The sequence below is a fragment of the Pseudophryne corroboree genome, chromosome 11 (assembly GCF_028390025.1).
Source record: "Pseudophryne corroboree isolate aPseCor3 chromosome 11, aPseCor3.hap2, whole genome shotgun sequence".
In the NCBI taxonomy this organism is placed as follows: domain Eukaryota; kingdom Metazoa; phylum Chordata; class Amphibia; order Anura; family Myobatrachidae; genus Pseudophryne; species Pseudophryne corroboree.
The window spans coordinates 187,987,422-188,059,510 of record NC_086454.1 but is presented as its reverse complement, the minus strand read 5'-3'; the positions used below and the strand labels follow the sequence as shown (position 1 = coordinate 188,059,510).

Below are 72,089 nucleotides of genomic sequence, written 5' to 3'. Positions count from 1 at the left end.
CCCTCTCTTTTTTACCCTATTGAGCCTGGAAACTGCAGGGGAGAGCCTGGGGAGCGTCCTTCCAGCGGAGCTGTGAGAGGAAATGGCGCCAGTGTGCTGAGGGAGATAGCCCCGCCCCCTTCACGGCGGACTTCTCCCGCTTTTTTTATGGATATATGGCAGGGGATTTTACACATATATAGTCTTAATGACTATATTATGTGTATTTTTTGCCAATGTAAGGTAATCTTATTGCAGCCCAGGGCGCCCCCCCCCCACCAGCGCCCTGCACCCATCAGTGACCGGAGTGTGAGGTGTGCATGGGGAGCAATGGCGCACAGCTGCAGTGCTGTGCGCTACCTTAATGAAGACCGGAGTCTTCAGCCGCCGATTTCCTGGACGTTCTTCTTGCTTCTGGCTCTGCAAGGGGGACGGCGGCGCGGCTCCGGAACCGGACGACCGAGGCTGGGCCTGTGTTCGATCCCTCTGGAGCTAATGGTGTCCAGTAGCCTAGAAGCCCAAGCTAGCTGCAAGCAGGTAGGTTCGCTTCTCTCCCCTAAGTCCCTCGTAGCAGTGAGTCTGTTGCCAGCAGATCTCACTGAAAATAAAAAACCTAAATATACTTTCTTTTCTAGAAGCTCAGGAGAGCCCCTAGTGTGCATCCAGCTCGAGCCGGGCACAGATTCTAACTGAGGTCTGGAGGAGGGGCATAGAGGGAGGAGCCAGTGCACACCAGGTAGTCCTAATTCTTTCTTAGAGTGCCCAGTCTCCTTCGGAGCCCGCTATTCCCCATGGTCCTTACGGAGTTCCCAGCATCCACTAGGACGTCAGAGAAATAGGGATTGCAATCTGAGTGAGATACACGAAATGGAGCTCACACAGCAGCTATATGCACACATATAGTCACATTGTACAATGCAGAAATTATGACATGCAATAAAACTGCACTGGACTAGCAATACAGAGTACTACTAAGTATAGCTATACACTCAATAGATATAACAATGCACAGTAAAGACTGGATGTATATCACAGGGTACTTGTACTACATAACCCTGAATAAGGTGGTAATTCCGAGTTGTTCGCTAGCTGCATTTGTTCGCAGCGCAGCGATCAGGCAAAAAAAAGGCATTTCTGCGCATGCGTCGCAATGCGCATGCGTGTCGTACTATTACAACGAACGATGTAGTTTCACACAAGGTCTAGGGAAGTTTTTCAGTCGCACTACTGGCCGCAGAGTGATTGACAGGAAGAGGGCGTTTCTGGGTGTCAATTGACCGTTTTCAGGGAGTGTTCGAAAAAACGCAGGCGTGCCAGAGAAAATGCAGGCGTGGCTGGGCGAACGCAGGGCATGTTCATGACCGGCCGCGCGGGATTGCGATTTCCAGCGGGTCCCATCTGAGGGACCCGCTTACCTCCTCCCTGAGTGGGGCCACGCGATCCTGTAGAGCAGCGGTGGTGTGTGTGACTAACTTGAGAGAAACCGGAGTCTCCGCTGTAGGTACCCGGCAACCAGGGCGCGGGAGTGTACAGTGCCGCTGGGGGAGGTGATGAAGCTGCAGTAGGAGATGTCTGACTGATATCTAACACTTTCAGTGCCTCTGCTGCAGCCCTTGAAGTCTTCATTTTTCACTTTAAAAGCTCTTCTCAGGGCTGCTGGAGCAGCCCCCCTGTTGTATGCCTGCACTGCATGGCACCAACTACAAAACTGAGTTCCTGTGCACGGAGGCAGGGTTATAGAGGAGGCGGCACTATGCATTCTGGGAAGAAGGTGAAAGCTTTTAGCCTATTGGTGCCTCGGATCAAGATCCTACTCTACACCCCAATGTAATTCCCTGTGGAGCCCAGTGTACCTCGCAGCAGAAATATGATTGTGTATTGCACGTGTTTGTTCTAGCAAACTTAGGGCATTATTTTATATATGATATATGGGAGTACTACGAATGTGACCCATCCTCATCCTACTTAGCTTAGATTGCTAAACACATAGTTAAAGGCATGCTCAGGGGTGTAGCACGAGCTCCAGGTGCTGGAAAAGTTTGAGGGTGCGCTGCTGCCTGTCCCCCCTCCCTACTCTATACTGCGGGCTGCTGTACAGGCACTCATAGCGCAGGAGGAGAAGCAGAGGGGCACATGCCTACTCGGAGACTAGGTAGGGAACAGGGCAGGCCAGAGGCGACAGCAGGAGACACTGACAGCCGGCACATGCCGGAGCTCTGCTGTCCTCTTTATATGTCTCACTACTGTCTGCTTGCAACTGCGCAGCAGGGTTACTTCTGTCCTGCTACACCACTCTTTGCCCCCACTGCTGCAGCACCTCTTTCCGCTTTAGCTGCTGCAGCACCTCTCTCCGCCCCAGCTGTTGCAACACCCCTCTCTGCCGCGGCTACTACAGCACCTTTCTCTACAATAATGCTGTAGCACCTCTCTCTGCATTAGAAGCTGCAGAGTAACATGTATAAGTGGCTCCACTGTGGCATAATGTGTATAAACTGGTCTACTGTGGTGTAACGTGTATAAACGGCTCTACTGTGGCATAACATGTATAAGCGGCTCTACTGTGTTGTGTAATGTATATAAGGGGCTCCACTGTGTGGCGTAACACGTATAAGGGGTACTAATGTCTGGCGTAAAGTGAACGGACACTACTGTGGTGTAATGTGAGTAACGGACAATACGGTGCGGTGTTATCTGAATTGGTACTATTCTGTGGTCATAGTCCTTCCCCATGAAGCCACACCCCTATATTTTTGTTGCACGCCTTAGGCACGCACTGTTCCTATTTTGAACATGGGGGCGCCCAAAGAAAACTTTTGCCCTGAGATCCACAAAGTCTAAAATCAGTCCTGTCACCAATTTAGGATTTTTAAATGTTTTTTCTTTTCAAATATAACATGCATCCAATTCAGTACAGGGGAGGGGGCGCCGAAACATACCCTTGCTCCGGGCACCATGGCACCTAACTACACCTCTGGGTATGCAAGCGTCTCAAGGGAATTGTGGAGAAATTATTAAAGCTAAATTGAAAATCCTTGTAAAAATGAACACTGCTAGCAAAGGAATACTTAAAACACTGTAAATCACTTTATCAAATGTCAGAAGGAAAACTCAGTTGGGGTCAAACCTTACATTGCCATTCTGACGGAGACATTTTAAGGTAGTGTCAAAAAATACTAGAATTCAAAGTACAACTTTGCTTTTCCTTGTCATAATTTAGGAATGTTTCATATAATTTTAGAACCAGCACAATGTACCAGTAGGTTCCAGTAACAGGTAATCTTTGAAAATGAAGCAGCTAAGAACTTAGATATAAAATTTTTGGATTTGTGTGATCTTTCTTCGCTTGCTTACCCCAGTGAAGCTTTTAATGCTTATAACCACTAAAGGTGCATACTTACATATACATATATATGTATATATATATATATATATATATATATATATAATTTTTTTAATATAGAGCAGGTCCGTCGGCCAGAGTGTACGAGCAATGTCTGTGAACGCAGTCGCTCACAGACATATCGCGTCGGCCCTGCAGCACAGCCAACGGCCAATATATCTAACAATATATTGGCGCATCGTGCTGTGTACATGGGTAGTCAGACACTTGCTGCAGACGCCGTAGGTGATTGACAGCACAACTGGGCGAGCGCATGTAAATGCCCGCCCAGTTCGTGATGTCAGTTCCGACGGATTGGGCAGTGTGTATGCACAACACACTGCCTGTAGATATATCTGCAGATCAATTGATCTGCAGATATATCTAAAAGTGTGTACCCAGCATAAGACTGAAGCATGTATATTATTCTTAAAGTTTACCAAGCACAGTGAGGTCAATGGATAATATTAAAGCCTGATTTACACACACACACACATATATGATTTGGTAATGAGTTGGCTATAAAAATGATTAGAATAATACAAAGGTGATATCAATTATACAAATAAGTTATAAATATATTCTTTCTATTATTCTAATCATTCTAATAATCAAAACTCTGGAGTGAACTGGAGTATGACAGGTGAGGCACTGCCCCTCACTGACCAAGCATACTCCCATAGAGCATTCATTCATTCATCCATCCCAAAGTCACATGGAAGTCTAATATGTGATGAAACATTTGTGTGCAGGTAAATAAGCGCAATAAGACTTGAACATTGTTTCAAAGGCTTTCTCTTTACTAACCCCAATTATTACACACAACACACATGCAACAAATTGTAAAGCAATCATCAAAAATCCTGCAAACCTGCCTAATCACGTAGAAATAAGGGATCTATTTAGACCACAGGTTCTCAAACTCGGTCCTCAGGACCCCACACAGTGCATGTTTTGCAGGTCTCCTCACAGAATCACAAGTGAAATAATTAGCTCCACCTGTGGACCTTTTAAAATGTGTCAGTGAGTAATTAATACACCTGTGCGCCTGCTGGGTTACCTGCAAAACATGCACTGTGTGGGGTCCTGAGGACCGAGTTTGAGAACCACTGATTTAGACAAAACCTTAGGAATAATAGGATTTAAATTACCCACCGGTAAATCCTTTTCTCGTAGTCCGTAGACGATGCTGGGGTCCACATTAGTACCATGGGGTATAGATGGGTCCACTAGGAGCCACTGGCACTTTCAGATAGTGAGAGTGTGTGCTGCATACTTACCTACCTGACCCTCTCCATGAGGGAGAAAATGTTCTATTCCTGGACCTTCCTGGTAATGTATGATTGCCATCACTTGTGGTGAAACACCTTTCTTAAGAATTAACTAGCTCACCACAGGTGATGGCAATCATACATTACCAGGAAAGTCCAGGAACAGAGCATTTTCTCCCTCATGGAGATGGTCAGGTAGGCAAGTATGGTGTGCTGGCTCCTCCCTCTATGCCCCTCCTAACAGACTCAGTCTAAAAACTGTGCCTGAGGAGACGGACAACTTCAAGAGAAGGATTTTACACAGATAGTGGCGAGATTCACATCAGCTCACACACAAGGCAAACCAAGCTAACTAGCTTGAAACATCAGTACGTAACCAAGAACTAAGCAGTACTGAACTAAGTAACCACTGCAGGATCACGAAGCGCTGGGAGGGCGTCCAGCATCCTCTACGGACTACGAGAAAGGATTTACTGGTAGGTAATTAAAATCCTATTTTCTCTTACGTCCTAGAGGATGCTGGGGTCCACATTAGTACCATGGGGATGTACCAAAGCTCCCAGAACGGGAGGGAGAGCGTGGAGGCTCCTGCAGAACTGATTGACCAAACTTCAGGTCCTCAGAGGCCAAAGTATCGAACCTGTAAAACTTTGCAAACGTGTTCGACCCAGACCAAGTAGCTGCACGGCAAAGCTGTAAAGCCGAGACACCCCAGGCAGAAACCACCTTATGACTAGAGTGGACCTTAACAGACGTAGGACACGGCAATCCTGCCATAGAATAAGCATGCTGGATAGTGAACCTGATCCAGCGAGAGATCGTCTGCTTAGAAGCAGGACACCCAAGTTTCTTGGGATCATACAGGACGGGATCCGGTCTCTAAGTCGACAGTAACAAGGTCGACAGGGTCTTTAGGTCGACATGTTCTAGGTCGACAGGTCAAAAGGTCGAAATGAGTTTTTCACAATTTTTTTCTTTTTTTTAACCTTTTCATATTTAACGATCCACGTGGACTACGATTGGAACGGTAAACCTTGCCCGAAGCTTGGCGAGCGAAGCGAGCCATGCGAGGGGACACGGTGCACTAATTGGGGTTCCTGGTCACTCTACGAAGAAAACTACACCAAAAAAACATAAAAAACTCATGTCGACCTTTTGACCTGTCGATCTAGAACATGTCCGATTATCTGTAACGAGTAGACCTCTTAACATAGATTTTCAGAGCCCTGACAACATCTAAGGACTTTGATGAAATTGAGGAGTCATTAGCAACTGGCACCACAATAGGCTGGTTGATATGAAATGCCTGTCCAGAGCTCAGCTCTATCTTCATAGAAGATCAAGTAGGGGCTCTTACAAGACAAAGCCCCCAACTCTGAGACATGCCTAGCGGAAGCTAAGGCCAACAAAGTGACAGCCTTCCACGTGAGAAACTTGACCTCAACCTCCGGCAGAGGTTCGAACCAAACCGATTGGAGGAACTGTAACACCACGTTAAGATCCCAAGGCGCCGTAGGCGGCACAAAGGAAGGATGGATGTGCAGAACCCCTTTCAGAAAAGTCTGAACCTCAGTGAGGGAAGCTAACTGTTTCTGGAGGAAAATGGATAGGGCCAGAATCTGGACCTGTACGGGTCCCAATCTCAGGCCCATATCCACACCTGCTTGCAGGAAGAGGAGAAACCGTCCCAGTTGAAACTCCACCCTAGGAAACTTCTTGGACTTACCCCAAGATACATATTTTTTCCATATACGATGGTAATGTTTAGACGTTACTCCTTTCCTAGCATGTATCAGGGTAGGAATAATCTTGTTCGGAATGCCCTTCCGAGCTAATATCTGGCGTTCAACCTCCATGCCATCAAACGTAGCTGCGGTAAGTCTTGATAAGCGAATGGCCGCTGCTGCAGCAGGTCCTCCTGAAGAGGAAGAGGCCTCAGCTCTTCTAGCAGTAGATCCAGAAGATCCGCGTACCAAACCCTTCTTGGCCAGTCCAGATCAATGAGGATCGCCTGAACACTTGTTCTCCTTATGAGTTTTAGAACTCTTGGAATGAGTGGAAGTGGAGGAAATAGGTACACCAACTGGAACACCCACGGAGTCACTAGGGCATCCACCGCCACTGCTTGCGGGTCCCTCGACCTGGAACAATACCGCCGAAGCTATTTGTTGAGACGAGAGGCCATCATGTCTATTTTGGGTACACCCTAAAGATCTGTTACCTCCTTGAACACCTCCCGATGGAGATCCCACTCTTAGATGGAGATCGTGGCTGCTGAGGAAGTCCGCTTCCCAGTTGTCTACTCCCGGAATGAAGATTGCTGACAGCATCAACACGTGTTTTTCTGACCAGAGGATGATTCTTGTTACCTTTGACATTGCAGTTATGCTGTTCGTTCCGCCCTGTCGGTTTATGTAAGCCACCGTCGTTACATTGTCCGACTGCACTTGAATGGCCCAATTTCTCAGAAGATGGGCCGCTTGGAGAAGACCGTTGTAGTCGGCTTAGTTCTATAATGTTTATCGGCAGGCCAGCTTCCAGATTTGACCACCTTCCTTGGAAAGTTTCCCCTTGGGTGACTGTGCTCCAGCCCCGGCGACTAGCATCCATAGTCAGAAGGATCCAGTCCTGAATCCCGAACCTGGGGCCCTCCAGAAGATAGGTAATTGTAGCCACCAGAGAAGTGAAATCCTGGTCTTTGGCGACAGACGTATTCTCTGGTGCATGTGAAGATGAGATCCCGACCACTTGTCCAGGAGATCCAGCTGCAAGGACCAAGCGTGAAACCTCCCGTACTGCAGAGCCTCATAAGAGGCCACCATCTTCCCCAGAAGGCGAATGCACTGATGAACTGACACCCGGGCTGGCTTCAGGACATCCCGGACCATTGTTTGTATCACCAACGCTTTTTCCTCTGGAATAAACACCCTCTGCACTTCCGTGTCGAGGATCATTCCCAGAAAGCACAACCTCCTGGTTGGTTCCAAATGTGATTTTGGAAGATTCAGGATCCAACCGTGTTCTCTGAGTAGATGGGTCGTGAGAACAATGGACTGTAACAGATTCTCTTTGGACGATGCCTTTATCAGCAGATCGTCCAGATATGGAATTATGTTCACCCCGTCTGCGGAGAACCATCATTTCTGCCATCACCTTGGTGAATACCCTCGGTGCTGTGGAGAGGCCGAATGGCAGGGCCTGGAATTGGAAATGACAGTCCAACAGTGCAAATTGGAGATAAGCTTGATGCGGCGGCCAAATCGGAATGTGGAGGTACGCATCCTTGATATCCAGGGATACCAGGAATTCCCCCTCTTCCAGGCCTGATATCACCGCCCTGAGAGACTCCATTTTGAACTTGAACTCCCTCAGGAAGGGGTTTAGCGATTTTAAATTCAGAATGGGTCTGACCGGACCATCCGGTTTCGGTACCATGAAAAGGTTTGAATAGTAACCTTTGTTTTGCATATGGGGTGGGACTGGTACAATAACCTGTGCCGCCACCAACTTCTGGATGGCTCCCTGTAGGATAGCACTGTTTGCCAGCAAAGCTGGCAAGCCTGATTTGAAGAATCGGTGAGAAGGGAGATCTTGAAATTCCAGCCTGTACCCCTGGGACACAATATCTTGCCCCAGGGATCCAGGCCGGATGACACCCAGACGTGACTGAAATGCCTGAGTCTTGCCCCCACCGGCCCCACTTCCAGGCTGCGAGGTCAACCGTCATGCTGAGGACTTTGGCATAACTGAAGCAGGTTTCTGTCCTGGGAACACGCCGCAGCAGGTTTATTGGATTTTGACCGACCTCCCCTAAAGAAGGTGTTGGACGGTTTGGCCTTTCTTGGCTTGGCAGTCCGAAAGGACTGTGATGCAGGTGACGAAAAGGGTTTCTTCGTGGCAGGTGCAGCTGAGGGAAGAAAAGGAGACTTACCCGCTGTAGCCGTGGAAATCCACGCATCCAACGCTTCCCCAAAGAGAGCCTGACTTGTGTAGGGTAGGGTCTCCACACCTCTCCTGGATTCCCCGTCGGCAGACCACTGGTGCAGCCAAAGTCCCCTACGAGCTGAGACAGACGTGGAAGATATCCCTGCAGCCATGGAACCCAGGTCTTTCATGGATTCCACCATAAATCCTGCAGAATCCTGAATGTTACGTAAAAACAATTCAACATCACTTTTATCCATTGTATCCAAATCCTCAAGTAACGTGCCTGACCTCTTTACTATAGCTTTGGAATACCATGCACTGGCAATAGTGGGACGTAGTATCGCCCCCGAAGCCATGTATATGGATTTGAGCGTAGTATCAATTTTGCGATCAGCCGATTTTTTTAAGGCGGTAGATCCTGGAACAGGTAAGACCACCTTTTTTGAGAGTCTGGATACAGACGCGTCCACTATGGGCGGGTTTTCCCATTTTTTTCCTATCCTAAGGGAAGGGGAAAGCCACCAGAACCCTTCTAGGGATCTAGAATTTTTTCTCTGGGTTTTCCCATTCTTTCTTAAATATAGCATTTAATTCCTTTGACGCAGGGAAGGTTAGTGAGGCTTTCTTATTGTCAGTGAAGTAAGCCTCCTCAACCTGCTCAGGTGTTGTATCAGTAATATTCAACACATCTCTAATGGCCTCTATCATCAACTGCACCCGTTTTGCAAGAGATGCCGCCTCCGCAGCACATACCCATCACCGTCTGCAGTGTCAGAATCGGTATCCGTGTCATCTTGCATAATCTGTGCAAGAGCACGTTTGTGGGAACATACAGTGGGGAGCCCTGAGGTAACAGAACCGGACCAGACTGCCATAGAGTTCTGTAAAACCTGAGTTGCAGATTCATTCTGTGCAACCCTAGTAGAAATCTGAGAAATCAAAGATTTAATAGAGGATAACCATTCAGGCTCCCTTGCTAAATCTATCTGTGCTAAAACAGTGCAATCCTGATTACATGGAATGGAATCATCCTGAGAGGACATATCCTCTGCAGCATATGACACAGAGTCCCTGGACATAGCTTAATGGAGACCACAGACACTCCACACACACACAGGGGAGGACAGACAGAGTTTCACCCCCAAGAATGGCAAGAGAGACACAGAGATTGGAGCCAACCCACACACAGCGCTTCCAAGGTATAGGGAGACCCCCATTCAGCGCTGACTGTATACCTTAATAGGTTACACAGTCTGTACACAGCCTCCCCCCCCTTCTACAACCCCCTGGTACCGTAAGAGATAGCTGGAGTTGATGTGGAGTGACAGCTCTCACTGACAGCGCTTCTGCAGGCAGGAAAATGGCGCTGAACACTGCTGGGTCCACTCTGAGAAGCTCCGCCCCCTTACATGGCGCTGTCTTCCCACTCTTCTGGAGATTATACTGGCCTGAGGAATTATGCTGGCAGCAATCCTGGGACCCTGACAGGCTTGGAGGTCAGTGTAGGCACTGGCCCAGGGTGCCCCTCACAACGCCGCACTATGTACCGCTGAGCCCCGGAGCAGTTAGTGCTGCGCTCCATACCCTGATGCCGCCATCTTCCCACCGGCTCCCCGTTCGCAAGGGGGCCGGTGACTAACTCGCCACTGATCTTCTGGCTCTGCAAGGGGGTGGCGGCATGCCCGTTCAATCCCCTCAGTAGCTCAGTGTCCTGTCAGCGGAGATAGTGGCTCAGACCCCGCAGGGCGGACACTACTCCCCCCCTTAGTCCCTCGAAGCAGGGAGACTGCTCCCTGTAAAATAATTACCTCTAAAAAATTACTTTATTAGAGAAGCTCTGGAGAGCTCCCCTAGCTGTGACCGGCTCCTCCGGGCACATTTTCTAGACTGAGTCTGGTAGGAGGGACATAGAGGGAGGAGCCAGCCCACACTCTCAAACTCTTAAAGTGCCAGTAGCTCCTAGTGGACCCGTCTATACCCCATGGTACTAATGTGGACCCCAGCATACTCTAGGACGTAAGAGAAAAATTATTTTGCCTTTCCTTATAGATCCCGACCAGCTTTATATGGGGGCGCCATTCTGTAATCAATATTTGTAAAGTCAGCTCAGTGATCCAGTCATCCGCCTCTCGTCCTGATTCCTGCCCTAAAGCTATAATTTCAGTGGACGCCAAGAAGGCGTTTGACTTGGTCACTTGGGATCATCTTTACCACACCTTGGATAAGTTTGGCTTCCCATCCCGATATGTGTCCACCTTGCAAGCTTTGTAGTCCTCTCCGCTGACCCAAGTTTCTAGTAATGGGCTCCTCTCATCTCCCTTTACAGTACAACGTGATCCGTGACTGGGATGCCCCATGTCTCCCCTTATGTATGCGCTGGCTTTGGAACCTCTGGCTATAGCATTAAGAGCCTTGCTACGCTTTAAGAGGATACATATTGGAACGGTTGAACTCAAACTTTCATTGTTTGCGGATGACATGTTGTTGTTCGTATCCGATCCCTACACCTCCCTCCCTGCAATCTTACAATTACTGGCTGGTTTTGTCTCCTTTGCTGGGTATAAAATTAATGTACACAAATCTGAACTTATGCCCCTAGGGCTTCCTGATTCTTTCCTTTTGCAACATACCGCCTATTCTCAGTTTCGTATTTCCTCTCAGCGGTTTAAATATCTAGGGATCCAAATTCCTTCTCTTTCCCTGCTATATAAATTAAATTTTACTCAGGTCATCTCCCAGATTTCCCATTTATTGTCGACTTGGAAACTTTTGTCGCTCTCTGTTTAGCCACATAGCTTTAATAAAAAGTGTAATATAGTGGAGTTTCGCAGCTGTGCGCACTTCTGGGATAATATAAATCAATAAAATATCCTAGTAGCAAACCATGGAATTCATCTTATTCAGTCCAAAATCTTCCAATGTGGTTCCTCTTCTTTTAGATAATCTTCGGATAGTGTGGGGTGTTCAAAATGCCCACCCAAAATCGCCTGATGGTACAACAGTTCCTCCCCGGGTTCAGGACACTGCAGCAGTTCGGGAGTGGGCGTCTTAATCCTTCACAATGGAAGACTGGTAGGACAATCTGGCCCACTCCCTAACTGTTGCAGTGTCCTGAACCCGGGGAGGAACTGTTGTACCATCAGGCGATTTTGGGTGGGCATTTTGAACACCCCACACTATCCGAAGATTATCTAAGAGGAACCACATTGGAAGATTTTGGACGGAATAAGATGAATTCCATGGTTTGCTACTAGGATATTTTGATTTATATTAACCCAGAAGTGCGCACAGCTGCAAAACTCCACTATATTGCATTTGTCTTTGGGGGTGAGGTGACCACCCCAGCAGCAGTTGCAGCACTATTGTGTTGAAGCGCAGTTTCCTGTTCTTTTGTTTTTATTAAAAAGTGTGGTTTTTCCTAAGCTCTCCTACCCCATCCAAATGCTTCCCATATCCCTTTCTAACCTGACATTACAAGTTGTACCCGTTTATTCACTAAATTTGTGTGGCGTGGTGGATGTTCCCGGATTGCAGTCTCTAAACTGCAACTGTCTACAGGTGAGGGTGGGACTGCCTGATATTGCTGTTTACCAAAGATGTTTTTTTCTGGTATATTAGTGACTGGCTCATGTCGTGTGAGACCTATACCCATGCTTCCTCTGAAAGAGCCATGTGTACTCCGTATTTACCGGCAGCCCTCCTTCAAACCCCCCGGAAGGATATTCCACCCCATATTTTTCATGATGTATACTTAGCTTGGCGCTCGATATGTTCTCAGTTATGGAGACCATCTTCCGTGTCGCATTACGCTCCTTTCTGTGGTAACCCTTCTCGCCCCGGGCTCGACAACAGGCTTTTCAGGCTCTGGAGTGAAAAGGGTATTTCCAGGATTAAAGATGTTTGACCCTGGAGGTGTTATTCTGACTTCCAAGGCTTTGCAGGACAAAGCCCAATTGCCCCATTTCCAGTTCATTATGTATCTGCAAGTCACACACTTTGCATGCATCAGCATGTCCCAGATACCTACTTCTGTTAACCAGGATCCTATACATAAGTTGATGTCTGTTAATTTTACATCCATACAAAACTAAATATGTTTGTTCTGATTTATTGATGCTGTCTAGAGATAAGTTGTGGTCCCGGACTGTCTCCGTGCGACACTCTGATATTCCTTCTATTTCTACCCCGCAACACATACTTTGTTTTTATGACAACACTCTGAAGCATTTATGTTGCTCCTGGCTACAGGAAGTTCACTTTAAATTTGTTCACCGTGCCTACATATCCCAAGCCCGCAGGAGGCATATGGTTGCTGATAAATCTGGCTCCTGTCTTAATTGTAGACACCCAAAAGCAACGTTTTTTTCATAACTTTTGTTCTTGCCCCAAGATTTGTAAATTTTGGGAGAAACTTATGCGCTTTATTAATTCCCTTTTGCAGCTCTGACTATGTTGTAATCCTTTGGCCATGTTGTGCGCTAATTTTTTGGAATGGGACATAGGCACAGACTCCAAAACTTATTGCTTTTCTAGTTACAGTGGTGAAAAAAGTGATACTCTGTAAGTGGACATCTGCGGCTCCCCCTATTTTGGAAGCTGTTAAAGCTATGGGGCACATTTATTAAGCTTGGTGAAGTGATAAAGTGGAAGGTGATAAAGTACCAGCCAATCAGATCCTAACTTCCAAGTTACAGACTGGGTTTGAAAAATGACAGTTAGGATCTGACTGGCTGGTCGTTTATCACCTTCCAATTTATCACTTCACCGAGCTTAATAAATCTGCCCCTATGTTACTACAGATCCTGTATTTTGATAGGCAAACTGTTCTTCTGGCTACGGAAGCTGAGGTTAAGCAATTTTATGACAAATGGGGCGTTTACATTGAGACTTTACACCAAAATGCTCAAACCAAGATTCTCTTGGCTTTGGTATCGTCAGATTACTCGAACTGTACTGTACACTTTTCTGTTAATGAAGCAATCCATTAGTTGATTCAATACATGGGTACATGTTTTGAATCGATAAGAGGTTTCCCTGCTCTTGACCCCCCCACACTTTTTTTCTTTTCTCTGTTCTTTCTGTCATACATAACAGGTTTTGGACATATTGTTGAAACTGTATGGTTTCCATTCTTTTTATGGTACGATTATGTCACTGTGTTACAAATCTTCTGTGACATGCATTATGATGTTCTGAATTACTGTGATGACTTGTTCATGCTCATTGATGTTACTCTTTGCAAGCATTTTTGATATTATATGCCCTGTACAATGTTACAGTTCTTGCTGTGTTTGTCTTCTTTTATATTGAAAAATTTTAAAAATCAATAAACAGATTTTGAAAATAAATAAATTGGAACTTGAACATACACATTGTTCTATTTACTGAATATTTCAAAGTGTTAAGCTCATTTAAGGAATAAATGATCAGTCCACTGACTTTTATACATTAATATTTAACCTTTGACCTCAAGCATACTTTGAGGTTATGTCATTATACACCGTCAGCGCCGAAGAAAACCTTGTTTTCTTGGCATACTGGCCCAGGGGCTTTGGTAGGATTCCTATATCTAGATGATGTAGCCAATATCTACGAAACGCTTTGGTAGTTTACTGCACTTTAATGGGCATACAGCTACAACGGATCGGGCACTAACAGCAACATCTAAGAGAGCATGGGAGCCGCTTCTGACATAGGTAATTCAGACCTGATCGCTATGCTGCTAAAATTGTAGCCCTAATCATATAGTCGCCGCCCAAGGGGAGTGTATATTTGCCGCGCAAGTGTGCAATTGCATGTATATGCCGAGCTGCTAAAAAAACAAAACCCTCAGTCAGCAGACAGCTGCAAACCCATTCGCACCTGACTCACCAGTGGTTTTTACGTGTGTGCAGTCTCTGCGCAGCCCAGAACATACTCCTACAGTACAATTAGATCAGGGCCGAAGCGGACGTCACACACCCTCCCTGAAAACATTTGGGCACGCCTGCCTTTTCCCTGACACTCCCAGAAAACGGTCAGTTACCACCCACAATCGCAAATGTAGATAATAACTTGCGCCCAAACTGCAGCTTAGGCTTCGACCCCAAGAGCACTGCATACACGTTCATTATTCTTATTTCATCAGTTTGTTGATTAAGATAATTTCCAACTGACCTGCATACAAAACCCTACATTCCTATAGCGATTTCTTTAGATCTTCATCACCAATAAATTAAGGCACGCTCTCATTTCTTGCCTTATTGGTATATAGCTCACCTTCAACCAATCCCCTATGTGCATCAAAAGGTATCTTTAGTCTTCCTTCACCGTAGACAGGATGTAAAGATATGGTCTCCCTCACAGTGTCACAAAAAACGGTAAAAATACCTTATTGTTGGAAATATCAACATTTATTAACATAAAATCTTAAAAAATCCCAAAAAATTAGATATAAACCAGTACATACAATAAAATGCAATTGTGATTTTCATTTTATTCCTGGGAGTCGTTCCATTTTTTGTTGTGACCACCCACAATCGGCTTCCTCTTGTCAATCAGCACGCGAATGGCTGTGTGATTCGAATTTTCGCACCAGCCTGTCACTGACCGGCGATGCTTGTTGTTTGGCGGCGCGCATTGTGGTGCATAAATATGCACAGGTAATGCCTTGATCTTGTCTCAATCACGCCCATAGTCCCTTGCTGCCAGCAAGAGCAGAGCGATATAACTAGCATCCGGACTTTCATAACCCCCATTCCATAGAGATCACAGGAGCACCCACTGTCGGGAGGGTAAGATTAGAGTCCCACTCCCCTATCAATCCAATACTAAAGTTCTAATAAAGAGCCTAAACATTAATGTGCAAAAAAGTTTTTAACTTTTCTTTTTTTTTTTCATTAAGTTCATATTTGTGCATTTTTTACATTTATTTTTTCCACAATTATTTCATAACATACACACTAGTGTTTATTTACACAATTACTATCTACTTCCTTAACTGATCAGCTTAAACACACATGCACCAGCACTGCATTAAACTATGGTTAAATAAAACTGACTGAGATACTAATTAAGTCAACTGTGTCCAAGCATTGATATACTTAAAACCTGGACTGTTACGCTGGGTACACACTAGATGATTTTTTTTGAACAATTGGTAATTTTCCAACGGATTGGAACGACAACCTCATTCAGTGTGTGCGCACTATCGCACACTCCCGCGAGTCATTTGTTGAGTCTTCAGAATGGTCATGCATGCAGCTCCATCTGATGTCATCAATGATTTTCAGCACATTCTGCAGGGTGTATAGACTACCTACATATATACCTGATATATCGTTAAAGACCAAACTACGCACAATATATCGTTCGCTCAGTTGTAAGATTGAAGTGAATACGCACTATATTGTTTGTCCGGGAGTGTAAGATAAAAATCGGGAAGACCTTTGCGTCATTTGCACATCGTCTAATGTGTACCCAGCTTTAGGGTGCTTTGTGAACTTCTGAACCAAGGGAAAAATTCTGATGCAGGTTCCTATGGTTCTCGGCTATAGTTTCTGCTTCTATAAAAATGCTAATTAAACGTGCGACTGCAAAGTTTCAAATGGAACTACAACACTGTACAAAGGAAATAATAGGATTTTAATTACCTACCGGTAAATCCTTTTCTCGTAGTCCATAGAGGATGCTGGGGTCCACATTAGTACCATGGGGTATAGACGGGTCCACTAGGAGCCATTGGCACTTTAAGAGTTTGAGAGTGTGGGCTGGCCCCTCCCACCAGACTCAGTCTAGAAACTGTGCCCGAGACGGACATTTTCTAGAGAAGGATTTTACACAGATAGTGGCGAGATTCACACCAACTCACACACAAGGCAAACCAAGCTAACTAGCTTGAAACATAAGCAACGGCTGAACAGGATTACTTACCAAGTAACAAAACAGTACTTAACCAAGAACTAAGCAGTAATTAACTAAATAACCACTGCAGGATCACGAAGCGCTAGGCGGGCGGGCACCCAGCATCCTCTATGGACTACGAGAAAAGGATTTACCGGTAGGTAATTAAAATTCTATTTTCTCTTACGTCCTAGAGGATGCTGGGGTCCACATTAGTACCATGGGGATGTACCAAAGCTCCCAGAATGGGAGGGAGAGCGCGGAGGCTCCTGCAGAACCAATTTACCAAACTTTAGGTCCTCAGAGGCCAAAGTATCGAACTTGTAGAACTTTGCGAACATGTTCGACCCCGACCAAGTAGCCGCTCGGCAGAGTTGTAATGCCGAGACAACATGGGCAGCCGCCCAGGAAGAACCCACCTTACAAGTACAGTGAGCCTTAACAGACGTAGGACACGGCAGGCCTGCCGTAGAATACGCATGCTGGATAGTGAACCTGATCCAGCGAGAGATCGTCTGCTTAGAAGCAGGACACCCAATTTTCTTGGGATCATATAGGACAAACAGAGAGTCCGACTTCCTGTGATGAGCAGTTCTCCTCACATAGATCTTTAGAGCCCTTACAACATCCAAGGACTTTGATGAAATTGAGGAGTCAGTCGCAACTGGCACAATAGGTTGGTTTATATGCAATGCCGACACAAGCTTCGGAAGAAACTGCTGACGTGTCCGAAGCTCAGCTCTATCTTCATGGAAGATCAAGTATGGGCTTTTACATGACAAAGCCCCCAACTCCGACACACGTCTAGCAGAAGCTAAGGCCAACAAAGTGACAGCCTTCCACGTGAGAAACTTGACCTCAATCTCCCGTAGAGGCTCAAACCAGTCCGACTGGAGGAATTGCAACACCACGTTAAGATCCCAAGGCGCCGTAGGTGGTACAAAGGGAGGTTGTATGTGCAGAACTCCCTTCAAAAAAGTCTGAACCTCAGGGAGGGTAGCCAACTGTTTCTGGAAGAAAATGGATAGGGACAAAATTTGGACCTTTATGGATCCTAACCTCAGGCCCATATTCACACCTGTTTGCAGGAAGAGGAGAATCCGTCCCAGTTGAAACTCCACCGCAGGAAACTTCCTGGACTCACACCGATACATATTTTTTACAAATACGATGGTAATGATTTGACGTTACTCCTTTCCTAGCCTGTATCAGGGTAGGAATAATCTTGTTCAGAATGCCCTTCCAAGCTAGTATCTGGCGTTCAACCTCCATGCCGTCAATAACGGCCACTGCTGCAGCAGGTCCTCCTAAAGAGGAAGAGGCCTCGGCTCTTCTAGCAGTAGATCCAGAAGATCCACGTACCAAGCACTTCTTGGCCAGTCCGGAGCAATGAGGATTGCCTGAACTCTTGTTCTCCTTATGAGTTTGAGAACTCTTGGAATGAGTGGAAGTGGAGGAAACACGTACACCGACTGGAACACCCACAGAGTCACTAGGGCGTCCACCGCCACTGCTTGCGGGTCCCTCGGCCTGGAACAATAATCCCGAAGCTTTTTGTTGAGACGAGAGGCCATCAAGTCGATTTGGGGTACGCCCAAAGATCTGTTACCTCCTTGAACACCTCCAGATGGAGACCCCATTCCCCTGGATGGAGATCGTGTCTGCTGAGGAAGTCCGCTTCCCAGTTGTCTACTCCCGGAATGAAGATTGCGGACAGCGCCAACGCGTGTTTTTCTGCCCAGAGGATGATTCTTGTTACCTCTGACATTGCAGCTCTGCTCTTCGTTCCGCCCTGTCGGTTTATGTAAGCCACCGTCGTTACATTGTCCGACTGCACTTGAATGGACCGATTTCTCAGAAGATGGGCCGCTTGAAGAAGACCGTTGTAGACGGCTCTTAGTTCCAGAATGTTTATCGGCAGGCCGGCTTCCAGACTTGACCACCTTCCTTGGAAGGTTTTCCCTTGAGTGACTGCGCCCCAGCCCCGGAGACTTGCACCCGTGGTTAGAAGGATCCAGTCCTGAATCCTGAACCTGCAGCCCTCCAGAAGGGTAGGTAAGTGCAGCCAACAGGAGTGAAATCCTGGCCCTTGGTGACAGAAATATTCTCTGGTGAATGTGTGGATGGGATCCCAACCACTTGTCCAGGAGATCCAGCTGGAAGGACCGAGCGAGAAACCTCCTGTACTGCAGAGCCTCGTAAGAGACCACCATATTCCCCAGAAGGCGAATGCACTGATGAACCGACACCGCGGTTGGCTTCAGGACATCCCGGACCATTGTTTGTATCACCAATGCTTTTTCCTCTGGTAGAAACACCCTCTGCACTTCCGTGTTGAGGATCATTCCCAGAAAGGACAACATCCTGGTTGGTTCCAAATGTGATTTTGGAAGATTCAGGATCCAACCATGTTCCCTGAGAAGCTGGGTCGTGAGAGCTATGGACCATAACAGCTTCTCCTTGGACGATGCTTTTATCAGCAGATCGTCCAAATATGGAATTATGTTCACCCCCTGTCTGCGGAGGAGAATCATCATTTCCACCATCACCTTGGTGAATACCCTCGGTGCTGTGCAGAGGCCGAATGGCAGGGCCTGGAACTGAAAATGACAGTCCAACAGTGCGTATCGAAGCTTGATGCGGCAGCCAAATTGGAATGTGGAGGTACGCATCCTTGATATCCAGGGATACCAGGAATTCCCCCTCTTCCAGACCTGATATCACTGCCCTTAGAGACTCCATTTTGAACATCCTCAGAAAGGGGTTTAGTGGTTTTAAGTTCAGAATGGGCCTGACCGAACCATCTGGTTTCGGTACCACGAAAAGGTTTGAATAGTAACCTTTGTTTTGTATCTGGGGAGGAACTGGTACGATAACCTGTGCCTCCTCCGGCTTCTGGATGGCTCCCTGTAGGGTAGCCCTGTCTGCCGGCAAAGCTGGCAAGCCTGATTTGAAGAATTGGAGGGAGATCTTGAAATTGTAGCCGGTAAACCTGGGACACAATATCTAGTACCCAGGGATCCAGGCCGGACGACACCCAGACGTGACTGAAATGTCTGAGTCTCGCCCCGAGCGGCCCTACCACCAGGCCGCACTGTCCACCGTCATGCTGAGGACTTTGGTGTACTAGAAGCAGGTTTCTGTTCCTTGAAACCTGCAGCAGCAGGTTTCTTGGATTTTGACCGACCCCCTCTAAAGGAGGTGTTGGACGGTTTGGCCTTTATTGTTTTAGTAACACAAAAGGACTGTGATGCCGCTGAAGTAAAAGGTTTCTTCACAGCAGGTGCAGCTGAGAGAAGAAAGGGTTACTTACCCGCTGTAGCCGTGGAGATCCACGCATCCAACGCTTCCCCAAAGAGAGCCTGACTTGTGTAGGGTAGGGTCTCCACACCTCTCCTGGATTCCGCATCGGCAGACCATTGGCGCAGCCACAGTCCTCGACGAGCTGAGACAGACATGGAAGAAATTCCTTCAGCCATTGAACCCAGGTCTTTCATGGATCCTGCAGAATCCCGAATGTTACGTTAAAACAATTCTACGTCACTTTTATCCATAGTACCCAAATCCTCAAGTAACGTGCCTGACCACTTTGCTATAGCTTTGAAAATACATGCACATGTAATAGTGGGCCGTAGTATCGCCCCTGAAGCCGTGTATATTGATTTGAGCGTAGTATAAATTTTGCAATCAGCCGGCTCCTTTAAGGCGGTAGATCCTGGAACAGGTAAAACCACCTTTTTTGAGTCTGGATACAGAAGCGTCCACTATAGCTGGGTTTTCCCATTTTTTCCTATCCTCCTCAAGGAAGGGAAAAGCAACCAGAACCCTTCTAGGGACCTGGAATTTTTTCTCCGGGGTTTCCCATGCTTTCTCAAATATAGCATTTAATTCTTTGGGTGCAGGGAAGGTTAGCGAGGCTTTCTTTCACTAAGCACGTCCCCATCACCATCTGCCGTGTCAGAGTCGGTATCCGTGTCATCCTGCATAATCTGTGCAAGAGCACGTTTATGGGAAACTCCTGAGGGGGGCCCTGAGGTAACAGAACCGGACCAAACAGCCATAGAGTTCTGTAAAACCTGAGTTGCAGATTCATTATGTGCAATCCTAGTAGATATCTGAGAAATCATGGATTCGATAGAGGTATACCATTCAGGCTCCCTTGCTGGTATCTGTGCTAAAACAGTGCAATCCTGATTACATGGAATGGGATCACCCTGAGAGGACATATTCTCTGCAGCATATGACAGAATTCCTGGACATTGATTAATGGAGACCACAGACACTCCACACACACACACAGGGGAGGATAGAGTTTCACCCCCAAGAATGGCAAGAAAGACAGAGATTTGAGCCAACCCACACACATCGCTTTCCAGGTATAGGGAGACCCTAAACCGGCGCTGTGTACCTTAATAGGTCACAGTCTTTACACAACCCCCTGGTACCGTGAGAGATAGCTGGAGTTGCTCTGGAGGGACTGCCCATTACTGACAGCGTTTCTGCAGGCAGGAAAATGGCGCTGAACGCTGCTGGGTCAGTGTAGGCGCTGGCTCAGGGTGACCCTCACAGTGCCGCACTATGTACCGCTGAGACCCACCATACCGTTGCTGCCATCTTCACACCGGCTCCCCGCTTGCTAGGAGGGCCAGTGACTAACTTGCCACCAATCTTCTGGCTCTGTAAGGGGGTGGCGGCATACTGCCGGGGTGAGCGATCCCGTGGCGGCGAACGTTCGATCCCCTCAGCAGCTCAGGGGTGTGGTATTGAAAGTCGACAGTAACTAGGTCGACAGGGTTTTAGGTCGACAGGTCAAAAGGTCGACATGAGTTTTATATGTTATTTTGGTGTCGTTTTCTTCGTAGTGACCGGGAACCCCAATTAGTGCACCGCGTCCCCTCGCATGGCTCGCCATGCTTCGGGCATGGTGCCTTCGCTCCGCTACCGCTCGGCACAGATTACCGTTCCAATCGTAGTCCACGTGGATAAGTATGAAAAGTTCAAAAAAAGAAAAAATAAGATTTTACTTACCGATAAATCTATTTCTCGTAGTCCGTAGTGGATGCTGGGGACTCCGTCAGGACCATGGGGATATAGCGGCTCCGCAGGAGACAGGGCACAATAATAAAAGCTTTAGGATCAGGTGGTGTGCACTGGCTCCTCCCCCTATGACCCTTCTCCAAGCCTCAGTTAGGATACTGTGCCCGGACGAGCGTGCATAATAAGGAAGGATATTGAATCCCGGGTAAGACTCATACCAGCCACACCAATCACACCGTACAACCTGTGATCTGAACCCAGTTAACAGTATGATAACAACGAAGGAGCCTCTGAAAAGATGGCTCACAACAAGAATAACCCGATTTTTGTAACAATAACTATGTACAAGTATTGCAGACAATCCGCACTTGGGATGGGCGCCCAGCATCCACTACGGACTACGAGAAATAGATTTATCGGTAAGTAAAATCTTATTTTCTCTGACGTCCTAGTGGATGCTGGGGACTCCGTCAGGACCATGGGGATTATACCAAAGCTCCCAAACGGGCGGGAGAGTGCGGATGACCCTGCAGCACCGAATGAGAGAACTCCATGTCCTCCTCAGCCAGGGTATCAAATTTGTAGAATTTAGCAAACGTGTTTTCCCCTGACCAAGTAACTGCTCGGCAAAGTTGTAAAGCCGAGACCCCTCGGGCAGTCGCCCAAGATGAGCCCCCTTCCTTTTGGAATGGGCTTTTACTGATTTTGGCTGTGGCAAGCCTGCCACAGAATGTGCAAGCTGAATTGTATTACAAATCCAGCGAGCAATCGTCTGCTTAGAAGCAGGAGCACCCATCTTGTTGGGTGCATACAGGCTAAACAGCGAGTCAGATTTTCTGACTCCAGCCTTCCTGGAAACATATTTTTCAGGGCCCTGACAACGTCAAGTAACTTGGAGTCCTCCAAGTCCCTAGTACCCGCAGGTACCACAATAGGTTGGTTCATGTGAAAAACAGAAAACACCTTAAGGAGAAATTGAGGACGAGTCCTCAATTCTGCCCTGTCAGAATGAAAAATTAAGTAAGGGCTTTATATATGATAAAGCCGCCAATTCTGACACACGCCTGGCTGAAGCCAGGGCTAATAGCATCGTCACCTTCCATGTGAGATATTTTAAGTCCACAGTGGTAAGTGGTTCAAACCAATGTGACTTTAGGAAACTCAAAACAACATTGAGATCCCAAGGTGCCACTGGGGCACAAAAGGAGGCTGTATATGCAGTACCCCTTTTACAAACATCTGAACGTCAGGCACTAAAGCCAGTTCTTTCTGGAAGAAATTCGACAGGGCCGAAATTTGAACCTTAATGGACCCTAATTTTAGGCCCATAGACAGTCCTGTTTTCAGGAAATGTAGGAAACGACCCAGTTGAAATTCCTCTGTAGGGGCCTTCTTGGCCTCACACCACACAACATATCTTCGCCAAATGCGGTGAAAATGTTTTGCGGTTACATCCTTCCTGTCTTCGACCAGGGTAGGGATGACTTCATCTGGAATGCCCTTTCAGGATCCGGCGTTCAACCGCCATGCCGTCAAACGCGGCCGCGGTAAGTCTTGGAACAGACAAGGCCCCTGCTGGAGCAGGTCCTTTCTTAAAGGTAGAGGCCACGGGTCTTCCGTGAACATCTCTTGAAGTTTCGGGTACCAAGTCCTTCTTGGCCAATCCGGAACCACGAGTATCATTCTTACTCATCTCCCTCTTATGATTCTCAGTTCTTTTTGTATGAGAGGCATAGGAGGGAACACATACTCTGACTGGTACATCCACAGTGTTACCAGAGCGTCCACCGCTATTGCCTGAGGGTCCCTTGACCTGGCGCAATATCTAGTTTTTTGTTCAGGCGGGACGCCATCATGTCCACCTTTGGTTTTTCACAACGGTTTACAATCATGTGGAAGACTTCCCGATGAAGTCCCCACTCTCCCGGGTGGAGGTCATGCCTGCTGAGGAAGTCTGCTTCCCAGTTTTCCACTCCCGGAATGAACACTGCTGAGAGTGTTATCACATGATTTTTCGCCCAGCGAAGAATCCTTGCAGTTTCTGCCATTTCCCTCCTGCTTCTTGTGCCGCCCTGTCTGTTTACGTGGGCGACTGCCGTGATGTTGTCCCACTGGATCAATACCGGCTGACCTTGAAGCAGAGGTCTTGCTAAGCTTAGAGCATTGTAAATTGCCCTTAGCTCCAGTATATTTATGTGGAGAGAAGTCTCCAGACTCGATCACACTCTCTGGAAATTTTTTCCTTGTGTGACTGCTCCCCATCCACTCAGGCTGGCATCCGTGGTCACCAGGACCCAGTCCTGAATGCCGAATCTGCGGCCCTTTCATAGATGAGCACTCTGCAGCCACCGCAGAAGAAACACCCTTGTCCTTGGAGACAGGGTTATCCGCTGATGCATCTGAAGATGCGATCCGGACCATTTTTCCAGCAGATCCCACGTAAAGGTTCTTGCGTGAAATCTACCGAATGGGATCGCTTTGTAAGAAACCACCATTTTTCACAGGATCCTTGTGCAATGATGCACTGATACTTTTCCTGGTTTTAGGAGGTTCCTGACTAGCTCGGATAACTCCCTGGCTTTCTTCTCCGGGAGAAAACATCCTTTTCTGGACTGTGACCAGAATCATCCCTAGGAACAGTAGACGTGTCGTCGGAAAAAAATGCGATTTTGGAATATTTAGAATCCACTCGTGCTGTCGTAGAACTACTTAAGATAGTGCTACTCCGACCTCCAACTGTTCTCTGGACCTTGCCCTTATCAGGAAAGCGTCCATATTTCTTTTAAGAAGAATCATCATTTCGGCCATTACCTTGGTAAAGACCCGGGGTGCCGTGGACAATCCAAACGGCAGCGTCTGAACTGATAGTGACAGTTCTGTACCACGAACCTGAGGAACCCTTGGTGAGAAGGGCAAATTTGGACATGTAGGTAAGCGTCCCTGATATCCAGTGACACCATATCGTCCCCTTCTTCCTGGTTCGCTATCACTGCTCTGAGTGACTCCATCTTGATTTGAACGCTTGTATGTAAGTGTTCAAATATTTCAGATCTCACCTAGCGGTCTGGCTTCAGTACCACAATATAGTGTGGAATAATACCCCTTCCCTTGTTGTAGAAGGGGTACTTTGATTATCACCTGCTGGGAATACAGCCTGTGAATTGTTCCCAATACTGCCTCCCTGTCGGAGGGAGACGTTGGTAAAGCAGACTTCAGGAACTTGTGAGGGGGAGACGTCTCGAATTTCCAATGTACACCTGGGATACTACGTGTAGGATCCAGGAGTCCACTTGTGAGTGAGCCCACTGCGTGCTGAAACTCTTGAGATGACCCCCTACCGCACCTGAGTCCGCTTGTACGGCCCCAGCGTCATGCTGCGGACTTGGCAGAAGCTGTGGAGGGCTTCTGTTCCTGGTGATGGGCTGCCTGCTGCAGTCTTCTTCCCTTTCCTCTACCCCTGGGCAGATATGACTGGCCCTTTTGCCCGCCTGCCCTTATGGGGACGAAAGGACTGAGACTGAAAAGACTGTCCTTTTCTGCTGAGATGTGACTTGGGGTAACAAAAGGTGGATTTTTCAGCTGTTGCCATGGCCACCAGGTCCGATGGACCGCCCCTTTATACGGCAATACTTCCCATGTGCCGTCTGGAATCTGCATCACCTGACCACTGTCGTCTGGCAGATATGGACATCACATTTACTCTTGATGCCAGAATGCAAATATCCCTCTGCGCATCTCGCATATATAGAAATGCATCCTTAAAATGCTCTATAGTCAATAAAATCTTGTCCCTGTCAAGGGTATCAATATTTTCAGTCAGGAAATCCGACCAAGCCCCCTCAGCGCTGCACATCCAGGCTGAGGCGATTGCTGGTCGTAGTATAACACACCAGTATATGTGTATATACTTTTAGGATATTTTTCAGCTTCCTATCAGCTGGCTCCTTGAGGGCTGCCGTATCTGGAGACGGTAACGCCACTTGTTTTTATAAGCGTGTGAGCGCCTTATTCACCCTAAGGTGTGTTTCCCAACTCGCCCTAACTTCTGGCGGGAAAGGGTATACCGCCAATAATTTTCTATCGGAGGAAACCCACGTATCATCACACACTTCATTTAATTTATCTGATTCAGGAAAAACTACAAGTAGTTTATTCACACCCTACATAATACCCTTATTTGTGGTACTTGTAGTATCAGAAATATGTAACACCTCCTTCATTGCCCTTAACATGAAACGTGTGGCCCTAAAGGAAAATACGTTTGTTTCTTCACCGTCGACACTGGAGTCAGTGTCCGTGTCTGTGTCGACCGACTGAGGTAAATGGGCGTTTTTACAAGCCCCTGACGGTGTCTGAGACGCCTGGACAGGTACTAATTTGTTTGCCGGCCGTCTCATGTCGTCAACCGACCTTGCAGCGTGTTGACATTATCACGTAATTCCTAAATAAGCCATCCATTCCAGTGTCGACTCCCTAGAGAGTGACATCACCAATACAGGCAATTTGCTCCGCCTCCTCACCAACATCGTCCTCCTACATGTCGACACACACGTACCGACACACAGCACACACACAGGGAATGCTCTGACAGAGGACAGGACCCCACTAGCCCTTTGGGGAGACAGAGGGAGAGTTTGCCAGCACACACCAAAAACGCTATAATTATACAGGGACAACCCCTTATACAAGTGTTTTCCCTTATAGCATTTTTATATATGTAATCATATCGCCAAATAAGTGCCCCCCCTCTCTGTTTTAACCCTGTTTCTGTAGTGCAGTGCAGGGGAGAGCCTGGGAGCCTTCCTCACAGCAGAGCTGAGCAGGAAAATGGCGCCGTGTGCTGAGGAGAATAGGCCCCGCCCCCTTTTCGGCGGGCTCTTCTCCCGGAGTTTGTGAGATCTGGCAGGGGTTAAATACCTCCATATAGCCTCAAGGGCTATATGTGATGTATTTTAGCCATAAAAAGGTATTATACATTGCTGCCCAGGGCGCCCCCCCCAGCGCCCTGCACCCTCAGTGACAGTTGGTGACTGTTGGTGAAGTGTGCTGACAACAATGGCGCACAGCTGCAGTGCTGTGCGCTACCTTATGAAGACTGAAAGTCTTCTGCCGCCTGTTTCTGGACCTCTTCAACTTCGGCATCTGTAAGGGGGGTCGGCGGCACGGCTCCGGGACGAACCCCAGGGTGAGACCTGTGTTCCGACTCCCTCTGGAGCTAATGGTGTCCAGTAGCCTAAGAAGCAAATCCATCCTGCACGCAGGTGAGTTTTCTTCTCTCCCCTAAGTCCCTCGTAGCAGTGAGCCTGTTGCCAGCAGGACTCACTGAAAATAAAAAACCTAACTTAAACTTTTATTCTAAGCAGCTCAGGAGAGCCACCTAGATTGCACCCTTCTCGTCGGGCACAAAAATCTAACTGAGGCTTGGAGAAGGGTCATAGGGGGAGGAGCCAGTGCACACCACCTGATCCTAAAGCTTTTATTATTGTGCCCTGTCTCCTGCGGAGCCGCTATATCCCCATGGTCCTGACGGAGTCCCCAGCATCCACTAGGACGTCAGAGAAAAATTGTGAAAAATGAATGTCGACCTAGAACATGTTGACCTAGTTACTGTCGACCGATAGTGGTCGACCTAGTTACTGTCGACTTTCAGTCCGGATCCCGCAGCTCAGTGTCCACTCAGCGGAAATAGCGGCTCAGACCCCGCAGGGCAGACACTACTCCCCCCTTAGTCCCACGAAGCAGGGAGGCTGTTGCCAGCAGCCTTCCTGTAAAATAAAAAAACTCTAAAATAAACTTTTACTAAAGAAGCTCTGTAGAGTTCCCCTAGCTGTGACCGGCTCCTCCGGGCATTTTCTAAAGTGAGTCTGGTAGGAGGGGCAGAGGGAGGAGCCAGCCCACACTCTCAAACTCTTAAAGTGCCAATGGCTCCTAGTGGACCCGTCTATACCCTATGGTACTAATGTGGACCCCAGCATCCTCTAGGACGTAAGGGAAAACTCATAATTTCATAAAATTATTAAAAGTGATAAAACTATTAAAGTTATGTGTAAATGGTTAACTGACCAGTGTTTTAGGAGAAAAGTTTACTGACGAAGGGAACAGTTCTAAGGTTTTTGTAGGCTATAACTTTTAAAGATGTTTCATTTATTTAGTAAAGTACTCTTTCTTGCAAAACAGAGAACCAAAACTGAAACGTCAGCAAAAGATGCCCGATAAAACTTTGTGCTTTTAAAACCTGTTACATTATGGAATAATCAATCGAGATATCCGTTATACTACAAAGATATATATAACCAGAGACAATAGTAAAACAAAATCTTTATTGATCACATAAATTTGATTATAGTAAAGATCAAAACACAGAAAATTATTACTAAAGGCCCCCGTATATCACTGACTGCGATTCCCTGATCGGCGGCCAACGATGATCTGCCAGGGAAATTAAATATGTTAAGATGCCATATTCCCCGATCCTGGCTGAAAATGGTCAGAATCAGATTAACATTTTTATATACAGGTCATCAGACATGAAGGGGTTCATGCAATTATGTATAACACCAATTGCAACCTATTTAAGCTGCAACATGATTTTTTTCCCCCGACTGTATGGATCCATCGCTACTCTTAATTTTGAACTTACGACTGCGATATGAAGGCAAGGACCAGGAACATTTAGGCGCAATGAAAATAAAGCAACTGCATTCCATGTTGACCACAACAAAAGCCACTATGGACCAAATGTGGTTTTGCCTCACTAAATACTGCCGTTTAAATTTGACTACTAGTTTGCCGAACTTTGGGTAGGTTCAGAATCCCAAACCCTATTACATTTTGCGCTGTGTTCCTGTTCATAGGAGGATCACTTACAGATGTTAGTCCAGAGGTTGACAAAAATCGGCGGCCACGAGTAAATGAAACTAAATCCCTCCCTTTTAGTGCATTAGTAATATCAGCACTTGATTCATGTCAATAAACCACATAGCCATATCCTCTTGTAAAGGGGAAAACAAATGTGATTAAAAACAGTTTTTGCTCTTGCATCTAGTTCTTCCCTTTTACATGATGTATACAACGGGGTGCAGTTAAAATGCTGGCTGTCAGGATCTGTGTTCAGGATACAGACGTTAAAATCCGACAGCCAACAATGCTGGCAGCCGGAATTCCGGTGCATCAGGGCTATTCCCACTCGTGGATGTCCAGGATCCTGTGGGGAGTGCAATGAGACACCAAAGGGACCTTTAGCGCTCACCACGCTGCTGGGATACTGACAGCCTGCCGTGGTGATGTATGTAACCCTATTTCCACAGATTGTAAGCTTGCGAGCAGGGCCCTCCTCCCTCTATGACTTTGTTTTTACCCAGTTTTGTCTACTAATTATGTCCAGTTGTAAAGCGCAACGGAATTTGTTGCACCATATAAGAAACTGTTAATAAATAATACAACTTTTCTGGTTATTAATGACACTGTCTGGCCATGTTCTTTATTGTACATGAATCAGGTAATTATTTTTTCAGCATTTTGACTGATCACTCTGAAGTCCATCCCTGTCAGAACCTGGTACACATACTGTTGTCTACATGAGTAAAGTAGGCAGATATATTACGAGCTCAGCACACCTAGCGTAACATACCTGTTCTGGAAAGTTGTTTTGTGCTTGCAGGTCAGACGTAAATTCTGCACGAGTTTCAGTCTTCTACTTCACATTCAGTATTTTAAGTCTCAAGTTATAGCTCTCGAAAACATAGATTACTTGGAGACGTCTCCATTAATTTCACATTTCTGGTCAAATGTTTTAAACCTCTCCTATTTTGCCAGTTTTATTTAAATGCAAGCAATTGAGGGCCAGTAAAAAAAATACCTGAATGGTACAAAAAAATTGAGTGCGGACCGTGTAATGGTTAGCATTACTGCCTCACAGCACTGAGGTCATGGATTTGATTCTCCCCATGCTTGCGTGGGTTTCCTCCCACAACACAAAGAAATATACTGGTAAATTGATTGGCTCCCAACAGAAAATAATCCTAGCATGAATGTGTGTACATGTGGTAGGGAATAATAAGAATTTACTTACCGATAATTCTATTTCTCGTAGTCCGTAGTGGATGCTGGGAACTCCGTAAGGACCATGGGGAATAGCGGCTCCGCAGGAGACTGGGCACATCTAAAGAAAGCTTTAGGACTAACTGGTGTGCACTGGCTCCTCCCCCTATGACCCTCCTCCAAGCCTCAGTTAGGATACTGTGCCCGGACGAGCGTACACAATAAGGAAGGATTTTGAATCCCGGGTAAGACTCATACCAGCCACACCAATCACACCGTACAACCTGTGATCTGAACCCAGTTAACAGCATGATAACAGAGGAGCCTCTGAAAAGATGGCTCCCAACAATAATAACCCGATTTTTGTAACAATAACTATGTACAAGTATTGCAGACAATCCGCACTTGGGATGGGCGCCCAGCATCCACTACGGACTACGAGAAATAGAATTATCGGTAAGTAAATTCTTATTTTCTCTGACGTCCTAGTGGATGCTGGGAACTCCGTAAGGACCATGGGGATTATACCAAAGCTCCCAAACGGGCAGGAGAGTGCGGATGACTCTGCAGCACCGAATGAGAGAACTCCAGGTCCTCCTCAGCCAGGGTATCAAATTTGTAGAATTTAGCAAACGTGTTTGCCCCTGACCAAGTAGCTGCTCGGCAAAGTTGTAAAGCCGAGACCCCTCGGGCAGCCGCCCAAGATGAGCCCACTTTCCTTGTGGAACGGGCTTTTACAGATTTTAGCTGTGGCAGGCCTGCCACAGAATGTGCAAGCTGAATTGTACTACAAATCCAACGAGCAATAGTCTGCTTAGAAGCAGGAGCACCCAGCTTGTTGGGTGCATACAGGATAAACAGCGAGTCAGATTTCCTGACTCCAGCCGTCCTGGAAACATATTTTCAGGGCCCTGACAACATCCAGCAACTTGGATTCCTCCAAGTCCCTAGTAGCCGCAGGCACCACAATAGGTTGGTTCAGGTGAAAACGCTGGAACCACCTTAGGGAGAAACTGAGGACGAGTCCTCAATTCCGCCCTGTCCGAATGGAAAATCAGATAAGGGCTTTTACAGGATAAAGCCGCCAATTCTGACACGCGCCTGGCCCAGGCCAGGGCCAACAGCATGACCACTTTCCATGTGAGATATTTTAACTCCACAGATTTAAGTGGTTCAAACCAATGTGACTTTTGGAACCCAAACTACATTGAGATCCCAAATTGCCACTGGAGGCACAAAAGGAGGCTGTATATGCAGTACCCCTTTTACAAACGTCTAAACTTCAGGGACTGAAGCTAGTTCTTTTTTGGAAGAAAATTGACAGGGCCGAAATCTGAACCTTAATGGACCCCAATTTCAAGGCCCATAGACACTCCAGTTTGCAGGAAATGTAGGAATCGACCCAGTTGAATTTCCCCCGTCGGGCCTTACTGGCCTCGCACTACGCAACATATTTTCGCCAATTGCGGTGATAATGTTTTTGCGGTTACATCCTTCCTGGCTTTAGATCAGGATATGGATGACTTCATCCGGAATGCCTTTTTTCCTTCAGGATCCGGTGTTCAACCGGCATGCCGTCAAACGCAGCCGCGGTAAGTCTTGGAACAGACAGGGTCCTTGCTGGAGCAGGTCCCTTCTTAGAGGTAGAGGCCACGGATCCTCCGTGAGCATCTCTTGAAGTTCCGGTTACCAAGTCCTTCTTGGCCAATCCGGAGCCACGAATATAGTGCTTTCTCCTCTCCATCTTATCAATCTCAGTACCTTGAGTATGAGAGGCAGAGGAGGGAACACATACACTGACTGGTACACCCATGGTGTTACCAGAGTGTCTACAACTATTGCCTGAGGGTCTCTTGACCTGGCGCAATACCTGTCGAGTTTTTTAATCATGTGGACGACTTCTGGGTGAAGTCCCCACTCTCCCGGGTGGAGGTCGTGCTGAGGAAGTCTGCTTCCCAGTTGTCCACTCCCGGAATGAATACTGTTGACAATGCTATCACATGATTTTCCGCCCAGCGAAGAATCCCTGCAGCTTCTGCCATTGCCCTCCTGCTTCTTGTGCCACCCTGTCTGTTTACGTGGGTGACTGCCATGATGTTGTCCGACTGGATCAACACCGGCTGACCTTGAAGCAGAGGTCTTGCTAAGCTTAGAGCATTGTAAATGGCCCTTAGCTTCAGGATATTTATGTGAAGTGATGTATCCAGGCTTGACCCTAAGCCCTGGATATTCCTTCCCTGTGTGACTGCTCCCCAGCCTCGCAGGCTGGCATCCGTGGTCACCAGGACCCAGTCCTGAATGCCGAATCTGCGGCCCTCTAGAAGATGAGCACTCTGCAACCACCACAGGATGGATACCCTTGTCCTTGGTGACAGCGTTATCCGCTGAATCATCTGAAAATGCGACCCGGACCATTTGTCCAGTAGGTTCCACTGGAAAGTTCTTGCGTGGAATCTAACGAATGGGATTGCTTCGTAGGAAGCCACCATTTTTACCCAGAACCCTTGTGCATTGATGCACTGAGACTTGGTTCGGTTTTAGGAGGTTCCTGACTAGCTCGGATAACTCCCTGGCTTTCTCTTCCGGGAGAAACACCTTTTTTCTGGACTGTGTCCAGGATCATCCCTAGGAAACAGAAGACAAGTCGTCGGAACCAGCTGCGATTTTGGAATATTGAGAATCCAATCGTGCTGCCGCAACACTACCTGAGATAGTGCTACACCGACTTCCAACTGTTCCCTGGATCTTACCCTTATCAGGGAATCGTCCAAGTAAGGGATAACTAAAATTCCCTTCCTTCGAAGGGATATCATTTCGGCCATTGCCTTGGTAAAGACCCGGGGTGTCGTGGACCATCCCTACGGCAGCGTCTGAACTGATAGTGACAGTTCTGTACCATAACCTGAGGTACCCTTGGTGAGAAGGGTAAATTTTGACATGAAGGTAAGCATCCTTGATGTCCCGAGACATCATGTAGTCCCCTTCTTCCAGGTTCGCAATCACTGCTCTGAGTGACTCAATCTTGAATTTGAACCTCTGTATGTAAGTGTTCAAAGATTTTAGATTTTAGATATAGAATCGGTCTCACCGAGCCGTCTGGCTTCGGTACCACAATAGTGTGGAATAGTACCCCGTTCCCTGTTGCAGGAGGGGTACCTTGATTATCACCTGCTGGGAATACAGCTTGTGAATGGCTTCCAAAACTGCCTCCCTGTCAGAGGGAGACGTCGGTAAAGCCGACTTTTGGAAACGGTGAGGGGGAGACGTCTCGAATTCCAATATGTACCCCTGAGATATTACCTGAAGGATCCAGGGGTCTACTTGCGAGTGAGCCCACTGCGCACTGAAATTCATTGAGAACGGGCCCCCATCGTGCCTGAGCTTGTAAAGCCCTAGCGTCATACTGAGGGCTTGGCAGAGGCGGGAAAGGGTTTCTGTTCCTGGGAACTGGCTAATCTCTTCAGCCTTTTACCTCTCCCTCTGTCACGAGCAGAAAAGAGGAACTTTTTGTCCGCTTGCCAACAAAGGACTGCGCCTGACAATACGGCGTCTTATTTTGAGAGGCGACCTGGGGTTCAACGTGGATTTCCCAGTTGTTGCCGTGGCCACCAGGTCTAAAAGACCGACCCCAAATGTCCCCTTTCAAAGGCAATACTTCCAAATGCCGTTTGGAATCCGCATCACCTGACCATTTTACTGGTAGAATTGGACAACGCACTTATACTTGATGCCAGTCGGCAAATATTCCGCTGTGCATCATGCATATATAGAAATGCATCTTTTAAATGCTCTATAGGCAATAATATACTATCCTTATCTAGGATATCAATATTTCCAGTCAGGGAATCCGACCATGCCAACCCAGCACTGCACCTCCAGGCTGAGGCGATTGCTGGTCGCAGTATAACACCAGTATGTGTGTAAATACATTTTTGGATACCCTCCTGCTTTCTATCAGCAGGATCCTTAAGGGCGGCCATCTCATGAGAGGGTAGAGCCCTTGTTCTTACAAGCGTGTGAGCGCCTTATCCCCCCTAGGGGGTGTTTCCCAACGCACCCTAACCTCTGGCGGGAAAGGGTATACTTTTTAAGAAATTATCAATTGTTATCGGGGGGAAACCCACGCATCATCACACACCTCATTTTATTTCTCAGATTCAGGAAAACTACAGGTAGTTTTTCCCTCACCGAACATAATACCCCTTTTTGGTGGTACTCGTATTATCAGAAATGTATAAAACATTTTCCATTGTCTCAATCATGTAACGTGTGGCCCTACTGGAAATCACGGTTGTCTCTTCACCGTCGACACTGGAGTCAGAATCCGTGTCGGCGTCTGTATCTGCCATCTGAGGTAACGGGCGCTTTAGAGCCCCTGACGGCCTATGAGACGTCTGGACAGGCACAAACTGAGTAGCCGGCTGTCTCATGTCAACCACTGTTTTTTTATATAGAGCCGACACTGTCACGTAATTTTCAACAGTACATCCACTCAGGTGTCGATCCCCTAGGGGGTGACATCACTGTTACAGACACTCTGCTCCGTCTCCACATCATTTTTCTCCTCATACATGTCGACACAAACGTACCGACACACAGCACACACACAGGGAATGCTCTGATAGAGGACAGGACCCCACTAGCCCTTTGGGGAGACAGAGGGAGAGTATGCCAGCACACACCAGAGCGCTATATATATATACAGGGATAACCTTATATAAGTGTTTTTCCCCTTATAGCTGCTGTATGTTTTAATACTGCGCCTAATTAGTGCCCCCCTCTCTTTTTTTAACCCTTTCTGTAGTGTAGTGACTGCAGGGAAGAGCCAGGGAGCTTCCCTCCAACTGAGCTGTGAGGGAAAATGGCGCCAGTGTGCTGAGATAGGCTCCGCCCCCTTTTCGGCGGCCTTATCACCCGTTTTTCTGTATATTCTGGCAGGGGTTAAATGCATCCATATAGCCCAGGAGCTATATGTGATGCATTTTTTGCCATGTAAGGTATTTTTATCATGTTTTATTGCGTCTCAGGGCGCCCCCCCCAGCGCCCTGCACCCTCAGTGACCGGAGTATGAAGTGTGCTGAGAGCAATGGCGCACAGCTGCAGTGCTGTGCGCTACCTTATTGAAGACAGGAACGTCTTCTGCCGCCGATTTTTCCGGACCTCTTCGCTCTTCTGGCTCTGTAAGGGGGCCGGCGGCGCGGCTCCGGGACCCATCCAGGCTGGGCCTGTGATCGTCCCTCTGGAGCCAATGTCCAGTAGCCAAGAAGCCCAATCCACTTAGGTGAGTTCGCTTCTTCTCCCCTTAGTCCCTCGATGCAGTGAGCCTGTTGCCAGCAGGTCTCACTGAAAATAACAAACCTAAACTAAAACTTTCACTAAGAAGCTCAGGAGAGCCCCTAGTGTGCACCCTTCTCGTCGGGCACAGAAATCTAACTGAGGCTTGGAGGAGGGTCATAGGGGGAGGAGCCAGTGCACACCAGTTAGTCCTAAAGCTTTCTTTAGATGTGCCCAGTCTCCTGCGGAGCCGCTATTCCCCATGGTCCTTACAGAGTTCCCAGCATCCACTAGGACGTCAGAGAAATAGATTATAAGCTCCACTGGGGCAGGGACTGATGTGAATGGCCAACTATTCTCTGCGGTATATGTGTGCGCTATATAAATAACTGCTAGAAGTGTTTTGTTTGTTTTTTAAAAGCCTTTTTCATGGACTAAGTAATTGGTTAAGAACTTACAGATGTTCTGCAACAATTAAAAAGATTCTTGTCTTGACATAAAGCGGACTACTAAAAAAAAAAAAGTTGCCTTGCCATAAAGGGGACTACTAAAAATCAGAAGATCTTATAGACCAAGTAATCAAAATTCAAAATCTTTGGTTCATCACAAAGGGTTTATATCTATTGCCGAGTAGATGAAAGGATGTTTTCTTAGTGAGGGGCGATATTTACTAAGCAGCAGCTACTCCCCAGCATGTTTAAACCCAAATTTAAAAGTGGAGATGCTTTTTATAGCAAAACACTTGATGTGAATAAACCCCTATGACATCAACTGCAAGCGTGATGGTCTGGGGCACTTCCACTGGATCACAAATCAGCAACTTACAGAGTAATTAGGACACTTAACCAAAACAGCTACCACAACATTTTTTCAGCATCACACAACAGCCTCTGGTCTACACCTACTTGGGCAAGGGTATATCCCACAACAAAAATATGACCTAATATATTCCTCTAGGACAGCGTTTGTCAACCGCTGTGCCGCGGCACACTAGGGTGGTTCTCAAATGTGCCGCCAGAGATGCCCATCGTCACACACTTTAAAATTTCATGCTTGGGCAGTGCTGGGCTCTCCTGAGATGCCCCGACCGTGACCTGTGGAGACGCAGCGTGTCTACATAGGTCACGCACGCCATGTCTCCTTCCCCTCCATCTGCCCTGTATTGCTTCCTGCTACTCGCTGCTGCTCCATGGCAGACACTCGCGCTGCTGGCACGGGAAAAGCTCCTTTCACTGCTGCTGTAGGGGGTCAGTATTTTTATTTATTTTATTACACTATTTGTAATTGCTGTGGGGGCCAATATGTGTCATTAGTATGGCGGCCAGTGCATTTGTTTTATTAATATGGGGGTACAATGTGTAATTACTGTGGGGGATAGTGTGTTTAAATGCTGTGGGGGAAAAATGTGTTTTATTACTGTAAGGGGGCCAGTATATTTGTTTTATTACTGCAGGGGCCAGTGCATTTAATATGTTGATATTTGTTATTATATATTTCTGATGGTGTGCCTCAGCATTTTGGTATCTTGTTTAGTGTGCCGCGAGAATAAAAAGGTTGAAAATCACTGCTCTAGGACATATCAAATATTCTTTTGTGTAAAAGAATGAGACTGTAGACTTCAAGTCATGGAGCGGTCAGCAGTCTCCAGTCTTAAACCCCATTGAGATGATATGAGATGAACTGGACAGAATTACATTTTGAGAACTTCTGCAAGTATTGTGAAGAAATTACCCCACAATACTTGATTTCCATTGCAGAAATGCCACGAGGGTTGGGCAGTTAAAGCTGGAAAAGGCGGCTAGTTTGATGAGCCAAAAATGTAGATTCAATTTTGTGGGGGTGGTTATTTTTCTATTTTATTTCTGAGTACATTAAACTGCATTAACTGTTTGGATATAAAAGGAGTGTTACAAAACTTTTGAACAGTGGAATGTAAGTAACGCACTCTCTCTCTATATAGATTTATACACACACAAAAATCTTTATTCCACAGCACTAAACTACTGTATGCGTGGCACCTCAGGTATGTGACCAGACAATTTAAATAAAGAAAAAACAAATCACGCACCTCAGGTATGTGACCATACAATTTAAATAAAGAAAAAAACAAATCACATACTCTGAACCCACCTACTTACACTCCAAACTGTATTACATTTCAATTCAGGGAATGTTTTTTCTATTTTACTGCAATAATTTGTTAAGTCAGCCACACCTTCAGCCAGTCTCTACCGTGACTCACAAAAACATGAAAATTGATGTGTATCCTTTGTTCCCAGGTATCGCATAAATCTTATAAACAAACTTTGTTTTTTTATCACGGGTTTTGGTTTGTTAGCTCATAGGCATAAAGAAGCGTATCCATTAGTGAGCATTGGCTTACATATGGGAAAATGGAATGCAAAAGAAAATGTGACTATAAATTTGTATCGTTATTAAAACAATACTTTTTAATGTGTGTCTATATATTACACTTGCTAAAAAAGTGTAAAATCTGCACAGGATATGATACATGTAATATTTTTTAGACCAACATCACGCTTACTGCACAAAAGTAGATAAATTCAGCAATAGGTTGGTGGTGCTCCCGGAGAATAGTTCTGTAAACTAGAGAGAAAGTGTGGTCTTTTGTGAGAGACCACCAGCGAATGTTAGGTACCGTAGGCATTTTACTCTCACATAATTTGGGTCCTTCCAGTTTTTTTTTTGCAGATCCAGGCATCCAATCTCCACTCACATTTAATTGTGATACTCTGACACGGTATAGTTGAACCTAATGGAGCCACTTTATTCCCACAAATATTTCTCATATTAGAAAATTAAGGAAACTCATTGATTACCAAGGGAATAAACATTTTCCCCCACCTAATTCTTTTCGCCAGAAAATTGCATCAATTTTGCATTGAATAACCATCTACCAATAATTGCCTTCTCCCTCTCCTTTTAAGTATATCTCATTAAAAGTTAATAATAAACTCATATTCTCATCTTTCATTATAATCTTTTCATAAGTGTGCCCTGGAAAAGACATATAGCTGCTTTTGTCTTTTGCTCTCACAAAAGACCACTTTCTCTATATATTACACACCTACCGATCAGCTATAACATTAAAACCACTGACAAGTGTAATGAGTAACATTAAATTATCTTGTTTGAATAGCATCCTGTCAAGGGGTGGTACATATTAAGAAGCAAGTGAACACTCCATTCTTAAAGTTGGTATATATTGGACGCAGGAAAAATGGGCACATGCAATTATCTGAGCGACTTCAACATGAACCAAACTAATGGCTAGACAAACCTTCAAAACAGCAGAGGCCTTGTGGGGTATTCCAGGCATGCAGTGTTTAGTACCTACCAAAAGTGGTCCAAGGAAGGTCAACTGTTGACAGGGTCATGAGGGCCCAAAGCTCTTTGGGAGAGATTCTATTTTTCTATGGGCCCCCAAACATAATGGGCACCCACCAGAGATATGTAATTGTTCCTCCCACACACGCAGGATGCACGTCCATTAGTTCCAAGTCTACCAGTGGAAAGCAGCTAAATCTGTCTATAGTCCAGATTAGGGAACTAAAACTCCAGTTTGAGTGCCCAAACCACAGAATATTTGCACATTTCACCTTGCACCTCAGGAGGCTGTGAGCTGAAATGTCCCCCATCCTCAACTGTATGCGCATCCGAACAAAGCAATAATTGAATTGCTCCGTTGGGCATCATCTAGTGGCAGCCAGGACAAACAATTGGATTTCCCCATTAATGCATATAGGGAGTGGAGGCTAGCCTGCCTGATCTGATCCCATAGAATAGCTATTGTAGCACAAATTACTGTAAACATTTATGTTGTCTATGATAGAAAAGGGTCAGAACACACAGAATCGCAGCTTGCTGCGTAGCCACAGATCGATCAATGCCGACGCCTGTTCACCACCGAAAGTGCCTACAATGGGCATATGAGTATCAAACCTGGTCCATGGAGCAATGGAAAAAGGCAGCCTGGTCTGATGTATCAAGTTTTATTTTACATTATGTAGACAGCCGCGTGTGTGAATGTCATTTACCTGGGGAAGAAGATGCACTATAGGAAGAAGGCAAGACAATGCGCAAAAAACAACTATGTGCTGCAAGTTGAAGGAACAATTTAGCATATCCACCTTTTGACAGCCTAGTAAGACTAATAAAAGGGAGTATCTTATTGGGTGCTTTGAGTTACAGCACATGTTCTACGTGAATAATTTGCAAAACGAACCCTCGAAAGTTAGGTAGAAGTTCCGCAAGCTACTGAGAAAAAGTTTTGCTGGGTTTCTGAACTCACTGTAGGGCTACAATGTAATTGCCTACCCACACTAGAATCATTCAGTAACAGTTGACTTCAACAAAATATTTGGAAAGTTTAATTGCTTAAAAGATTATTTAATGTGCTTAAAGTGTCATGAATAAAAACTTACAGAAAATGTTGTTGCAAGCATGTTTCAAAGCGACATGTAGCACTGAAAATAAAGCAATAGATAATGTAAGGTCTTAAACCACATCTAAAAAAAAAATAAAAAAAAAAATTGCAACTTTTTCAATATAACCCCAAAATAATTGGGCTCCTGCCCATTAAACCTTTCTCCTTGAGGAATCAGTTCTTTGCAAAGCATAAAATGATAATACATTGTTCTGTATTCTGTCAATGCTTTAATGGTTAGGGGGTATATTCAATTAAGAGTCGGAAACTGCCGTCTTGTCGGAAGGTGGCAGTTTCCGACTGGAATAGGTCGGTAGGGGTTCTGACCTATTCAATCCAGCCTCATTTTTTTTCCGACAAGTCGGGAAATCCGACTGGTCAGGAAGTTGTCGGAAAGCACGTGGATCGGCAGAATAGCCGCCGCTCCGCATGCTGCAGTCGGAAACGGGGCCAAATCCGACAGGTTTTGGTCCAGTTACCGACAATGTCAAACAGACTTATAAAAAGGTCAGATTGACACTGTCTTGACTTGGCCAAACCTGTCGGGTTTGGCCCGGTAGCTATTGGGAGCTGAGAGGAGGAGATGGGGGAGAGAAAGAACCCAGCGGCTGCAGCGTAGCAGGAGGATGGGGCACCACCGCTGCTCACGGCAGTGTCCACCTGGCTCCAGCAAGCGAGACCTCGCTTGCTGGAGCCGGGTGGACACTGCCGTGAGGTCTGGTGACAGTGCCCCATCCTCCTGCGACGCTGCAATGTTCCTCATCTACCCCGTCTCCTCAATACGACTTTTTTTTAAAGTCAGATTGAGATTGTCGGGAACGGCCAATCATTGAATAGGTCTTGTCGGATCCATTCTGACAAATGCATGTCGGAATGGAACTGACTTTAATTGAATATACCCCTTTGTCTCCAAGAGGGAAATTATATTCTACATATAGTACGAGCGGAGTTGCTGAATGCAGCTGAAATTGATCAGATGACCAAGTGAGAACATTTTCCTATGTGACCAAGTGAATGGATATATATATTCCAACTTGCACTTTTGGAAGCTAGTGCATTATTTGTTTTAAAGAACAAATTACTTCCTGATGTTATGAAAAAAAAATATTATTACTTACCAACACACTGTTTTTTTTTATGGCAAACGCCGAGCTGTATACAGGGTCTATCAATTCTGCTTGATTTGCGTGCCCCCCCCTTCCCCCCAGCAAAGAGGTATGCATATAAACAGAGATCTATCAAACAAAACTGTAAAAAAAAAAAAAAAAACTATAAAAGTCTGCCTTTTCATATTAATTAAAACAGAAAGTGGATATATCAACCTACATACATCATTTCTAATCACCAAGGAACACTATTACAAACGGCGCATATAGCCAGATATTTGTGCTGCTCTCAGATACTCATTGTAAGAAGTATACGGAGAATAATCGGATTGCATTTCAGACGTGCGGCGGTAGTCCAGCTGAGATATAGGCGGCGATCGGCGTAAGGGATCCTGCGACTCTTGTGTTAAACGGCGATAATCAGACAATTCAGAGAAACGGCGGTCAGAAGCAAGCCTGTTGTCGAGACACAAAAGGAAGCTTTAATATAAGACGGAAAAAAAATGTCAATTCAATGAAAACCACACTAAAAAATGTCAATGCAATGAAAACCACAGAATTACCCTCAAAAAATAGTGGGTAATTCTGTAAAAAAAAAAATTTGCTACATGGGCCTTGAATGGCATATTAACCAACAATTGCCCTGGTTTCAAGACATTGCAGTTTTTAAGATTCTTTCTTAATCACTGCAATATAAACTTACTTTGTAATTTTTTTTTCTTAACTGTGCATAATTATTACATTTTGCACTTTGATTTCCTTATATGTTGCAAACATTTTGATATTACACACTCCACTAACCAGTTTATTTTTACATACACAGCCAGTATACAACACTGTAACTCGACCAATTAAGTGAAAATTTTAAAGGTTCTCCCCTTATACACCAGATCTAATAAAATTGAAAGCGCCATCTCCATCAGCTATAGGTCTCTATTTAAATATCTATATGCATGTCTCGGCCCGTAGAGTACGATTTCTGGCTCTCTTAATGCTTCCGCCACAATCAGAAAGTGTAAATATATAGGGCAAAATGTAACAGCTCACAAGATCGTTATTACATTTAAAGTGGCAGCAAGTTTAGCCTTTAAACTAAATACAGCTTTAAATCTAATGACTACCATACTTCCCTCCCACAAATCGCAGGCTATTAGGTTTGGTCCATAATGTTGTAAGATTTCTATAATACCCCTTTTCCACTACTGTAGCACGGGTCGCAGCCGTGTCGTCTGACACGGCGGCGACCCGTGCTATAGCCCCGTAAAGGCAGCTCTCACCAACCCGGCAGGGGCGGCACTGGGAGATCACATGATCTCCCAGCGCCGCCCTCCCATACACTGTGAACGAGGCGACACGGCACCCGTTCACACTAGACAGCTAGCCGGGTTGAACATGTGTTCAACCCGACTAGCTACCAGGGTAGGATTCCCGGATCACTTGATCCGGGAATTTGCCGGGGGACCCTTTTCCACTAGGGAAAAACACCGGTAAATGCGCGCCCCCGCGCATTTGCCCGTGTTTCTAAGAGCTAGTGGAAAAGGGGTATTAGTGAGGAAATGGTGCCACTTTATCCTGAATTGGCACTGTAAAAAAAAAAATGTCTGAATACAATTGCAATTATGTTTCAATCAGACGAGAATATACATAAATATGTAGTAGTCTACTCCTTTTTAGCATGCTGGGCAGAACAGAGTACTCCAATCTGGATCATCTACCTTTCCTGAAATACAGCCTTCCATGTGAGAAACCCGCCAGTTAAGTAAGGATTCAGGGCGTTAGTATATGTGCTAGTCAAACAGATGAAAATATGTACCGTAGTGGCACTTTAGTCATCACGTGTCGCTATCAATGCAATCTGCTGTAATATTGTGCCTGAATGCATTAAAAAGCATGCTGCTTACTTGGGATCAGTATGAATGACCAATGGTCGGGAAGCCGGTGGTCAGCATACAGACACTGGCATCCGGTCCATCTTAATCCCAACAATCACCCAGTAAGCACCCTAACCCTCACCATTTCCCTACCCTAACCCTCCCTTGTGAGAGCCTAACCCGCCCTGCTTGATGCCTAACCCAGAGGTTCCCAAACGCGGCCCTCAAGGCACTCCAACAGTCCAGGTTTTAGGTATATCCATGGCTCAGCACAGATGGTTAAATCAAATTGACAAGGTTGCTAATTAAGTCACCTGTGGCCAGGCATGGCTACATTTAAAACCAGGACCGTTTGGTTACTTGAGGACCGAATTTGGGAACCTCTGGCCTAACCCTAACCTCCCCTTCTATGTGCCTAAGCCTCCATCCCTGGTCCCTAACCTTCCCAGCACTTCCCCCTAGGCCCCTTTCTTCAGCCTAAACCTGACCTATATATTATTTTTTTGTAAGAGGCTTCCTGACATTGAATTCTGCTATGCCATGCAAAAGAATTAACTCATTGATGATTCCTTCTTTCTCAAAAGAAGGAATTGACAATATTAGTTATTGTTATTAGTGGGCCCGAAGTTTGACCAACAGCTAAAACACAATACAAAGAGTCAGCTATATCAATAAATGAAGGTTGTATTACCCTCCACATCAAGGGGACCATAGGAAATCTACCTAATAAAATATAGGCTTCCCTATAAGGAATATCTTTAATCATATCCTAGTACAGGCATTCCCAACCACGGTCCTCAAGGCACACCAACAGTGCAGGTTTTAGTGATGTCCAGGCTTCAGCACAGATGGTTAAATCAAAATAACTGAGGTACTAATTAAGTCACCTGTGTTCAAGCTTGGATATCACTAAAACCAGGACTGTTAGTGTGCCTTGAGGACCGTGGTTGGGAAACACTGCCCTAGTAGGAAGCATGACCATTCTCTGACTCCAAATACTTTCTTATGAAAGCCACAGAATAGCAGCTGTGTGCTTAGTGGTATCCGGGCTCTAGGTCGTCAGTCATTGGGCCGACATGCAGTAAGTGGATACGATCAGAAAGTTAACATGTAAAAGTCGATAGCGCTTATGGTCGACAGGTACACGTGGTCGACTTTTTTTTTTTTTAGCATTTTAATCTACTTTTTCATACTTTACCATTCACTTGAACTACGACTGGAAATAGTAATCTATGCCGAGCACAGTGATAGCGGATCAAGGCACCTCGCCCGAATGCAAGGGGACGTGGTACACTAATTGGGGGTCCACATCCTTTGACGGTGAAAACGACACCAAGAAAACGTAAAAACGTTGTCAAGCTTGTGTCATGTCGACAACTTCACATGTTGACCTTTTGACACTGTCGACCTGATGATCCATACACGTGCTTAGCCATTCGTGGCAATAATGCAGACGTCAGGGACAGTAGATGTTACACTGGGAGATTTGCTGGACATGGGCTCCCAGTAACTTAAGAGTAACAGTGCCCTGCACAACTAGAGGACAACTTTGGCTGCATTTCAAAATGGAGTCGGGAATAAGAAGTTACTGGTTTGACCTGAAGCATCCCTTAAATGTTCAATCGTTCCTTACACTGCATTGTTTATTTTATCTTACATACTGTAAAGAGATGCACATATTTTCAAGCCGCGGTTACACACGAATCAACGCTTTTGACTCAACCTAACTTTCAGGTCAACTATACCTGCAGCGTTACAGCTCTGCAATACTTGTTGAACTACATACCTTTTATATTCCTCTTCCACTTTATTGTAGGTATCTACAGCAGAGCTTGGCGGCGGTGACAGACGAGCGCGCTCGTATATCGGCGCTTCTGTTTGTGCAGGCAGAGATGAGTAAGCAGACTGTGGTCCAAGGCCTGCTACTGGGGAAGCCTCATAGCCAGAACTCTGCTGCTGCGGACGATATGCACCAGCTAGCGCAGTTGTCGACGCAAAGGTGTTAGAGGCAGTCTGTGATGGATAAGCACTGGATGTGGTCTGAGAAGCGTAGGACGGCGCGACTGACGACACTTGGGACCCATATGTGGCAGACATAGCTGATCCCTGTGTCCCATAGCCTGCAGAACTTTGGGAGCCATAGGAAGATGGGGGTTCTGTGCCATATGCAGAAGATTGGCTCTCGTATCCTGTCTGATTTCCATAACCAGATGGAAGTGCAGCTGCTCGGCTTCCATATGCAGAAGACAATGATGAAGAAGTTGGCTGGCTCTCAAAGTTAGATGAAAAGGAACCGTACCCTGATGCCGGAGAACGGTATCTTGATGCCAGTGCATCATAGTATGCACTTGCAGGTGGCCTACGCACTGGACTTCTGTCACGGTAGTATAGCGGGGAAGGTGGACGTTCTCTGCTTTCATAGGCATATCGCGCAGAGTCTCCGGCATAGCGCTCGTATTGTGATTTTAGTGCAAAGGATGCATAGGCTGCTTCAGCTGCTCTCCTGCGGTCATATGCCTCAGCGCGGCTCTGTGGCGTATCTCTATATTCTAGAGACCTACGAGGGCGGCTGCCATGGGAGCCACCATTAGAGTTTTGAGGCTTCGTAGCTTTATTAGACATCTCCACGTTAATCCGTTTGCCTCTTATCTCTTTGCCATCCAGATTCTCGATAGCTTCCCTAGCTTCACTTTCTCTCTCCATATGAACGAACGCATAATCTGATGAAGTTGCATACAGGGGGAGGAAAAGAAATAAGTTATAAAACTTTAATCATTTGTTTAAAACCAATAAAGTTCTATTTTATTTTCAAAAACACATTTAATAAAACAAATACTAATGGGGCATGGACTAAAGACTACTGTGGCAATAAAACGCCAAAAAACCCATCATCAACATTATACCCTTCGATCTGATTTAAGCTGTTTTTCTTGACTGAAAAACGTAAAACTTCTGATACTGTAATTGTTTTGAAGCTTTTAGTTATGGCTTGTTTCCCATAAAGAATGCTAAAGTATTTAAGTAACATTAAATGGAAACAACTATAATGAAAAGAATAAAGATTTTACTTACCGGTAAATCTATTTCTCGTAGTCCGTAGAGGATGCTAGGGACTCCGTAAGGACCATGGGGATAGATGTGCTCCGCAGGAGACGTGGGCACTTTAAGAAAGAATTTAGTTCCTGGTGTGCACTGGCTCCTCCCTCTATGCCTCTCCTCCAGACCTCAGTTAGAGAAACTGTGCCCAGAGGAGATGGACAGTACGAGGAAAGGATTTTGTTAATCCAAGGGAAAGATTCATACCAGCCACACCGTATAACTTGTGATAACTACCCAGTCAACAGTATGAAAACAACATATCATCAGTTCAAGACCGATGCAACCATAACATAACCCTTATTGAAGCAATAACTATATACAAGTATTGCAGAAGAAGTCCGCACTTGGGACGGGCACCCAGCATCCTCTACAGACTACGAGAAATAGATTTACCGGTAAGTAAAATCTTATTTTCTCTAACGTCCTAGAGGATGCTGGGGACTCCGTAAGGACCATGGGGATTATAACAAAGCTCCCAAACGGGCGGGAGAGTGCGGATGACTCTGCAGCACCGATTGAGCAAACATGAGGTCCTCCTCAGCCAGGGTATCAAACTTGTAGAATTTTGCAAAAGTGTTTGAACCCGACCAAGTAGCAGCTCGACAAAGCTGTAGTGCCGAGACCCCCCGGGCAGCCGCCCAAGAAGAGCCCATCCTTCCTAGTGGAATGGGCCTTGACCGATTTTGGTAACGGCAAACCAGCCGTAGAATGCGCTTGCTGAATAGTGTTACAAATCCAGCGAGCAATAGTTTGCTTTGAAGCAGGGGCACCAATCTTGTTGGATGCATACAGGACAAACAGCGCTTCAGTTTTCCTGACTCTAGCCGTTCTGGCTACGTAAATGTTCAAAGCCCTGACCACAACAAGTAACTCGGAATCCTCCAAGTCACGTGTAGCCACAGGCACCACAATAGGTTGGTTCATATGAAAAGATGAAACCACTTTTGGCAGAACTTGCGAACGGGTCCGCAATTCTGCTCTATCCAAATGGAAAACCAAATAGGGGCTTTTATGTGACAAAGCCGCTAATTGAGACACTCGCCTAGCCGAAGCTAAGGCTAATAACATGACCACCTTCCACGTGAGATATTTCAACTCCACCATTTTAAGTGGTTCAAACCAGTGTGACTTTAGGAAACTTAACACCACGTTAAGATCCCAAGGTGCCACCGGAGGCACAAAAAGGAGGCTAAATATGCAGCACCCCCTTTACAAAAGTCCGAACTTCTGGAAGAGAAGCCAATTCTTTTTGAAAGAAAATGGATAGGGCCGAAATCTGGACCTTAATGGAACCTAATTTAAGGCCCAAATTCACTCCAGTTTGTAGGAAGTGAAGGAAACGGCCCAGACGGAATTCTTCTGTAGGAGCATTCTTGGTCTCACACCAAGAAACATATTTTCACCATATACGGTGATAATGTTTTGCTGTTACTTCCTTCCTAGCCTTTATCAGCGTAGGGATAACCTCAACCGGAATGCCTTTTTCTGCCAGGATCCGGCGTTCAACCGCCATGCCGTCAAACGCAGCCGCAGTAAGTCTTGGAACAGACAGGGTCACTGTTGCAACAGGTCCTGTCTTAGAGGAAGAGGCCACGGATCTTCTGTGAGCAGTTCCTGCAGATCTGGATACCAGGTCCGTCTTTGCCAATCTGGAACAATAAGGATTGTTCTCACTCCTTTTCTGCTTATTATCCTCAACACCTTTGGTATGAGAGGAAGAGGAGGAAATACATAGACTGACCGGAACACCCACGGTGCCACTAGGGCGTCTACCGCTACTGCCTGAGGGTCTCTTGACCTGGCGCAATACTTCTGTAGCTTTTTGTTGAGGCAGGACGCCATCATGTCTATCTGTGGCAGTTCCCACCGACTCACAATCTGTGCGAAGACTTCTGGATGAAGTCCCCACTCTCCCGGGTGTAGGTCGTGTCGCTGAGGAAGTCTGTTTCCCAGTTGTCCACTCCCGGAATGAACACTGCTGACAGTGTGCTTACATGATTCTCCGCCCAGCAAAGAATTCTGGTGGCTTCCACCATTGCCACTCTGCTCCTTGTGCTGCCTTGGCGGTTTACATGAGCCACTGCGGTGATGTTGTCTGACTGGATCAGAACTGGTCGGTCGCGAAGTAAGGTCTCCGCTTGACGTAGGGCGTTGTATATGGCCCTTAGCTCCAGGATGTTGATGTGCAGACAAGTCTCTTGACTTGACCAAAGACCCTGGAAATTTCTTCCCTGTGTGACTGTTCCTCAACCTCGGAGGCTTGCGTCCGTGGTCACCAGGATCCAGTCCTGAATGCCGAATCTGCAGCCCTCGAGAAGGTGAGCACTCTGCAGCCATCACAGTAGTGACACCCTGGCCCTGGGGGATAGGGTAAAAAACCGATGCATCTGAAGATGTGACCCGGACCACTTGTCCAGTAGGTCCCATTGGTAAGTCCTCGCATGGAACCTGCCGAAGGGAATGGCCTCGTATGACGCCACCATCTTTCCCAGGACTCGAGTGCAATGATGCACGGACACCTGTTTTGGTTTCAATAGGTTCTTGACCAGAGTCATGAGTTCCTGGGCCTTCTCTATCGGGAGATAAACCCTCTTCTGGTCCGTGTCCAGAATCATGCCCAAGAAGGGTAGACGAGTCGTAGGAACCAACTGCGAATTTGGAATATTGAATCCAGCCGTGTTGCTGTAACACTTTCAGTGAAAGAGATACGCTGTTCAGCAACTGATCTCTTGATCTCGCTTTTATGAGGAGATCGTGCAAGTACGGGATAATTGTGACACCTTGCTTCCGCAGGAGCACCATCATTTCCGCCATTACCTTGGTGAAAATCCTCGGGGCCGTTGAGAGACCAAACGGCAACGTCTGAAATTGGTAATGACAATCGTGTACCGCAAATCTCAGGTACGCCTGATGAGGAGGATATATGGGGGCATGCAGATATGCATCCTTTATGTCCAGAGATACCAAAAAATCCCCCCCTTCCAGGCTTGCGATGACCGCTCTTAGCAATTCCATCTTGAACTTGAACCTTTTCAAGTATAGGTTCAGAGATTTTAAATTCAATATGGGTCTGACCGAACCGTCCGGTTTCGGGACTACAAACATGGTCGAATAATAACCCCTTCCCTGTTGAAGGAGGGGAACCTTGACCACCACCTGCTGAAGATACAATTTTTGTATTGCGTTTAACACTATTTCCCTCTCTTGGGGGGAAGATGGTAGGGTCGATTTGAAATACCGGCGAGGAGGCACCTCTTCGATTTCCGAGACACAATTTCTATTGCCCAAGGATCCACCTGGGAGTGAACCCACATGTGGCTGAAATACCGAAGACGTGCCCCCACCGGGCCCGACTCCGCCAGTGGAGCCCCAGCGTCATGCGGTGGATTTTGCAGAGGCCGGTGAGGACTTCTGTTCCTGGGAACTAGCTGTGTTGTGCAGCTTCTTTCCTCTGCCCCTACCTCCGGCAAGAAAGGACGCACCTCGGACTTTCTTGTTTCTTTGAGAACGAAAGGACTGCATTTGATAATGCGGTGCTCTCTTAGGCTGTGAGGGAATATAAGGCAAAAAATTTGACTTTCCAGCTGTAGCTGTGGAGACCAGGTCCGAGAGACCTTCCCCGACCAATTCCTCACCCCTGTAAGGTAAAACCTCCATATGCCTTTTTGAGTCGGCATCACCTGTCCATTGCCGAGTCCACAGGACTCTTCTGGCAGAAATCGACATAGCGTTTATTCTAGAACCCAGTAGACTAATGTCTCTTTGAGCATCTCTCATATATAGGACAGCGTCTTTTATATGCCCCAGGGTCAATAATACAGTATCCTTATATAGGGTATCCAATTCCTCAGATAAGGTATCCGTCCATGCCGCTACAGCACTACACACCCAGGCCAATGCAATTGCCGGTCTTAGTAAGGTACCTGAATGTGTATAAATGGACTTCAGGGTAACCTCCTGTTTGCGGTCAGCAGCATCTTTGAGGGTGGCCGTATCCTGGGACGGCAGGGCTACCTTTTTGGATAAGCGTGTTAAAGCTTTGACCACCCTAGGGGAGGATTCTCATCATAGCCTATCCGTTGGCGTGAAAGGATACACCATAAGAATCCGTTTGGAAATCTGCATTTTCTTATCTGGAGATTCCAAAGCTTTTTCACATAACTCATTCAGTTCGTGTGAGGGGGGAAAAGTTACCTCAGGCTTCTTTCCCTTATACATATACACTCTCGTGTCAGGGACAGGGGTTTCCTCTGTGATGTGCAAAACATCCTTTATTGCTATAATCATATATCGAAGGGATTTAGCCAATTTTGGCTGTAACTTTGCATCATCGTAATCGACACTGGAGTCAGAATCCATGCCGGTATCTGTGTCAACAATTTGGGATAGTGGGCGCTTATGAGACCCCGACGTTCCCTGCGACAGAGGGTCAGGCACGGGTTGAGACCCCGACTGTCAATGCATCAGCCTTGTCAAATCTTTTATGCAAGGAATTAACATTATCATTTAAAACCTTCCACATATCCATCCAATCAGGTGTCAGCGCTGTCGGCGGAGACACCACATTAATTTGCTCCCGCTCCTCTCCCACATAGCCTTCCTCATCAGACATGTCGACACAAGCATACCGACACACCACACACACAGGGAATGTCCTTTCTGAAGACAATTCCCCCACAAGGCCCTTTGGAGAGAGAGAGAGTATGCAAGCACACACCCCAGCGCTAATATCCCAGGAATAACACCGTAACTTAATGTTAACCCAGTAGCTGCTGTATGTATAGTTTTTGCGCCTAATTATGTGCCCCCCTCTCTTTTCAACCCTCTTCTACCGTGTATCAACAGGGGAGAGTCCGGGGAGCTTCCTCTCAGCGGTGCTGTGGAGAAAAAATGGCGCTGGTGAGTGCTGAGGGAGAAGACCCGCCCCCTCGACAGCGGGCTTCTGTCCCGCTTATACAGTAATTTTGGCGGGGGCTCATACATCTATACAGTGCCCAGCTGTATATATGGGTACTTTGGCCAACATGAGGTCCCAAATGGTGCCCAGGGCGCCCCCCCCCCTGCGCCCTGCACCCTTACAGTGACCGGAGTATGTGAGGTGTGTGGAGCAATGGCGCACAGCTGCAGTGCTGTGCGTTACCTCTAGTGAAGATCATGAAGTCTTCTGCGGCCTGTGAAGTCTTCTTTTCTTCTCATACTCACCCGGCTTCTATCTTCCGGCTCTGCGTGGGGGACGGCGGCGCGGCTCTGGGACGGACGGCGAGGGTGAGATCCTGCGTACCAATCCCTCTGGAGCTAATGGTGTCCAGTAGCCTAAGAAGCAGGACCTAGCTTCAGAGAGTAGGGCTGCTTCTCTCCCCTCAGTCCCTCGATGCAGGGAGTCTGTTGCCAGCAGAGCTCCCTGAAAATAAAAAACCTAACTAAATACTTTCTATCAGTAAACTCAGGAGAGCGCACTGAAAAGTACCCAGCTCCTCTGGGCACAGTATCAAACTGAGGTCTGGAGGAGGGTCATAGAGGGAGGAGCCAGTGCACACCAGGAACTAAATTCTTTCTTAAATTGCCCATGTCTCCTGCGGAGCCCGTCTATCCTCATGGTCCTTACGGAGTCCCCAGCATCCTCTAGGACGTTCGAGAAAATTAGATTGGGACACAACTTCAGAGTGAGATACACATGGGCAGTCTACCCTATATGAATGATTAACGCAAACACACTCACACAAAAGTGATAAAGCTTAAAGACATCTGAACTGTAACTGAAGCAGGTAAAGAGAAATGTTATTCCTCTGTCTATGGGCTTGATACAATTCTGCGCAAATTGAACAGTGCCGGAATTGAACAGTGCAGGAAAAAGTAGCTCCTGGAGCTATTCAATTCAGCACGATGTTATGACGGATTGGAGGATTTCTTCTTGCACCCCTCCTGCAGTGTGAGCAGAAATAAGACAAAACTACTGTCGCAATGCTGTTTTCTGCCCTCAGCGCACCAGAAACAGCATCGCACCTGGCATTTAAGTTGGTGAATGCCAGTTCTTGCAACTAAAAACCATGTTTAAGGTGCGAGAATCTGCATTCTCAGACAAAACAGTGCGCTGAACTGAATAGCTTTGGGAGCTCCTTCCCATCGCTATTTAATTCACCTTGAATTGAATAGAGCCCATTGTAAATAGCAGAACATTATTACTGGGGAATATTTCATTTGCTAAGCCAGCACTCATAGTAACATATTTAGAGTGCCAAAAGCGTTTTACTACAAGCCACATTAAGGGGTCTATTCATGAAGCAGTGAAAAGAGTAGAGAAGTGAGCCAGGGGAGAAGTTGCCCATGGCAACCAATCAGCTGCTCTGTATGATTTTATAATATGCAAATTATAAATGTTACTTCAATGCGGATTGGTTCTTCTCCACTGGCACACTTCTCCAAAATTTTCACTGCTTAATGAATAGACCCCTAAATGTGTTACAGGCTATGATATAATCCAACGAGGATTTTACTTACTGGTAAATCTATTTCTCGTAGTCCGTAGTGGATGCTGGGGACTCCGTAAGGACCATGGGGTTAGACGGGCTCCGCAGGAGACATGGGCAATTTAAGAAAGAATTTAGGTTCTGGTGTGCACTGGCTCCTCCCTCTATGCCCCTCCTCCAGACCTCAGTTAGAGAAACAGTGCCCAGAAGAGCTGACAGTACAAGGAAAGGATTTTGGTAATCCAGGGCAAGATTCATACCAGCCACACCAATCACACCGTATAACAAGTGAAAACAACCAGTTAACAGTATGATAAACAGAGCATCAGGTCAACCCTGATGCAACCATAACATAACCCTTATTGAAGCAATAACTATATACAAGTATTGCAGAAGAATTCCGCACTTGGGACGGGCGCCCAGCATCCACTACGGACTACGAGAAATAGATTTACCGGTAAGTAAAATCTTATTTTCTCTAACGTCCTAGTGGATGCTGGGGACTCCGTAAGGACCATGGAAATTATACCAAAGCTCCCAAACGGGCGGGAGAGTGCGGATGACTCTGCAGCACCGATTGAGCAAACACAAGGTCCTCCTCAGCCAGGGTATTAAACTTGTAGAACTTTGCAAAAGTGTTTAAACCTGACCAAGTAGCCGCTCGGCAAAGCTGTAATGCAGAGACCCCTCGGGCAGCCGCCCAAAAGAGCCCACCTTCCTAGTGGAATGGGCCTTAACTGATTTTGGCAGCGGCAATCCAGCCGCAGAATGAGCCTGCTGAATCGTGTTACAGATCCAGCGAGCAATAGTTTGCTTTGAAGCAGGAGCACCAAGCTTGTTGAAAGCATACAGGATAAACAAAGACTCTGTTTTCCTGACCCGAGCCATTCTGGCTACATAAACCTTCAAAGCCCTAACCACATCAAGCAACTCGGAATCCTCCAAGTCAGTAGTAGCCACAGGCACCACCATAGGTTGGTTTATATGAAAGGATGAAACCACTTTCGGCAGAAATTGTGGACGGGTCCGCAATTCTGCTCTATCCGCATGGAAAACCAGATAGGTGCTTTTATGTGACAAAGCCGCCAACTCTGACACATGCCTAGCCTAAGCCAAGGCTAATAGCATGACCACCTTCCACGTGAGATATTTCAACTCCACCGTTTTGAGTGGTTCAAACCAGTGGGATTTCAGGAAACAACACCACGTTAAGATCCCAAGGTGCCACTGGAGGCACAAAAGGGGGCTGAATATGCAGCACTCCCTTTACAAACGTCTGAACTTCAGGTAGAGAAGCCAACTCTTTTTGAAAGAAAATGGATAGGGCCGAAATCTGGACCTTAATGGAACCCAATTTTAGGCCCAAATTCACTCCGGACTGTAGGAAGTGAAGGAAACGGCCCAGCTGGAATTCTTCCGTAGGAGCATTCCCGGCCTCACACCAAGCAACGTATTTTCGCTATATACGGTGATAATGTTGAGCTGTCAGGTCCTTCCTAGCCTTTATCAGCGTAGGAATGACCTTATCCGGAATGCCTTTCTCTGCTAGGATCCGGCGTTCAACCGCCATGCCGTCAAACGCAGACGCGGTAAGTCTTGGAACAAACAAGGCCCTTGTTGCAACAAGTCCTGTCTTAGAGGAAGAGGCCACGGGTCCTCTGTGAGCATTTCTTGCAGATCTGGATACGAAGTCCTTCTTGGCCAATCCGGAACAATGAGTATTGTTCTCACTCCTCTTTTTCTTATTATCCTTAGCACCTTGGGTATGAGAGGAAGAGGAGGAAATACATAGACCGACTGGAACACCCACGGTGTCACCAGGGCGTCTACAGCTATCGCCTGAGGGTCTCTTGACCTGGAGCAATACCTTTGTAGCTTTTTGTTGAGGCGGGATGCCATCATGTCCACCTGTGGCAGTTCCCACCGACTTGTAATCTGTGCGATGACTTCCTGATGAAGTCCCCACTCTCCCGGGTGGAGGTCGTGTCTGCTGAGGAAGTCTGCTTCCCAGTTGTCCACTCCCGGGATGAACACTGCTGACAGTGCGCTTACATGATTCTCCGCCCAGTGAAGAATTCTGGTGGCTTCCGCCATCGCCACTCTGCTCCTTGTGCTGCCTTGGTGGTTTAACATGAGCCACTGCGGTGATGTTGTCTGACTGAATCAGAACCGGTTGGTCGCGAAGCAGGGTCTCCGCTTGACGTAGGGCGTTGTATATGGCCCTTAGTTCCAGGATGTTGATGTGAAGGCAAGTCTCTTGACGACCACAGACCTTGGAAATTTCTTCCCTGTGTGACTGCACCCCAACCTCGGAGGCTTGCGTCCGTGGTCACCAGGACCCAGTCCTGAATGCCGAATCTGCTGCCCTCGAGAAGGTGAGCACTCTGCAGCCACCACAGGAGTGATACCCTGGCCCCGGGGGATAGGGTGATTAACCGATGCATCTGAAGATGTGATCCGGACCACTTGTCCAGTAAGTCCCATTGAAAAGTCCTCGCATGGAACCTGCCGAAGGGAATGGCCTCGTATGATGCCACCATCTTTCCCAGGACACGAGTGCAGTGATGCACTGACACCTGTTTTGGTTTTAATAGGTTCCTGAGCAGTGTCAGGAGTTCCTGAGCTCTCTCTATCGGGAGATAAACCCTTTTCTGGTCTGTGTTTAGAATCATGCCCAGGAAAGGCAGACGAGTCGTAGGAACCAACTGCGACTTTGGAATCTTCAGAATCTAGCCGTGTTGCCGTAACACTTCCAGAGAAAGTGCAACGCTGTTCAGCAACTGCTCTCTTGATCTCGCTTTTATGAGATCGTCCAAGTACGGGATAATGGTGACCCCTTGCTTCCGCAGGAGTACCATCATTTCCGCCATTACCTTGGTAAATATTCTCGGTGCCGTGGAGAGACCAATCGGCAACGACTGAAATTGGTAATGACAATCCTGTACCACAAATCTGAGGTACGCCTGATGAGGTGGATAAATAAGGACATGAAGGTATGCATCCTTTATGTCCAGAGACACCATAAAATCCCCCCCTTCCAGGCTTGCGATGACCGCTCACAGCGATTCCATCTTGAACTTGAACCTTTTCAGGTATATGTTCAGGGATTTTAAATTCAATATGGGTCTGACCGAACTGTCCGGTTTCGGGACTACAAACATGGTCGAATAATAACCCCTTCCTTGTTGAAGAAGGGGAACCTTGACCACCACCTGTTGAAGATACAATTTGTGAATTGCAGTTAACACTATTTCCCTCTCGTGGGGGGAAGCTGGCAGGGCCGATTTGAGGTATCGGTGCGGGGGCATCTCCTCGAATTCCAGCTTGTATCCCTGAGACACAATATCTATTGCCCAGGGATCCAACTGGGAGTGAACCCACTTGTGGCTGAAATTTCGAAGACGTGCCCCCACCGGGCCTAGCTCCGCTTGTGGAGCCCCAGCGTCATGCGGTGGATTTTGTAGAGGCCGGGGAGGACTTCTGTTCCTGGGAACTAGCTGTGTTGTGCAGCTTCTTTCCTCTGCCCCTGCTAAGAAAGGACGCACCTCGGACTTTCTTGTTTTTCTGTGATCGAAAGGACTGCATTTGATAATACGGTGCTCTCTTAGGCTGTGAGGAAACATATGGCAAAAAATTTGACTTTCCAGCAGTAGCTGTGGAGACCAGGTCCGAGAGACCCTCCCCAAACAATTCCTCACCCTTGTAAGGTAAAACCTCCATATGCCTTTTTGAGTCGGCATCACCTGTCCATTGCAGAGTCCACAGGACCCTTCTGGCAGAAATCGACATAGCATTTATTCTAGAACCCAGTAGACTAAGGTCTCTTTGAGCATCTCTCATATATAGGACAGCGTCTTTAATATGCCCCAGGGTCAATAATATAGTATCCTTGTCTAAGGTATCGAGTTCCTCAGACAGGGTGTCCGTCCACGCTGCTACAGCACTACACACCCAGGCCGACGCGATCGCCGGCCTCAGTAAGGTACCTGAATGTGTATAAATGGACTTCAGGGTACCCTCCTGTTTTCTATCCGCAGCATCTTTGAGGGTAGCCGTATCCTGTGACGGCAGGGCTACCTTCTTGGATAAGCGTGTTAAAGCTTTGTCCACCCTAGGGGAGGATTCCCAGCGTAACCTGTCCGTTGGCGGGAAAGGATACGCCATAAGAATCCTTTTGGAAATCTGCAGTTTTTTTATCTGGAGATTCCCAAGCCTTTTCACATAACTCATTTAGCTTGTGTGAGGGGGGAAAGGTTACCTGTGGCTTCTTTTCCCCATACATATATACCCTCCTGTCAGGGACTGGGGTTTCCTCTGTGATGTGCAACACATCCTTAATTGCTATAATCATATAACGGATGGATTTAGCCAATTTTGGCTGTAATTTTGCATCATCGTAATCGACACTGGAGTCAGAATCCATGTCGGTATCCGTGTCAACAATTTCGGATAGTGGGCGCTTCTGAGACCCTGTCGGCCTCTGCGACATAGGATCAGGCATGGGTTGGGACCCTGACTGTCCTGAGGCTTCAGCTTTTTCTAACCTTTTATGTAAGGAATTAACATTATCATCATTTAAAACCTTCCACATATCCATCTAATCAGGTGTCGGCGGAGACACCACATTCATTTGCTCCCGCTCTGCTTCCACATAGCCTTCCTTATCAGACATGTCGACACAAGCGTACCGACACCACACACACAGGGAATGCCCTTTTTTGAAGACCGTTCCTCTGCAAGGCCCTTTGGAGAGACAAAGTATGCCAGCACACACCCCAGCGCTATAACCCAGGAATAACACAGTAACTTAATGTTAACCCAGTAGCTGCTGTTTATATTGTGTTTTTGCACCTAATTTATGTGCCCCCCCTCTCTTTTTACCCTCTTCTACCGTGAATCTGCAGGGGAGAGCCTGGGGAGCTTCCTCTCAGCGGAGCTGTGGAGAAAAAATGGCGCTGGTGAGTGCCGAGAAAGAAGCCCCGCCCCCTCGACGGCGGGCTTCTGTCCCGCTTAAATATGCATTTTCTTGGCGGGGGCTCATACATATATACAGTGCCCAACTGTATATATGTTTACTTTTGCCAAAAAGGTTCCAAATGCTGCCCAGGGCGCGGCACCCCCCCCTGCGCCCTTACAGTGACCGGAGTATGTGAGGTGTGTGGGAGCAATGGCGCACAGCTGCAGTGCTGTGCGTTACCTCATGTGAAGAACGGAGTCTTCTGCCGCCGATTTGAAGTCTTCTTGCTTCTCATACTCACCCGCTTCTGTCTTCGGCTCTGCGAGGGGGACGGCGGCGCGGCTCTGGGATCGAACGGCGAGGGTGAGATCCTGCGTACTATCCCTCTGGAGCTAATGGTGTCCAGTAGCCTAAGAAGCAGGACCTAGCTTCAGAGAGTAGTGCTGCTTCTCTCCCCTCTGTCCCACGATGCAGGGAGTCTGTTGCCAGCAGAGCTTCTCTGAAAATAAAAACCTAACAAAATACTCTCAGCGAACTCAGGAGAGCTCACTGAAAAGCACCCAGCTCGTCTGGGCACAGTATCAAACTGAGGTCTGGAAGAGGGGCATAGAGGGAGGAGCCAGTGCACACCAGAACCTAAATTCTTTCTTAAAGTGCCCATGTCTCCTACGGAGCCTCTCTATCCCCATGGTCCTCACGGTGTCCCCAGCATCCACTAGGACGTTAGAGAAACATTCATTTGGACAAACTTTTCCATCATCCAGGCCTTACGGATTCTGTAATTTTTGCTACCGCCTACACGTAAATAAACATGTACTCGTATGGAGAAACAAGAGAATTACTAAACTCAAATAATACAAATTCTGATTTTGGCCAGCTCACACTTTATCTGAACCCATGTTCAAGTGTCGAATTTACCAGTTGCTAATTTCTAGGTCAGCCACTGAAAAGTGGTATGTATCCTAGACAACTACAATAAATATGCATATTTCCTATGGTGTCGATTCAATTCGGCAACAGATGAATAGCGCCGGAATTAGCTCCCGATACTATTCAATTCAGCTACTAGTTATCCGCAATTGTCGGGAATTGTGAGAGAAGAAAACCGACAAAAGTGCTGCTGCACGGCCGGCGCAAGGCTGATTATCGTGAATCAGCATCGCAGCGGGTAGTCAAGTTGGAGAATGCCCGCTCTCCCGACAAAACTACATGATAAGTCGACGAGAACGGGCATTCGCCGACTTAACTTTAGCTGAATTGAATAGCGTCGGGAGCTAATTTCCAGGGCTATTCATCTGTTGCCGAATTGAATCGACCCTTATATGTTCACAATTTTCCATTATTGCCTCCACTATTACGCATAATTGCAGTCCGCTTTAGTCAGTTAAGAAACAGCAGGCTAATAGATTGATCTCCCCATGTGTATTTGAACACTCCTTCCTGGGCTCTCATGTCAACACTTTTTTTGAGACACCATTATTGGAATATGGAAAGTGTCAGGTCGTAGGCCGGGCACAAATGAGGCGAAATATTGTTCCAATGTGGATCAGAACAATATATCACTTAGTGCGTACCTGCGATTGCATGCTCTTGGCTTTCATCAGCAGGGTTGTACCATCAGATGTGCTGCAAGTCAGATAAATGACCCTGCAGTGCATACTGTACAGCCAGACAATATATTGTACCATTGTTCCTCGGGTTGGCTTGGATATACATCGTTCTGTGTACCCAGCCTCACTCTACTTTTCCCAACGCATAACCCCCAAACCGCAGAGATGGTCAGGAACAGTTCACGAGAACAATAAGAAAGTGTGTGTGTGTTTTTAATTAAGACAATTTGCAGTGTGTGCATCAGCTGCACATATGGTAGCCTCAGAATTGTGCACTTTCCTTTGCAGGACTATGGGGCTCTGAGTGAAATGGCATGGTTTTGCCATATAATCAGGCTGAGTTGGGTGCCGTTTTTACAGCATGTCGTGGGTATTGTCCAGAGTGCTACAGAATATGCAGCCAATTCAAATTTTACTGGGCATCACAGTGCACAAATATTCGGTAAGGACAAGGGCACACATCAAAGAACTATTTCCAGAAGCTTACAAACTACTTCAAAGTAATGGAGTAAGATCATGAAGTATTGATCAAATAGCCCTTATTGCTGTAATTCAAAGAGGACGCTGAAGATCATCACGGCGATGCCCGGCTACGCACATATCGGTTATTTGCGGAACTGCCATTACCGGTAGGGCACATAACTTAATTCTCAGCTATAACTTTATAAAAAAAAAAAAAAAAAATATTATATATATATATATATATATATATATATATATATATATATATATATATATATATATATATATAAAAGCCACTGCCACATAAATACTTCAATAGCTGAATCCAGCTGCAAGGTTGTTAGGAAGCTGGGACACTCCTGCCGGCTGTACAGGAAGTAGCACCAGAGGGGCTGAAAGAGATTCCCACCAGCCCCGATGTGGCGGCAAACTGCCCACAGCCGCCATCTTGTGTAGGACACACACACGAGCCGCCATTTAAGCTCACTCGGAATCATTACCTTTCACCACATCGCACTCCACCACCCGCCCGTACACCTCGAACATGGCGCGGATTTCGTTGACGTCGCAGCCGGTGCCGACATTGCCGATAAAGATCTTCCAAGTGTTCTGAGGCCGGGGCTTGGACAGCTCCACCACCATCTTCTTGCCGTTCAGGTCATAGCCGTTCAGGCCGTCGATCGCCGTCATGGCCCGGTCCACGCCGCGCATGTGGACGAAGGCGTACTGCTTCATGACCGCGCAGCTCACCACCTGCCCGTACTTCTCGAACAGCTCGCTCAGCTCCTCCTGCGTGGTTCGGTCATCCACATTACCGATGAAAATTTTCATGGTGTCCTTCATTTTGGAGACAGTCTGGCCCGGATGCGCCGCCGCTGTATTACGCTAAACAATGACGAGCGGAAACGTCGATGTTACCCCCTTCCCTCAGAACGCGGTATAAGCTGTGAACAGAAGGCAGAGATACTCGCCCAAGCACTAGAACGGAAACAGAATAGCTTTCCGCCTAGCGTACACTGCGCATGCGCTCTCTCTATCAAACGGACCTACGGCCCGGGGTGACGGTAGATGCTAGAATCAAGTGGGCTAAGGGACCTTTTCCGTCTGGGGGAGGAGTCACAACACAAGGGGGAGGAGCTACGCCAGCGGGATAGTTCCTCTACTATCCACGCCACCAACTATTACCTTTAGTAATCAGGTGGCGAGCGGAGCGGAGCGAGCCACCGAGCCCTAAGCGTGCCGAGCGAAGCGAGCCCGCGAGGGTACTTTTCGGGTACCCTGTTCGGTCGTAGCTCCTCCCCCATGTGATGTGTCTCCTCCCCTAGATACGTCAGAAGGTCCCTTCTGCCACTCCGATATAGAACCAACCCCGGGGTGACCAGTCATTGCAGAGACTTCCGGTGGGGTCATGTGATTGGTATCGTCGCAGTATGTGTTTGAGTTGAATATCGCCTGAGCTCAGCTGTGAATGGGGATGAGTCTACGTTGGTTGCGGCATATACTCATTCCCTGCTATAGTTGCACTCGCCAATGAGACATAACAATGGCAAACAGCGAAGAAGCAATAATCATAGTACTGTTACTGTACGTGCATGAAATATGGCACATGGTTACATTGAATTTTTATATTTGCATGTGTAAGATATTGGTAAACACACAGTTAACGCTCTGAACTGAATGCCATTTGTCGAAATGCTTTCATGTTAAAACTTCAGAACATATGGTACACACACTGGCAGAGTCGGCCCTAACCAATATGATGCCCTAGGCAAGATTTTGGCTGGTGCCCCCTAGCACCGCCACTAGTTACGCCTCTGACACTGCACCCCTTTCCCAGCACCATCACCCCTCACCCGTAGCAGTCCGCATTTTGGTGTTCTTACCCCCTATATTTTAAATAAAAACATTGCGTATTTGGCGCAATGTCCAAAAAGGGGTGTGTTCTTGCTGGGAAGGGGCATGGCCACACAATAGTACCCCCAATTCAAATTACGCCACACAGTACTGCAACTATATTTACACACATAATGCCCCTTACACATATGCAGAACACTACTGCACAACCAACGCACTCACACACATTACTCACATGGCCGCTAAACTGTAACCTCTGCCTCTGCTTAGATACAGATGTGTCCTCATACATCTTGCCTCAATATGCCATGCAGCAGGAGATGCCTGGCGTGAGTCAGCTGGCAGCTCTGATAACATTGGGCTCCTTTTTTTTATGAAAATGTGTCTTATTTGCATTACTATGTGGCTAGAATGCACAAGCACCTTCTGCTGATTACAATGATATGCAGCTTGCCTATATTCTGTGTGCGACTGTGACTGTATCTGCATATGAAATGCTATGTTACAGTGATTTCCAGGAATACACTGTAACGTAGCATTTCGTATACAGATACAGCCGCAATCACACCCAGAATATAGGCATGCCGCATATCATTTTAATCAGCAGAAGCTGCTGATGCCCCTAGGCATATCAAATGCCCTAGGCAATTGCCTAGTTTGCCTATGCCTAAGGCCGGCTCTGCACACTGGCAGCTGCAGCGCGGCAGCTAAGACTCAGGCTGGGTACACACTGGAGCAGTGCCGTTTTGTGACATCGATTATTTCTCTGACGTCCTAGTGGATGCTGGGAACTCCGTAAGGACCATGGGGAATAGCGGGCTCCGCAGGAGACTGGGCACTCTAAAGAAAAGATTAGGTACTATCTGGTGTGCACTGGCTCCTCCCTCTATGCCCCTCCTCCAGACCTCAGTTAGAATCTGTGCCCGGCCAGAGCTGGGTGCTCCTAGTGGGCTCTCCTGAGCTTGCTAGAAAATAAAGTATTTATTAGGTTTTTTATTTTCAGTGAGCTTCTGCTGGCCACAGACGCACTGCTACGTGGGACTGAGGGGAGAGAAGCAAACCTACCTGCTTGCAGCTAGCTTGTGCTTCTTAGGCTACTGGACACCATTAGCTCCAGAGGGTTCGAACACAGGACCTGACCTCGATCGTCCGGAGCCGCGCCGCCATCCCCCTTGCAGAGCCAGAAGACAGAAGAAGACGACGAAATCGGCGGCAGAAGACTCCTGTCTTCATTTAAGGTAGCGCACAGCACCGCAGCTGTGCGCCATTGCTCCCAGCACACTTACACACTCCGGTCACTGTAGGGTGCAGGGCACTGGGGGGGGCGCCCTGGGCAGCAATTAATATACCTTTCTCTGACGTCCTAAGTGGATGCTGGGACTCCGTAAGGACCATGGGGATTAGCGGCTCCGCAGGAGACTGGGCACAACTAAAGAAAGCTTTAGGACTACCTGGTGTGCACTGGCTCCTCCCACTAAGACCCTCCTCCAGACCTCAGTTAGATTCTTGTGCCCGCCTGAGCTGGATGCACTCTAGGGGCTCTCCTGAGCTCCTAGAAAGAAAGTATATTTTAGGTTTTTTATTTTACAGTGAGATCTGCTGGCAACAGACTCACTGCAGCGAGGGACTAAGGGGAGAAGAAGCGAACCTACCTAACTGGTGGTAGCTTGGGCTTCTTAGGCTACTGGACACCATTAGCTCCAGAGGGATCGACCGCATGGAACCGGCCATTGATGTTCGGTCCCGGAGCCGCGCCGCCGGCCCCCTTACAGAGCCAGAAGCAAGAAGTGTTCCGGAAAATCGGCGGCAGAAGACTTCAGTCTTCACCAAGGTAGCGCACAGCACTGCAGCTGTGCGCCATTGCTCCTCATGCACACCTCACACTCCGGTCACTGATGGGTGCAGGGCGCTGGGGGGGGGGGGCGCCCTGAGCAGCAATATAAACAACTTGCCTGGCAAAATCATCACAATATATAGCCCCAGAGGCTATATATGTGATAAATACCCCTGCCAGAATACATAAAAAAGCGGGAGAAAAGTCCGCGAAAAAGGGGCGGGGCTATCTCCCTCAGCACACTGGCGCCATTTTCTCTTCACAGTGCAGCTGGAAGACAGCTCCCCAGGCTCTCCCCTGTAGTTTTCAGGCTCAAAGGGTTAAAAAGAGAGGGGGGGCACTAAATTTAGGCGCAATATTGTTTATACAAGCAGCTATTGGGGGAAAAATCACTCAGTTATAGGGGTATATGCAATTGCGGTCGAATTCCCGAAATTGTCGAATTTCGGGTCATTTTCGCCCCAAAAAAAAAATTCGCCTATGCAATTCAGTGCTTTCCGACCAAAAAACGGACTTTCAAAATTCGACTTTTTGAAATTCGAATTTTTGCAAATTCGACTTTTCTGCAATGATACAAGTGCTGCAATTCGACAAAAGCATATTCAATTCAAGTTTGGAAATTCGACAGCAGTGCTTTTAGACAGCAAATTCGTCATTTTCAATCCGCCACACTTTGGAGGGTGAAAACAATAAAAAAAATTGTAAACATCTTTTTTTTGGTGTTTTTTTTTTAGGAATAGCATATCTATTTATATTAGAAGGGATTAGGTACTTTTTTTTTTTTTTTGGAGGCACAAATATTATTTATATATTTTTTAAAATATTATTTTTTTATAATTTTTTTTATTGCTGGAACGGTAAAATCCTTAAAAAAAATGGCGTGGGGTCCCCCCTCCAAAGCATAACCAGCCTCGGCCTCTTCGAGCTGGTCCTGGTTCTAAAAATGCGGGGAAAAAATTGACAGGGGATCCCCCGTATTTTTAAAACCAGCACCGGGCTCTGCGCCTGGTGCTGGTGCCAAAAATACGGGGGGAAAAACGAGCAGGGGTCCCCCGTATTTTTCACACCAGCATCGGGCTCCACTAGCTGGACAGATAATGCCACAGCCGGGGGTCACTTTTATGCCGTGCCCTGCGGCCGTGGCATTAAATATCCAACTAGTCACCCCTGGCCGGGGTACCCTGGGGGAGTGGGGACCCCTTCAATCAAGGGGTCCCCCCCCCCCAGCCACCCAAGGTCCAGGGGTGAAGCCCGAGGCTGTCCCCCCCCATCCAATGGGCTGCGGATGGGGGGGCTGATAGCCTTTTGTGATAATGAAAAGAATATTGTTTTTTCCAGCAGTACTACAAGTCCCAGCAAGCCTCCCCCGCAAGCTGGTACTTGGAGAACCACAAGTACCAGCATGCGGGAGAAAAACGGGCCCGCTGGTACCTGTAGTACTACTGGGAAAAAAATACCCAAATAAAAACAGGACACACACACCGTGACAGTAAAACTTTATTTCATACGTCGACACACACATACTTACCTATGTTCACACGCCGACATCGGTCCTCTTCTCCATGTAGAATCCACGGATACCTGAAAAGAAAAGTTCAATATACTCACCTCAGCCATGGTCCAGAGATAAATCCACGGACTTGGCAAAATAACAAATCGCAAATACCCGACCAGCGGACTGAAAGGGGTCCCATGCTGACACATGAGACCCCTTTCCACGAATGAGACCTGTCAGTGACAGCTGTCACAGAAAGGTCTCTAAAGCCAATCAGGAAGCGCAACTTCGTTGCGCTCACCTGATTGGCTGTGCGCTGTCTGTGCTGTGACAGCGCATCGCACAGCCCCGTCCATTATATTCAATGGTGGGTACTTAGCGGCTAGCGGTGAGGTCACCCGCCGGTCAGCGGCTGACCGCGGGTTAACCCCCCCGCTAGCCGCTAAGTTCCCACCATTGAAACTAATGGCGCGGCTTTGCGATGCGCTGTCACAGCACAGACAGCGCACAGCCAATCAGGTGAGCGCCACGGAAGTAGCGCTTCCTGATTGGCTGAAGGGACTTCAGTGACAGGAGTCACGTGATGTCCCGGCATTCGGGAGAAAGGGGTCTGATGTGAAAGCATGGGACCCCTTTCAGTCCGGTATGGAGCGGGTGTTCGGTTTGTTTTTTTAACAAGTACGTGGATTTATATCTGGACGTGGATGTACCTCTGGACGCTGGAAGGTGAGTATAATTTTTTCACAGGTACCCTCGGATCGTCGGAGACCGTGGCAGTCGGCGTGTCAACATAGGTAAGTATGTGTGTGTCGGTAGTGTGTAATAAAGTTTTACTATCAAGGTGTCTGTGTACTGTTTTTATTTGGGTATTTTTTTTCCAGTAGTACTACAGGTACCAGCGGGCCCGTTTTTCCGCCGCATGCTGGTACTTGTGGTTCTCCAAGTACCAGCTTGCGGGGGAGGCTTGCTGGGACTTGTAGTACTACTGGAAAAAACAATATCTTTTTATTATCACAAAAGGCTATCAGCCCCCCCATCCGCAGCCCATTGGATGGGGGGGACAGCCTCGGGCTTCACCCCTGGCCCTTGGGTGGCTGGGGGGGGACCCCTTGATTGTAGGGGTCCCCACTCCCCCAGGGTACCCCGGCCAGGGGTGACTAGTTGGGTAGTTAATGCCATGGCCGCAGGGCACGGCATAAAAGTGACCCCCGGCTGTGGCATTATCTGTCCAGCTAGTGGAGCCCGATGCTGGTGTTAAAAATACGGGGGACCCCTACTCTTTTTGTCCCCCGTATTTTTGGCACCAGCACCAGGCGCAGAGCCCGGTGCTGGTTTTAAAAATACGGGGGATCCCTGCCCAATTTTTCCCCGCATTTTTAGAACCAGGACCAGCTCGAAGAGCCCGAGGCTGGTTATGCTTTGGAGGGGGGACCCCACGCCATTTTTTTTTTCGGGTTTTTCCCGTTTTTTAAAATCGCGGCAAAATCCGCCAAATCGGCCAATTTTCGCCCGCGGGTCTGTCGAATTCGTTTTTCATTGAATATGGTGAATTCCGGCAGCCACCTGCCGGAATTCACCTGTCGAATTGAGTCGAATTAAAAAACGGCGAAAAATTGCCGCGATTCGCCGTGAATTGCATATACCCCATAGTGTTAATCCCTGCATTATATAGCGCTCTGGTGTGTGCTGGCATACTCTCTCTCTGTCTCCCCAAAGGACTTTGTGGGGTCCTGTCCTCAGTCAGAGCATTCCCTGTGTGTGTGCTGTGTGTCGGTACGGCTGTGTCGACATGTGGGATGAGGAAGGTTACGTGGAGGTGGAGCAGAGGCCGATAAATGGGATGTCGCCCCCTGTGGGGCCGACACCAGAGTGGATGGATAGGTGGAAGGTATTAACCGACAATGTCAACTCCTTACATAGAAGGCTGGATGACGTAAAACAACTGTGGGACAGCCGGCTTCTCAGCCCGCGCCTGCCCAGGCGTCTCAAAGGCCATCAGGGGCTCAAAAAAGCGCCCGTTACCTCAGATGGCAGACACAGATGTCGACACGGAGTCTGACTCCAGTGTCGACGAGGTTGAGACATATACACAATCCACTAGGAACATCCGTTACATGATCTCGGCAATGAAAAATGTGTTACGCATTTCTGACATGAACCCAAGTACCACATAAAAGGGGTTTTATTTTTGGGGAGAAAAAGCAGCCAGTGTTTTGTTCCCCCATCAGATGAATGAATGAAGTGTGTAAAGTAGCGTGGGTTCCCCCGATAAGAAACTGGTAATTTCTAAAAAGTTACTGATGGCGTACCCTTTCCCGCCAGAGGATAGGTCACGTTGGGAGATATCCCTTAGGGTGGATAAGGCACTCACACGTTTGTCAAAAAAGGTGGCACTGCCGTCTTAGGATACGGCCACCTTGAAGGAGCCTGCTGATAAAAAGCAGGAGGCTATCCTGAAGTCTGTATATACACACTCAGGTTATATACTGAGACCTGCAATTGCCTCAGCATAAATAGTGCTGCTGCAGCGTGGTCTGATACCCAGTCAGATAATACAGGTTGAGTATCCCTTATCCAAAATGCTTGGGACCAGGAGTATTTTGGATATCGGATTATTCCGTATTTTGGAATAATTGCATACAATAATGAGATATCATGGTGATGGGACCCAAGTCTAAGCACAGAATGCATTTATGTTTCATATACACCTTATACACACAGCCTGAAGGACATTTTAGCCAATATTTTTAATAACTTTGTGCATTAAACAAAGTGTGTGTACATTCACACAATTCATTTATGTTTCATATACACCTTACACACAGCCTGGAGGTCATTTAATACAATACTTTTAATAACTTTGTGTATTAAATAAAGTTTGTGTACATTGAGCCATCAGAAAACAAAGGTTTCACTATCTCGCTCTCACTCAAAAAATTCCGTATTTTGGAATATTCCGTATTTCGGAATATTTGGATATGGGATACTCAACCTGTATTAATACTCTAAGACAGGGATAATAGTTTGCTAACATAGAGCATATTAAAGACGTCGTCTTAGATATAAAGGATGCACAGAGGGATATTTGCCGGCTGGCATCCAGAATTAATGCAATGTCCATTCTGCCAGGAGGGTATTAGAAACCCGGCAGTGGACAGGTGATGCTGCCTATAAAAGGCACATGGAGATTCTGCCTTATAAGGGTGAGGAATTGTTTGGGGATAGTCTCTGGGACCTCGTATCCACAGCAACAGCTGGGAAGAAAATTTTTTACCTCAGGTTTCCTCACAGCCTAAGAAAGCACTGTATTTTCAGGTACAGTCCTTTCGGCTTCAGAAAAGCAAGCGGGTCAAAGGCGCTTCCTTTCTGCACAGAGACAAGGGAAGAAGGAAAAAGCTGCACCAGCAGCCAGTTCCCAGGATCAAAAATCTTCCCCCGCTTCCTCTGAGTCCAGCGCATGACGTTGGGGCTCCACAGGTGGAGACAGGTGCGGTAGGGGCGCGTCTCGGGAACTTCAGGGACCAGTGGGCTTGCCCACAGGTGGATCCCTAGGTTCTGCAAATAGTATCACAGGGATACAGGCTGGAGTTCGAGGCGACCCCCCCTCGCCGTTACCTCACATCAGCCTTGCCTGCTGCCCTCGGAGAAAGGTAGTACTGGCGGCAATTCACAAGCTGTACTTCCAGCAGGTGAAATCAAGGTACCCCTCCTTCAACAAGGCCGGGGTTACTATTCCAAAATGTTGTGGTACCGAAACCAGACGGTTCGGTGAGACCCATTCTAAAATTGAAAGCCTTGAACACTTATATACGAAGGTTCAAGTTCAAAATGGAATCGCTCAGGGCGATTATTGCAAGCCTGGAGAATTTCATGGTATCACTGGACATCAAGGATGCTTACCTGCATGTCCCTATTTACCCTCTTCACCAGGAGTACCTCAAAGTTGTGGTACAGGATTGTCATTACCAATTCCAGACGTTGCCGTTGGTCTGTCCCCGGCACCGAGGTATTTACCAAGGTAATGGCCGAAATAATTATCCCGTACTTGGACGATCTCCTTATAAAGGCGAGGTCCAGGGAGCAGTTGTTCGGCGGAGTAGCACTATCTCGGGAAGTGCTACAACAGCACGGCTGGATTCTGAATATTCCAAAGTCGCAGCTGGTTCCTACGACGCGTCTACTGTTCCTGGGTATGGTTCTGGACACAGAACAGGATAAAAAGGGTTTCTCCCAGAGGAGAAGTCCAAGGAGTTGTCGTCTCTAGACAGAGACCTCCTAATACGTATACAGGTGTCGGTGCATCAATGCACGCGAGCCCTGGGAAGGATGGTAGCTTCTTACGAAGAAATTCCATTCGCCAGGTCCCATGCAAGGATTTTCCAGTGGGATCTGTTGGACAAGTGGTCCGGGTCGCATCTTCAGATGCATCGGCGGATAACCCTGTCTCCAAGGGCCAGGGTGTCGCTGTTGTGGTGGCTGCAGAGTGCTCATCTTCTAGGGGGCCGCAGATTCGGCATACAGGACTGGGTCCTGGTGACCACGGATGCCAGCCTTCGAGGCTGGGGGGCAGTCACACAGGGAAGAAACTTCCAAGGCTATGGAAAAGTCAGGAGACTTCCCTACACATAAATATTCTGGAACTAAGGGCCATTTACAAGGCCCTAAGTCAGGCTAGACCCCTGCTTCAACACCGGCCGGTGCTGATCCAGTCAGACAACATCACGGCGGTCGCTCATGTAAACCGACAGGGCGGCACAAGAAGCAGGATGGCGATGGCAGAAGCCACAAGGATTCTCCGATGGGCGGAAAATCATGTGTTAGCACTGCCAGCAGTGTTCATTCCCGGAGTGGACAACTGAGAAGCAGACTTTCTCAGAAGACACGACCTCCACCCGGGAGAGTGGGGACTTCATCCAGAAGTTTTCCAAATGATTGTACACCGTTGGGAAAGGCCACAGGTGGACATGATGGCGTCCCGCCTCAACAAAAAGCTACAAAGATATTGCGCCAGGTCAAGGGACCCTCAGGCGATAGCTGTGGACGCTCTGGTAACACCGTGGGTGTACCAGTCGGTGTATGTGTTCCCTTCTCTGCCTCTCTTACCCAGGGTAATGAGAATAATAAGAAGGAGAGGAGTAAGAACTATACTCATTGTTCCGGGTTGGCCAAGAAGAGCTTGGTAACTAGAACTCCAAGAAATGATCTCAGAGGACCCATGGCCTCTGCCGCTCAGACTGGACCTGCTGCAGCAAGGGGCCTGTCTGTTCCAAGACGTACCGCGGCTGCGTTTGACGGCATGGCGGTTGAACGCCGGATCCTGAAGGAAAGGGGCATTCCGGAGGAAGTTATCCCTACGCTATTTAAAGCTAGGAAAGAAGTGAACGCAAACCATTATCACCGCATATGGTGGAAATATGTTGCATGCTTTGAGGCCAGGAAGGCCCCAAAGGAGAAATTTCAGCTAGGTCGATTTCTGCACTTCCTACAGTCAGAGGTGACTATGGGCCTAAAATTGGGTTCCATGAAGGTCCAGATTTCGGCTCTATCGATTTTCTTCCAAAATAGAACTGGCTTCACTGCCTGAAGTTCGGACTTTTGTTAAGGGAGTGCTGCATAGTCAGCCCCCGTTTGTGCCTCAAGTGACACCGTGGGATCTCAACGTGGTGTTGGATTTCCTGAAGTCGCATTGGGTTGAGCCACTTAAATCCGTGGAGCTACAATACCTCACGTGGAAAGTGGTCATGCTGTGGGCCGTGGCGTCGGCCAGGCGTGTATCAGAATTGGCGGCTTTGTCATACAAAAGCCCTTATCTGTATTTTATATGGATAAGGCGGAATTGAGGACTCGTTCCCAATTCCTTCCTAAGGTGGTATCAGTTTTTCATGTGAACCAACCTATTGTGGTGCCTGCGGCTACTTGGGACTTGGAGGATTCCAAGTTACTGGACGTAGTCAGGGCCCTGAAAAGTATATGTTTCCAGGACGGCTGGAGTTAGGAAAACTGACTCGCTATTTATCCTGTATGCACCCAACAAGCTGGGTGCTCCTGCTTCTAAGCAGACTATTGCTCGCTGGATCTGTAGCACGATTTAACTTGCACATGCTGCGGCTGGACTGCCGCACCCTAAATCTGTAAAAGCCCATTCCACGAGGAAAGTGGGCTCTTCTTAGGCGGCTGCCCGAGGGGTCTCGGCTTTACAACTTTGCCGAGCTGTTACTTGGTCGGGTTCAAACATTTTTGCAACAGTCTACAAGTTTGATACCCTGGCTGAGGAGGACCTAGAGTTTGCTCATTCGGTGCTGCAGAGTCATCCGCACTCTCCCGCCCGTTTGGGAGCTTTGGTATAATCCCCATGGTCCTTACGGAGTCCCAGCATCCACTTAGGACGTCAGAGAAAATAAGATTTTACTCACCGGTAAATCTATTTCTCGTAGTCCGTAGTGGATGCTGGGCGCCCATCCCAAGTGCGGATTGTCTGCAATACTTGTTTATAGTTATTGCCTAACTAAAGGGTTATTGTTGAGCCATCTGTTGAGAGGCTCAGTTATATTTCATACTGTTAACTGGGTATAGTATCACAAGTTATACGGTGTGATTGGTGTGGCTGGTATGAGTCTTACCCGGGATTCAAAATCCTTCCTATTTGTGTCAGCTCTTCCGGGCACAGTATCCTAACTGAGGTCTGGAGGAGGGTCTTAGTGGGAGGAGCCAGTACACACCAGGTAGTCCAAAAGCTTTCTTTAGTTGTGCCCAGTCTCCTGCGGAGCCGCTAATCCCCATGGTCCTTACGGAGTCCCAGCATTCACTACGGACTACGAGAAATAGATTTACCGGTGAGTAAAATCTTATTTTTGGCATTAAAAATACATATATACAGTCAGGTACTGTATATATGTAAAAAAAACCCGCCATTAACATACACAAAACGCGGGACAGAAGCCCGCCACTGAGGGGGCGGGGCCTTCTTCCTCAGCACACCAGCGCCATTTTCCCTTCACAGCTCCGCTGGAAGCAGCTCCCCAGGCTCTCCCCTGCAGTATCTAGGTACAAGAAGGGTGAAAAAGAGAGGGGGGGCACATAAATTTAGGCGCAAAATAAGTCATATAAGGCAGCTATTGGGAAATCACTTATTGTAAGTGAAAATCCCTGTGTTATACAGCGCTGTGGTGTGTGCTGGCATACTCTCTCTCTGTCTCCCCAAAGGGCTTTGTGGGGTCCTGTCCTCTGTCTGAGCATTCCCTGTGTGTGTGTGCGGTATGTCGGTACGGCTGTGTCGACATGTTTGATGAGGAAGGTTACGTGGAGGTGGAGCAAGGGCAGATAAGTGTGGTGTCGCCCCCGTCGGGGCCGACACCTGATTGGATGGATATGTGGAAGGTCTTAAACGACAATGTCAACTCCTTACATAAAAGGTTTGATGACGCTGCAGCTTTGGGACAGCTGGGATCTCAGCCCGCGCCTGCCCAGGCGACTCAGAAACCGTCAGGGGCTCATAAACGCCCTCTATCTCAGATAGTTGACACAGATGTCGACACGGAGTCAGACTGCAGTGTAGACGATGATGAGACACATTCACAGTCTAAAAAGGCCATCCGATACATGATTACTGCAATGAGAGATGTATTACACATTTCTCTATCGTCCTAAGTGGATGCTGGGGTTCCTGAAAGGACCATGGGGAATAGCGGCTCCGCAGGAGACAGGGCACAAAAGTAAAGCTTTTACAGGTCAGGTGGTGTGTACTGGCTCCTCCCCCTATGACCCTCCTCCAGACTCCAGTTAGATTTTTGTGCCCGGCCGAGAAGGGTGCAATTCTAGGTGGCTCTCATAAAGAGCTGCTTAGAGAGTTTAGCTTAGGTTTTTTATTTTACAGTGATTCCTGCTGGCAACAGGATCACTGCAACGAGGGACAGAGGGGAGAAGAAGTGAACTCACCTGCGTGCAGGATGGATTGGCTTCTTGGCTACTGGACATGAAGCTCCAGAGGGACGATCACAGGTACAGCCTGGATGGTCACCGGAGCCACGCCGCCGGCCCCCTCACAGATGCTGAAGCAAGAAGAGGTCCAGAATCGGCGGCTGAAGACTCCTGCAGTCTTC

At 47.1% G+C, this 72,089-nt stretch overlaps 1 protein-coding gene across 1 annotated transcript; it reads right to left on the bottom strand.

Moving 5' to 3' along the window:
• Positions 1-39,929: 39,929 nt before the first annotated feature.
• Positions 39,930-60,055, bottom strand: LOC134969300 (RNA-binding protein 14-like). The gene is made up of 3 exons (XM_063945159.1): positions 59,308-60,055; positions 43,999-44,932; positions 39,930-40,797 (listed from the first exon to the last, which is right to left on the bottom strand). The coding sequence occupies exons 1-3, from the start codon at positions 59,648-59,650 to the stop codon at positions 40,593-40,595; spliced, it is 1,482 nt and encodes a 493-aa protein (XP_063801229.1). The 5' UTR covers positions 59,651-60,055; the 3' UTR covers positions 39,930-40,592.
• Positions 60,056-72,089: the final 12,034 nt, after the last annotated feature.

Coding starts and splice junctions, on each gene's coding strand:
- LOC134969300 (XM_063945159.1), bottom strand. CDS start 59,650: ATGAAGGACACCATGAAAATTTTCATCGGTAATGTGGATGACCGAACC. Junction 44,933..59,307: donor GGAGTGCGATGTGGTGAAAG/GTAATGATTCCG, acceptor CAACTTCATCAG/ATTATGCGTTCGTTCATATG. Junction 40,798..43,998: donor GTGGAAGAGGAATATAAAAG/GTATGTAGTTCA, acceptor TCTCGACAACAG/GCTTGCTTCTGACCGCCGTT.